The sequence below is a fragment of the Telmatherina bonti genome (genome assembly GCF_933228915.1).
Source record: "Telmatherina bonti genome assembly, chromosome: 14".
Taxonomy (NCBI): domain Eukaryota; kingdom Metazoa; phylum Chordata; class Actinopteri; order Atheriniformes; family Telmatherinidae; genus Telmatherina; species Telmatherina bonti.
Genome location: NC_136612.1, coordinates 5,672,815 through 5,744,903, shown reverse-complemented (window position 1 = coordinate 5,744,903; position 72,089 = coordinate 5,672,815).

The following is a 72,089-nucleotide window of genomic DNA, read 5'->3' as shown; positions in this document are numbered from 1 at the left end:
TGTAACTTCCACCATACTCTAACTTCCACCAGACTGTAACTTCCATCTGACTGTACCTTCCATCTGACTTTAACTTCCACCAGACTGTAACTTCCATCTTACTGTAACTTCCACCAGACTGTAACTTCCATCTGACTGTACCTTCCATCTGACTTTAACTTCCACCAGACTGTAACTTCCATCTTACTGTAACTTCCACCAGACTGTAACTTCCATCTGACTGTAACTTCCACCTGACTCTAACTTCCACCAGACTCTAACTTCCATATTACTGTAACTTCCACCTGACTGTAACTTCCACCAGACTCTAACTTCCATATTACTGTAACTTCCACCTGACTGTAACTTCCACCCGACTGTAACTTCCACCAGACTCTAACTTCCATATTACTGTAACTTCCACCTGACTGTAACTTCCACCCGACTGTAACTTCCACCAGACTCTAACTTCCATATTACTGTAACTTCCACCTGACTGTAACTTCCATCTCACTGTAACTTCCACCAGACTGTAACTTCCATCTGACTGTAACTTCCATCTGACTGTAACTTCCACCTGACTGTAGCTTCAACCTGACTGTAACTTCCATCTCACTGTAACTTCCACCAGACTGTAACTTCCATCTTACTGTAGGTTCAACCTGATTGTAATTTCCACCTGACTGTAACTTCCATATTACTATAACTTCCACCTGACTGTAACTTCCATCTTACTCTAACTTCCACCAGACTGTAACTTCCATCTGACTGTAACTTCCATATTACTGTAACTTCCACCTGACTGTAACTTCCATCTTACTGTAACTTCCACCAGACTCTAACTTCCACCAGACTGTAACTTCCACCAGACTCTAACTTCCATATTACTGTAACTTCCACCTGACTGTAACTTCCAACAGACTCTAACTTCCATATCACTGTAACTTCCACCTGACTGTAACTTCCACCCGACTGTAACTTCCACCAGACCCTAACTTCCATATTACTGTAACTTCCACCTGACTGTAACTTCCATCTTACTGTAACTTCAACCAGACTCTAACTTCCACCAGACTGTAACTTCCATCTGACTGTAACTTCCACCAGACTGTAACTTCCACCTGACTGTAACTTCCACCTGACTCTAACTTCCACCAGACTGTAACTTCCATCTGACTGTAACTTCCATCTGACTGTAACTTCCACCAGACTGTAACTTCCATCTGACTGTAACTTCCATCTAACTGTAACTTCCACCTGACTGTAACTTCCATCTTACTGTAACTTCCACCAGACTGTAACTTCCACCAGACTGTAACTTCCACCAGACTGTAGCTTCCACCAGACTGTAGCTTCCACCTGACTGTAACTTCCACTTGACTGTAACTTCCACCAGACTGTAACTTCCACCAGACTGTAGCTTCCACCAGACTGTAGCTTCCACCAGACTGTAGCTTCCACCAGACTGTAGCTTCCACCTGACTGTAACTTCCATCTGACTGTAACTTCCACCAGACTGTAACTTCCATCTGACTGTAGCTTCCACCTGATTGTAACTTCCACCAGACTCTAACTTCCATATTACTGTAACTTCCACCTGACTGTAACTTCCACCTGACTGTAACGTCCACGAGACTGTAACTTCCACCTGACTGTAACTTCCACCTGACTGTAACTTCCACCCGACTGTAACTTCCACCAGACTCTAACTTCCATATTACTGTAACTTCCACCTGACTGTAACTTCCACCCGACTGTAACTTCCACCTGACTGTAACTTCCACCTGACTGTAACTTCCACCCGACTGTAACTTCCACCAGACTCTAACTTCCATATTACTGTAACTTCCACCTGACTGTAACTTCCACCCGACTGTAACTTCCACCCGACTGTAACTTCCACCAGACTCTAACTTCCATATTACTGTAACTTCCACCTGACTGTATCTTCCATCTTACTGTAACTTCCACCAGACTCTAACTTCCACCAGACTGTAACTTCCATCTGACTGTAACTTCCACCAGACTGTAACTTCCACCTGACTTTAACTTCCACCAGACTGTAACTTCCATCTTACTGTAACTTCCACCAGACTGTAACTTCCACCTGACTGTAACTTCCACCCGACTGTAACTTCCACCAGACTCTAACTTCCATATTACTGTAACTTCCACCTGACTGTAACTTCCACCCGACTGTAACTTCCACCCGACTGTAACTTCCACCAGACTCTAACTTCCATCTTACTGTAGCTTCAACCTGATTGTAATTTCCACCTGACTCTAACTTCCACCAGACTGTAACTTCCATCTGACTGTAACTTCCATCTGACTGTAACTTCCACCTGACTGTAACGTCCACCAGACTGTAACTTCCACCAGACTGTAACTTCCACCTGACTGTAACTTCCACCAGACTGTAACTTCTTCCTGACTGTAGCTTCCATCTAACTGTAACTTCCACCTGACTGTAACTTCCATCTGACTGTACCTTCCATCTGACTGTAACTTCCACCTGACTGTAACTTCCATCTGACTGTAACTTCCACCAGACTGTAACTTCCACCAGACTGTAACTTTCATCTAACTGTACCTTCCATTTGACTGTAACTTCCACCGGACTGTAACTTCCATCTGACTGTAACTTCCACCTGACTGTAACTTCCACCTGACTGTAACTTCCACCTGACTGTAACTTCCATCTGAATGTAACTTCCACCTGACTGTAACTTCCACCAGACTGTATCTTCTACCTGACTGTAGCTTCCATCTGACTGTAGCTTCCATCTGACTGTAGCTTCCACCTGACTGTAGCTTCCACCTGACTGTAACTTCCATCTGACTGTAACTTCCATCTGACTCTAACTTCCACCCGACTGTAACTTCCACCAGACTGTAACTTCCACCAGACTGTTGCTTCCACCTGACTGTAGCTTCCATCTGACTGTAACTTCCATCAGACTGTAGCTTCCACCTGACTGTAACTTCCATCAGACTGTAGCTTCCACCAGACTGTAACTTCCATCTTACTGTAGCTTCAACCTGATTGTAATTTCCACCTGACTCTAACTTCCACCTGACTGTAACGTCCACCAGACTGTAACTTCCACCAGACTGTAACTTCCATCTGACTGTAACTTCCATCTGACTGTAGCTTCCACCAGACTGTAGCTTCCACCAGACTGTAACTTCCATTTGACTGTAACTTCCACCGGCCTGTAACTTCCATCTGACCGTAACGTCCACCTGACTGTAACTTCCATCTGACTGTAACTTCCACCTGACTGTAACTTCCACCAGACTGTAACTTCCATCTTACTGTAGCTTCAACCTGATTGTAATGTCCACCTGACTGTAACTTCCATATTACTGTAACTTCCACCTGACTGTAACTTCCATCTTACTCTAACTTCCACCAGACTGTAACTTCCATCTGACTGTAACTTCCATATTACTGTAACTTCCACCTGACTGTAACTTCCATCTTACTGTAACTTCCACCAGACTCTAACTTCCACCAGACTGTAACTTCCACCAGACTCTAACTTCCATATTACTGTAACTTCCACCTGACTGTAACTTCCAACAGACTCTAACTTCCATATCACTGTAACTTCCACCTGACTGTAACTTCCACCCGACTGTAACTTCCACCAGACCCTAACTTCCATATTACTGTAACTTCCACCTGACTGTAACTTCCATCTTACTGTAACTTCAACCAGACTCTAACTTCCACCAGACTGTAACTTCCATCTGACTGTAACTTCCACCTGACTGTAACTTCCACCCGACTGTAACTTCCACCTGACTGTAACTTCCACCTGACTGTAACTTCCACCCGACTGTAACTTCCACCAGACTCTAACTTCCATATTACTGTAACTTCCACCTGACTGTAACTTCCACCCGACTGTAACTTCCACCTGACTGTAACTTCCACCTGACTGTAACTTCCACCCGACTGTAACTTCCACCAGACTCTAACTTCCATATTACTGTAACTTCCACCTGACTGTAACTTCCACCCGACTGTAACTTCCACCCGACTGTAACTTCCACCAGACTCTAACTTCCATATTACTGTAACTTCCACCTGACTGTATCTTCCATCTTACTGTAACTTCCACCAGACTCTAACTTCCACCAGACTGTAACTTCCATCTGACTGTAACTTCCACCAGACTGTAACTTCCACCTGACTTTAACTTCCACCAGACTGTAACTTCCATCTTACTGTAACTTCCACCAGACTGTAGCTTCCATCTAACTGTAACTTCCACCTGACTGTAACTTCCATCTGACTGTACCTTCCATCTGACTGTAACTTCCACCGGACTGTAACTTCCATCTGACTGTAACTTCCACCTGACTGTAACTTCCACCTGACTGTAACTTCCATCTGACTGTAACTTCCACCAGACTGTAACTTCCACCAGACTCTAACTTCCATCAGACTGTAGCTTCCACCAGACTGTAACTTCCATCTTACTGTAGCTTCAACCTGATTGTAATTTCCACCTGACTCTAACTTCCACCTGACTGTAACGTCCACCAGACTGTAACTTCCATCTGACTGTAACTTCCATCTGACTGTAGCTTCCACCAGACTGTAGCTTCCACCAGACTGTAACTTCCATTTGACTGTAACTTCCACCGGCCTGTAACTTCCATCTGACCGTAACGTCCACCTGACTGTAACTTCCATCTGACTGTAACTTCCACCTGACTGTAACTTCCACCAGAGTGTAACTTCTTCCTGACTGTAGCTTCCATCTGACTGTAACTTCCACCTGACTGTAACTTCCATCTGACTGTACCTTCCATCTGACTGTAACTTCCATCTGACTTTAACTTCCACCTGACTGTAACTTCCATCTAACTGTAACTTCCACCTGACTGTAACTTCCATCTTACTGTAACTTCCACCAGACTGTAACTTCCATCTGACTGTAACTTCCACTTGACTCTAACTTCCACCAGACTGTAAAATTCATCTGACTGTAACTTCCACCCGACTGTAACTTCCACCAGACTGTAACTTCCACCAGACTGTAGCTTCCACCAGACTGTAACTTCCACCTCACTGTAGCTTCCATCTGACTGTAACTTCCACCAGACTGTAACTTCCATCTGACTGTAGCTTCCACCTGATTGTAACTTCCACCAGACTCTAACTTCCATATTACTGTAACTTCCACCTGACTGTAACTTCCACCTGACTGTAACGTCCACGAGACTGTAACTTCCAACAGACTGTAACTTCCACCAGACTCTAACTTCCATATTACTGTAACTTCCAACAGACTGTAACTTCCACCAGACTCTAACTTCCATATTACTGTAACTTCCACCTGACTGTAACTTCCACCCGACTGTAACTTCCACCTGACTGTAACTTCCACCTGACTGTAACTTCCACCCGACTGTAACTTCCACCAGACTCTAACTTCCATATTACTGTAACTTCCACCTGACTGTAACTTCCACCCGACTGTAACTTCCACCCGACTGTAACTTCCACCAGACTCTAACTTCCATATTACTGTAACTTCCACCTGACTGTATCTTCCATCTTACTGTAACTTCCACCATACTCTAACTTCCACCAGACTGTAACTTCCATCTGACTGTACCTTCCATCTGACTTTAACTTCCACCAGACTGTAACTTCCATCTTACTGTAACTTCCACCAGACTGTAACTTCCATCTGACTGTACCTTCCATCTGACTTTAACTTCCACCAGACTGTAACTTCCATCTTACTGTAACTTCCACCAGACTGTAACTTCCATCTGACTGTAACTTCCACCTGACTCTAACTTCCACCAGACTCTAACTTCCATATTACTGTAACTTCCACCTGACTTTACTTCCACCAGACTCTAACTTCCATATTACTGTAACTTCCACCTGACTGTAACTTCCACCCGACTGTAACTTCCACCAGACTCTAACTTCCATATTACTGTAACTTCCACCTGACTGTAACTTCCACCCGACTGTAACTTCCACCAGACTGTAACTTCCATATTACTGTAACTTCCACCTGACTGTAACTTCCATCTCACTGTAACTTCCACCAGACTGTAACTTCCATCTGACTGTAACTTCCATCTGACTGTAACTTCCACCTGACTGTAGCTTCAACCTGACTGTAACTTCCATCTCACTGTAACTTCCACCAGACTGTAACTTCCATCTTACTGTAGGTTCAACCTGATTGTAATTTCCACCTGACTGTAACTTCCATATTACTATAACTTCCACCTGACTGTAACTTCCATCTTACTCTAACTTCCACCAGACTGTAACTTCCATCTGACTGTAACTTCCATATTACTGTAACTTCCACCTGACTGTAACTTCCATCTTACTGTAACTTCCACCAGACTCTAACTTCCACCAGACTGTAACTTCCACCAGACTCTAACTTCCATATTACTGTAACTTCCACCTGACTGTAACTTCCAACAGACTCTAACTTCCATATCACTGTAACTTCCACCTGACTGTAACTTCCACCCGACTGTAACTTCCACCAGACCCTAACTTCCATATTACTGTAACTTCCACCTGACTGTAACTTCCATCTTACTGTAACTTCAACCAGACTCTAACTTCCACCAGACTGTAACTTCCATCTGACTGTAACTTCCACCAGACTGTAACTTCCACCTGACTGTAACTTCCACCTGACTCTAACTTCCACCAGACTGTAACTTCCATCTGACTGTAACTTCCATCTGACTGTAACTTCCACCAGACTGTAACTTCCATCTGACTGTAACTTCCATCTAACTGTAACTTCCACCTGACTGTAACTTCCATCTTACTGTAACTTCCACCAGACTGTAACTTCCACCAGACTGTAACTTCCACCAGACTGTAGCTTCCACCAGACTGTAGCTTCCACTTGACTGTAACTTCCACTTGACTGTAACTTCCACCAGACTGTAACTTCCACCAGACTGTAGCTTCCACCAGACTGTAGCTTCCACCAGACTGTAGCTTCCACCTGACTGTAACTTCCATCTGACTGTAACTTCCACCAGACTGTAACTTCCATCTGACTGTAGCTTCCACCTGATTGTAACTTCCACCAGACTCTAACTTCCATATTACTGTAACTTCCACCTGACTGTAACTTCCACCTGACTGTAACGTCCACGAGACTGTAACTTCCACCTGACTGTAACTTCCACCTGACTGTAACTTCCACCAGACTCTAACTTCCACCAGACTCTAACTTCCATATTACTGTAACTTCCACCTGACTGTAACTTCCACCTGACTGTAACTTCCACCTGACTGTAACTTCCACCCGACTGTAACTTCCACCAGACTCTAACTTCCATATTACTGTAACTTCCACCTGACTGTAACTTCCACCCGACTGTAACTTCCACCCGACTGTAACTTCCACCAGACTCTAACTTCCATATTACTGTAACTTCCACCTGACTGTATCTTCCATCTTACTGTAACTTCCACCAGACTCTAACTTCCACCAGACTGTAACTTCCATCTGACTGTAACTTCCACCAGACTGTAACTTCCACCTGACTTTAACTTCCACCAGACTGTAACTTCCATCTTACTGTAACTTCCACCAGACTGTAACTTCCACCTGACTGTAACTTCCACCCGACTGTAACTTCCACCAGACTCTAACTTCCATATTACTGTAACTTCCACCTGACTGTAACTTCCACCCGACTGTAACTTCCACCCGACTGTAACTTCCACCAGACTCTAACTTCCATCTTACTGTAGCTTCAACCTGATTGTAATTTCCACCTGACTCTAACTTCCACCAGACTGTAACTTCCATCTGACTGTAACTTCCATCTGACTGTAACTTCCACCTGACTCTAACTTCCACCAGACTGTAACTTCCATCTGACTGTAACTTCCATCTGACTGTAACTTCCACCTGACTGTAGCTTCCACCTGACTGTAACTTCCATCTCACTGTAACGTCCACCAGACTGTAACTTCCATCTTACTGTAGCTTCAACCTGATTGTAATTTCCACCTGACTCTAACTTCCACCTGACTGTAACGTCCACCAGACTGTAACTTCCACCAGACTGTAACTTCCACCTGACTGTAACTTCCACCAGACTGTAACTTCTTCCTGACTGTAGCTTCCATCTAACTGTAACTTCCACCTGACTGTAACTTCCATCTGACTGTACCTTCCATCTGACTGTAACTTCCACCTGACTGTAACTTCCATCTGACTGTAACTTCCACCAGACTGTAACTTCCACCAGACTGTAACTTTCATCTAACTGTACCTTCCATTTGACTGTAACTTCCACCGGACTGTAACTTCCATCTGACTGTAACTTCCACCTGACTGTAACTTCCACCTGACTGTAACTTCCATCTGAATGTAACTTCCACCTGACTGTAACTTCCATCAGACTGTATCTTCTACCTGACTGTAGCTTCCATCTGACTGTAGCTTCCATCTGACTGTAGCTTCCACCTGACTGTAGCTTCCACCTGACTGTAACTTCCATCTGACTGTAACTTCCATCTGACTCTAACTTCCACCCGACTGTAACTTCCACCAGACTGTAACTTCCACCAGACTGTTGCTTCCACCTGACTGTAGCTTCCATCTGACTGTAACTTCCATCAGACTGTAGCTTCCACCTGACTGTAACTTCCATCAGACTGTAGCTTCCACCAGACTGTAACTTCCATCTTACTGTAGCTTCAACCTGATTGTAATTTCCACCTGACTCTAACTTCCACCTGACTGTAACGTCCACCAGACTGTAACTTCCACCAGACTGTAACTTCCATCTGACTGTAACTTCCATCTGACTGTAGCTTCCACCAGACTGTAGCTTCCACCAGACTGTAACTTCCATTTGACTGTAACTTCCACCGGCCTGTAACTTCCATCTGACCGTAACGTCCACCTGACTGTAACTTCCATCTGACTGTAACTTCCACCTGACTGTAACTTCCACCAGACTGTAACTTCTTCCTGACTGTAGCTTCCATCTGACTGTAACTTCCACCTGACTGTAACTTCCATCTGACTGTACCTTCCATCTGACTGTAACTTCCATCTGACTTTAACTTCCACCTGACTGTAACTTCCATCTAACTGTAACTTCCACCTGACTGTAACTTCCATCTTACTGTAACTTCCACCAGACTGTAACTTCCATCTGACTGTAACTTCCACTTGACTCTAACTTCCACCAGACTGTAAAATTCATCTGACTGTAACTTCCACCCGACTGTAACTTCCACCAGACTGTAACTTCCACCAGACTGTAGCTTCCACCAGACTGTAACTTCCACCTCACTGTAGCTTCCATCTGACTGTAACTTCCACCAGACTGTAACTTCCATCTGACTGTAGCTTCCACCTGATTGTAACTTCCACCAGACTCTAACTTCCATATTACTGTAACTTCCACCTGACTGTAACTTCCACCTGACTGTAACGTCCACGAGACTGTAACTTCCAACAGACTGTAACTTCCACCAGACTCTAACTTCCATATTACTGTAACTTCCAACAGACTGTAACTTCCACCAGACTCTAACTTCCATATTACTGTAACTTCCACCTGACTGTAACTTCCACCCGACTGTAACTTCCACCTGACTGTAACTTCCACCTGACTGTAACTTCCACCCGACTGTAACTTCCACCAGACTCTAACTTCCATATTACTGTAACTTCCACCTGACTGTAACTTCCACCCGACTGTAACTTCCACCCGACTGTAACTTCCACCAGACTCTAACTTCCATATTACTGTAACTTCCACCTGACTGTATCTTCCATCTTACTGTAACTTCCACCATACTCTAACTTCCACCAGACTGTAACTTCCATCTGACTGTAACTTCCACCAGACTGTAACTTCCACCTGACTGTACCTTCCATCTGACTTTAACTTCCACCAGACTGTAACTTCCATCTTACTGTAACTTCCACCAGACTGTAACTTCCATCTGACTGTAACTTCCACCTGACTCTAACTTCCACCAGACTCTAACTTCCATATTACTGTAACTTCCACCTGACTGTAACTTCCACCAGACTCTAACTTCCATATTACTGTAACTTCCACCTGACTGTAACTTCCACCCGACTGTAACTTCCACCAGACTCTAACTTCCATATTACTGTAACTTCCACCTGACTGTAACTTCCACCCGACTGTAACTTCCACCAGACTCTAACTTCCATATTACTGTAACTTCCACCTGACTGTAACTTCCACCCGACTGAAACTTCCACCTGACTGTAACTTCCATCTCACTGTAACTTCCACCAGACTGTAACTTCCATCTGACTGTAACTTCCATCTGACTGTAACTTCCACCTGACTGTAGCTTCCACCTGACTGTAACTTCCATCTCACTGTAACTTCCACCAGACTGTAACTTCCATCTTACTGTAGGTTCAACCTGATTGTAATGTCCACCTGACTGTAACTTCCATATTACTGTAACTTCCACCTGACTGTAACTTCCATCTTACTCTAACTTCCACCAGACTGTAACTTCCATCTGACTGTAACTTCCATATTACTGTAACTTCCACCTGACTGTAACTTCCATCTTACTGTAACTTCCACCAGACTCTAACTTCCACCAGACTGTAACTTCCACCAGACTCTAACTTCCATATTACTGTAACTTCCACCTGACTGTAACTTCCAACAGACTCTAACTTCCATATCACTGTAACTTCCACCTGACTGTAACTTCCACCCGACTGTAACTTCCACCAGACCCTAACTTCCATATTACTGTAACTTCCACCTGACTGTAACTTCCATCTTACTGTAACTTCAACCAGACTCTAACTTCCACCAGACTGTAACTTCCATCTGACTGTAACTTCCACCTGACTGTAACTTCCACCCGACTGTAACTTCCACCTGACTGTAACTTCCATCTGACTGTAACTTCCACCAGACTCTAACTTCCATATTACTGTAACTTCCACCTGACTGTAACTTCCACCCGACTGTAACTTCCACCAGACTCTAACTTCCATATTACTGTAACTTCCACCTGACTGTAACTTCCACCCGACTGTAACTTCCATCTGACTGTAACTTCCACCTGACTGTAACTTCCACCCGACTGTAACTTCCACCAGACTCTAACTTCCATATTACTGTAACTTCCACCTGACTGTAACTTCCATCAGACTGTAGCTTCCACCAGACTGTAACTTCCATCTTACTGTAGCTTCAACCTGATTGTAATTTCCACCTGACTCTAACTTCCACCTGACTGTAACGTCCACCAGACTGTAACTTCCACCAGACTGTAACTTCCATCTGACTGTAACTTCCATCTGACTGTAGCTTCCACCAGACTGTAGCTTCCACCAGACTGTAACTTCCATTTGACTGTAACTTCCACCGGCCTGTAACTTCCATCTGACCGTAACGTCCACCTGACTGTAACTTCCATCTGACTGTAACTTCCACCTGACTGTAACTTCCACCAGACTGTAACTTCTTCCTGACTGTAGCTTCCATCTGACTGTAACTTCCACCTGACTGTAACTTCCATCTGACTGTACCTTCCATCTGACTGTAACTTCCATCTGACTTTAACTTCCACCTGACTGTAACTTCCATCTAACTGTAACTTCCACCTGACTGTAACTTCCATCTTACTGTAACTTCCACCAGACTGTAACTTCCATCTGACTGTAACTTCCACTTGACTCTAACTTCCACCAGACTGTAAAATTCATCTGACTGTAACTTCCACCCGACTGTAACTTCCACCAGACTGTAACTTCCACCAGACTGTAGCTTCCACCAGACTGTAACTTCCACCTCACTGTAGCTTCCATCTGACTGTAACTTCCACCAGACTGTAACTTCCATCTGACTGTAGCTTCCACCTGATTGTAACTTCCACCAGACTCTAACTTCCATATTACTGTAACTTCCACCTGACTGTAACTTCCACCTGACTGTAACGTCCACGAGACTGTAACTTCCAACAGACTGTAACTTCCACCAGACTCTAACTTCCATATTACTGTAACTTCCAACAGACTGTAACTTCCACCAGACTCTAACTTCCATATTACTGTAACTTCCACCTGACTGTAACTTCCACCCGACTGTAACTTCCACCTGACTGTAACTTCCACCTGACTGTAACTTCCACCCGACTGTAACTTCCACCAGACTCTAACTTCCATATTACTGTAACTTCCACCTGACTGTAACTTCCACCCGACTGTAACTTCCACCCGACTGTAACTTCCACCAGACTCTAACTTCCATATTACTGTAACTTCCACCTGACTGTATCTTCCATCTTACTGTAACTTCCACCATACTCTAACTTCCACCAGACTGTAACTTCCATCTGACTGTAACTTCCACCAGACTGTAACTTCCACCTGACTGTACCTTCCATCTGACTTTAACTTCCACCAGACTGTAACTTCCATCTTACTGTAACTTCCACCAGACTGTAACTTCCATCTGACTGTAACTTCCACCTGACTCTAACTTCCACCAGACTCTAACTTCCATATTACTGTAACTTCCACCTGACTGTAACTTCCACCAGACTCTAACTTCCATATTACTGTAACTTCCACCTGACTGTAACTTCCACCCGACTGTAACTTCCACCAGACTCTAACTTCCATATTACTGTAACTTCCACCTGACTGTAACTTCCACCCGACTGTAACTTCCACCAGACTCTAACTTCCATATTACTGTAACTTCCACCTGACTGTAACTTCCACCCGACTGAAACTTCCACCTGACTGTAACTTCCATCTCACTGTAACTTCCACCAGACTGTAACTTCCATCTGACTGTAACTTCCATCTGACTGTAACTTCCACCTGACTGTAGCTTCCACCTGACTGTAACTTCCATCTCACTGTAACTTCCACCAGACTGTAACTTCCATCTTACTGTAGGTTCAACCTGATTGTAATGTCCACCTGACTGTAACTTCCATATTACTGTAACTTCCACCTGACTGTAACTTCCATCTTACTCTAACTTCCACCAGACTGTAACTTCCATCTGACTGTAACTTCCATATTACTGTAACTTCCACCTGACTGTAACTTCCATCTTACTGTAACTTCCACCAGACTCTAACTTCCACCAGACTGTAACTTCCACCAGACTCTAACTTCCATATTACTGTAACTTCCACCTGACTGTAACTTCCAACAGACTCTAACTTCCATATCACTGTAACTTCCACCTGACTGTAACTTCCACCCGACTGTAACTTCCACCAGACCCTAACTTCCATATTACTGTAACTTCCACCTGACTGTAACTTCCATCTTACTGTAACTTCAACCAGACTCTAACTTCCACCAGACTGTAACTTCCATCTGACTGTAACTTCCACCTGACTGTAACTTCCACCCGACTGTAACTTCCACCTGACTGTAACTTCCACCTGACTGTAACTTCCACCCGACTGTAACTTCCACCAGACTCTAACTTCCATATTACTGTAACTTCCACCTGACTGTAACTTCCACCCGACTGTAACTTCCATCTGACTGTAACTTCCACCTGACTGTAACTTCCACCCGACTGTAACTTCCACCAGACTCTAACTTCCATATTACTGTAACTTCCACCTGACATTAACTTCCACCCGACTGTAACTTCCACCCGACTGTAACTTCCACCAGACTCTAACTTCCATATTACTGTAACTTCCACCTGACTGTATCTTCCATCTTACTGTAACTTCCACCAGACTCTAACTTCCACCAGACTGTAACTTCCATCTGACTGTAACTTCCACCAGACTGTAACTTCCACCTGACTTTAACTTCCACCAGACTGTAACTTCCATCTTACTGTAACTTCCACCAGACTGTAACTTCCACCTGACTGTAACTTCCACCCGACTGTAACTTCCACCAGACTGTAACTTCCATCTTACTGTAACTTCCACCAGACTGTAACTTCCACCTGACTGTAACTTCCACCCGACTGTAACTTCCACCAGACTCTAACTTCCATATTACTGTAACTTCCACCAGACTGTAACTTCCACCCGACTGTAACTTCCACCAGACTCTAACTTCCATATTACTGTAACTTCCATCTGACTGTAGCTTCCACCTGACTGTAACTTCCATCTCACTGTAACTTCCACCAGACTGTAACTTCCATCTGACTGTAACTTCCATCTGACTGTAACTTCCACCTGACTGTAGCTTCCACCTGACTGTAACTTCCATCTCACTGTAACTTCCACCAGACTGTAACTTCCATCTTACTGTAGCTTCAACCTGATTGTAATTTCCACCTGACTCTAACTTCCACCAGACTGTAACTTCCATCTGACTGTAACTTCCATCTGACTGTAACTTCCACCTGACTGTAACTTCCACCTGACTCTAACTTCCACCAGACTGTAACTTCCATCTGACTGTAACTTCCATCTGACTGTAACTTCCACCTGACTGTAGCTTCCACCTGACTGTAGCTTCCACCTGACTGTAACTTCCATCTCACTGTAACGTCCACCAGACTGTAACTTCCATCTTACTGTAGCTTCAACCTGATTGTAATTTCCACCTGACTCTAACTTCCACCTGACTGTAACGTCCACCAGACTGTAACTTCCACCAGACTGTAACTTCCACCTGACTGTAACTTCCACCAGACTGTAACTTCTTCCGGACTGTAGCTTCCATCTAACTGTAACTTCCACCTGACTGTAACTTCCATCTGACTGTACCTTCCATCTGACTGTAACTTCCACCGGACTGTAACTTCCATCTGACTGTAACTTCCACCTGACTGTAACTTCCACCTGACTGTAACTTCCATCTGACTGTAACTTCCACCAGACTGTAACTTCCACCAGACTGTAACTTTCATCTAACTGTACCTTCCATCTGACTGTAACTTCCACCGGACTGTAACTTCCATCTGACTGTAACTTCCACCTGACTGTAACTTCCACCTGACTGTAACTTCCATCTGAATGTAACTTCCACCTGACTGTAACTTCCACCAGACTGTATCTTCTACCTGACTGTAGCTTCCATCTGACTGTAGCTTCCATCTGACTGTAGCTTCCACCTGACTGTAGCTTCCACCTGACTGTAACTTCCATCTGACTCTAACTTCCATCTGACTCTAACTTCCACCCGACTGTAACTTCCACCAGACTGTAACTTCCACCAGACTGTTGCTTCCACCTGACTGTAGCTTCCATCTGACTGTAACTTCCATCAGACTGTAGCTTCCACCTGACTGTAACTTCCATCAGACTGTAGCTTCCACCAGACTGTAACTTCCATCTTACTGTAGCTTCAACCTGATTGTAATTTCCACCTGACTCTAACTTCCACCTGACTGTAACGTCCACCAGACTGTAACTTCCACCAGACTGTAACTTCCATCTGACTGTAACTTCCATCTGACTGTAGCTTCCACCAGACTGTAGCTTCCACCAGACTGTAACTTCCATTTGACTGTAACTTCCACCGGCCTGTAACTTCCATCTGACCGTAACGTCCACCTGACTGTAACTTCCATCTGACTGTAACTTCCACCTGACTGTAACTTCCACCAGACTGTAACTTCTTCCTGACTGTAGCTTCCATCTGACTGTAACTTCCACCTGACTGTAACTTCCATCTGACTTTAACTTCCACCTGACTGTAACTTCCATCTAACTGTAACTTCCACCTGACTGTAACTTCCATCTTACTGTAACTTCCACCAGACTGTAACTTCCATCTGACTGTAACTTCCACTTGACTCTAACTTCCACCAGACTGTAAAATTCATCTGACTGTAACTTCCACCCGACTGTAACTTCCACCAGACTGTAACTTCCACCAGACTGTAGCTTCCACCAGACTGTAACTTCCACCTCACTGTAGCTTCCATCTGACTGTAACTTCCACCAGACTGTAACTTCCATCTGACTGTAGCTTCCACCTGATTGTAACTTCCACCAGACTCTAACTTCCATATTACTGTAACTTCCACCTGACTGTAACTTCCACCTGACTGTAACGTCCACGAGACTGTAACTTCCAACAGACTGTAACTTCCACCAGACTCTAACTTCCATATTACTGTAACTTCCAACAGACTGTAACTTCCACCAGACTCTAACTTCCATATTACTGTAACTTCCACCTGACTGTAACTTCCACCCGACTGTAACTTCCACCTGACTGTAACTTCCACCTGACTGTAACTTCCACCCGACTGTAACTTCCACCAGACTCTAACTTCCATATTACTGTAACTTCCACCTGACTGTAACTTCCACCCGACTGTAACTTCCACCCGACTGTAACTTCCACCAGACTCTAACTTCCATATTACTGTAACTTCCACCTGACTGTATCTTCCATCTGACTGTAACTTCCACCAGACTGTAACTTCCATCTGACTGTAGCTTCCACCTGATTGTAACTTCCACCAGACTCCAACTTCCATATTACTGTAACTTCCACCTGACTGTAACTTCCACCTGACTGTAACGTCCACGAGACTGTAACTTCCAACAGACTGTAACTTCCACCAGACTCTAACTTCCATATTACTGTAACTTCCAACAGACTGTAACTTCCACCAGACTCTAACTTCCATATTACTGTAACTTCCACCTGACTGTAACTTCCACCCGACTGTAACTTCCACCTGACTGTAACTTCCACCTGACTGTAACTTCCACCCGACTGTAACTTCCACCAGACTCTAACTTCCATATTACTGTAACTTCCACCTGACTGTAACTTCCACCCGACTGTAACTTCCACCCGACTGTAACTTCCACCAGACTCTAACTTCCATATTACTGTAACTTCCACCTGACTGTATCTTCCATCTTACTGTAACTTCCACCATACTCTAACTTCCACCAGACTGTAACTTCCATCTGACTGTAACTTCCACCAGACTGTAACTTCCACCTGACTCTAACTTCCACCAGACTCTAACTTCCATATTACTGTAACTTCCACCTGACTGTAACTTCCACCAGACTCTAACTTCCATATTACTGTAACTTCCACCTGACTGTAACTTCCACCCGACTGTAACTTCCACCAGACTCTAACTTCCATATTACTGTAACTTCCACCTGACTGTAACTTCCACCCGACTGTAACTTCCACCAGACTCTAACTTCCATATTACTGTAACTTCCACCTGACTGTAACTTCCACCCGACTGAAACTTCCACCTGACTGTAACTTCCATCTCACTGTAACTTCCACCAGACTGTAACTTCCATCTGACTGTAACTTCCATCTGACTGTAGCTTCCACCTGACTGTAGCTTCCACCTGACTGTAACTTCCATCTCACTGTAACTTCCACCAGACTGTAACTTCCATCTTACTGTAGGTTCAACCTGATTGTAATTTCCACCTGACTCTAACTTCCACCAGACTGTAACTTCCATCTGACTGTAACTTCCATCTGACTGTAGCTTCCACCTGACTGTAGCTTCCACCTGACTGTAACTTCCATCTTACTGTAGCTTCAACCTGACTGTAATTTCCACCTGACTCTAACTTCCACCTGACTGTAACGTCCACCAGACTGTAACGTCCACCAGACTGTAACTTCCACCAGACTGTAACTTCCACCTGACTGTAACTTCCACCAGACTGTAACTTCCACCAGACTGTAGCTTCCATCTAACTGTAACTTCCATCTGACTGTACCTTCCATCTGACTGTACCTTCCATCTGACTGTAACTTCCACCGGACTGTAACTTCCATCTGACTGTAACTTCCACCTGACTGTAACTTCCATCTGACTGTAACTTCCACCGGACTGTAACTTCCATCTGACTGTAACTTCCACCTGACTGTAACTTCCATCTGACTGTAACTTCCACCAGACTGTAACTTTCATCTAACTGTACCTTCCACCTGACTGTAACTTCCACCAGACTGTAACTTCTACCTGACTGTAGCTTCCATCTGACTGTAGCTTCCATCTGACTGTAGCTTCCACCTGACTGTAGCTTCCACCTGACTGTAACTTCCATCTGACTGTAACTTCCATCTGACTCTAACTTCCACCTGACAATAGCTTCCACCAGACTGTAGCTTCCATCTGACTGTAACTTCCACCGGACTGTAACTTCCACCCGACTGTAACTTCCACCCGACTGTAACTTCCACCAGACTCTAACTTCCATATTACTGTAACTTCCACCTGACTGTAACTTCCACCCGACTGTAACTTCCACCAGACTCTAACTTCCACCAGACTCTAACTTCCACCAGACTCTAACTTCCATATTACTGTAACTTCCACCTGACTGTAGCTTCCACCAGACTGTAACTTCCATCTGACTGTAACTTCCACCGGACTGTAACTTCCACTAGACTGTAACTTCCACCAGACTATAACTTCCATCTTACTGTAACTTCCATCTTACTGTAACTTCCACCAGACTGTAACTTCATCCAGACTGTAAATTCCATCTTACTGTAACTTCCATCTTACTGTAACTTCCTTTTGACTGTAACTTCCACCTGACTGTAGCTTCCATCTGACTGTAACTTCCACCCGACTGTAACTTCCACCAGACTGTAACTTCCATCTTACTGTAACTTCCATCTTACTGTAACTTCCACTTGACTATAACTTCTACCAGACTGTAACTTCCATCCGACTGTAACTTCCACCAGACTGTAACTTCCACCAGACTGTAACTTCCACCTGACTGTACCTTCCATCTGACTGTAACTTCCACCAGACTATAACTTCCACCTGACTGTAACTTCCATCTTACTGTAACTTCCACCTGACTGTACCTTCCATCTGACTGTAACTTCCACCAGACTGTAACTTCCACCTGACTGTAACTTCCATCTTACTGTAACTTCCACCTGACTGTAACTTCCACCAGACTGTAACTTTCATCTAACTGTACCTTCCACCTGACAGTATCTTCCACATGAATGTAACTTCCATCTGACTTTAACTTCCACCAGACTGTAACTTCCATGTAACTGTAATTTTCACCAGACTGTAACTACCATCTGACTGTAACTTCCACCAGACTGTAACTTCCACCTGACTGTACCTTCCATCTGACTGTAACTTCCACCTGACTGTAACTTCCACCTGACTGTAACTTCCACCTGACTGTAACTTCCACCAGACTGTAACTTCCATCTTACTGTAACTTCCATCTTACTGTAACTTCCACCAGACTGTAACTTCCATCTTACTGTAACTTCCATCTTACTCTAACTTCCATTTGACTGTAACTTCCACCTGACTGTAGCTTCCATCTGACTGTAACTTCCACCCTACTGTAACTTCCACCAGACTGTAACTTCCATCTTACTGTAACTTCCATCTTACTGTAACTTCCACTTGACTATAACTTCTACCAGACTGTAACTTCCATCCGACTATAACTTCGACCAGACTGTAACTTCCACCAGACTGTAACTTCCATCTGACTGTAACTTCCACCTGACTGTACCTTCCACCTGACAGTATCTTCCACATGAATGTAACTTCCATCTGACTTTAACTTCCACCAGACTGTAACTTCCATGTAACTGTAATTTTCACCAGACTGTAACTACCATCTGACTGTAACTTCCACCAGACTGTAACTTCCATCTGACTGTAACTTCCATCTGACTGTAACTTCCACCTGACTGTAACTTCCATCTGACTGTAGCTTCCACCTGATTGTAACTTCCACCAGACTCCAACTTCCATATTACTGTAACTTCCACCTGACTGTAACTTCCACCTGACTGTAACGTCCACGAGACTGTAACTTCCAACAGACTGTAACTTCCACCAGACTCTAACTTCCATATTACTGTAACTTCCAACAGACTGTAACTTCCACCAGACTCTAACTTCCATATTACTGTAACTTCCACCTGACTGTAACTTCCACCCGACTGTAACTTCCACCTGACTGTAACTTCCACCTGACTGTAACTTCCACCCGACTGTAACTTCCACCAGACTCTAACTTCCATATTACTGTAACTTCCACCTGACTGTAACTTCCACCCGACTGTAACTTCCACCCGACTGTAACTTCCACCAGACTCTAACTTCCATATTACTGTAACTTCCACCTGACTGTATCTTCCATCTTACTGTAACTTCCACCATACTCTAACTTCCACCAGACTGTAACTTCCATCTGACTGTAACTTCCACCAGACTGTAACTTCCACCTGACTCTAACTTCCACCAGACTCTAACTTCCATATTACTGTAACTTCCACCTGACTGTAACTTCCACCAGACTCTAACTTCCATATTACTGTAACTTCCACCTGACTGTAACTTCCACCCGACTGTAACTTCCACCAGACTCTAACTTCCATATTACTGTAACTTCCACCTGACTGTAACTTCCACCCGACTGTAACTTCCACCAGACTCTAACTTCCATATTACTGTAACTTCCACCTGACTGTAACTTCCACCCGACTGAAACTTCCACCTGACTGTAACTTCCATCTCACTGTAACTTCCACCAGACTGTAACTTCCATCTGACTGTAACTTCCATCTGACTGTAGCTTCCACCTGACTGTAGCTTCCACCTGACTGTAACTTCCATCTCACTGTAACTTCCACCAGACTGTAACTTCCATCTTACTGTAGGTTCAACCTGATTGTAATTTCCACCTGACTCTAACTTCCACCAGACTGTAACTTCCATCTGACTGTAACTTCCATCTGACTGTAGCTTCCACCTGACTGTAGCTTCCACCTGACTGTAACTTCCATCTTACTGTAGCTTCAACCTGACTGTAATTTCCACCTGACTCTAACTTCCACCTGACTGTAACGTCCACCAGACTGTAACGTCCACCAGACTGTAACTTCCACCAGACTGTAACTTCCACCTGACTGTAACTTCCACCAGACTGTAACTTCCACCAGACTGTAGCTTCCATCTAACTGTAACTTCCATCTGACTGTACCTTCCATCTGACTGTACCTTCCATCTGACTGTAACTTCCACCGGACTGTAACTTCCATCTGACTGTAACTTCCACCTGACTGTAACTTCCATCTGACTGTAACTTCCACCGGACTGTAACTTCCATCTGACTGTAACTTCCACCTGACTGTAACTTCCATCTGACTGTAACTTCCACCAGACTGTAACTTTCATCTAACTGTACCTTCCACCTGACTGTAACTTCCACCAGACTGTAACTTCTACCTGACTGTAGCTTCCATCTGACTGTAGCTTCCATCTGACTGTAGCTTCCACCTGACTGTAGCTTCCACCTGACTGTAACTTCCATCTGACTGTAACTTCCATCTGACTCTAACTTCCACCTGACAATAGCTTCCACCAGACTGTAGCTTCCATCTGACTGTAACTTCCACCGGACTGTAACTTCCACCCGACTGTAACTTCCACCCGACTGTAACTTCCACCAGACTCTAACTTCCATATTACTGTAACTTCCACCTGACTGTAACTTCCACCCGACTGTAACTTCCACCAGACTCTAACTTCCACCAGACTCTAACTTCCACCAGACTCTAACTTCCATATTACTGTAACTTCCACCTGACTGTAGCTTCCACCAGACTGTAACTTCCATCTGACTGTAACTTCCACCGGACTGTAACTTCCACTAGACTGTAACTTCCACCAGACTATAACTTCCATCTTACTGTAACTTCCATCTTACTGTAACTTCCACCAGACTGTAACTTCATCCAGACTGTAAATTCCATCTTACTGTAACTTCCATCTTACTGTAACTTCCTTTTGACTGTAACTTCCACCTGACTGTAGCTTCCATCTGACTGTAACTTCCACCCGACTGTAACTTCCACCAGACTGTAACTTCCATCTTACTGTAACTTCCATCTTACTGTAACTTCCACTTGACTATAACTTCTACCAGACTGTAACTTCCATCCGACTGTAACTTCCACCAGACTGTAACTTCCACCAGACTGTAACTTCCACCTGACTGTACCTTCCATCTGACTGTAACTTCCACCAGACTATAACTTCCACCTGACTGTAACTTCCATCTTACTGTAACTTCCACCTGACTGTACCTTCCATCTGACTGTAACTTCCACCAGACTGTAACTTCCACCTGACTGTAACTTCCATCTTACTGTAACTTCCACCTGACTGTAACTTCCACCAGACTGTAACTTTCATCTAACTGTACCTTCCACCTGACAGTATCTTCCACATGAATGTAACTTCCATCTGACTTTAACTTCCACCAGACTGTAACTTCCATGTAACTGTAATTTTCACCAGACTGTAACTACCATCTGACTGTAACTTCCACCAGACTGTAACTTCCACCTGACTGTACCTTCCATCTGACTGTAACTTCCACCTGACTGTAACTTCCACCTGACTGTAACTTCCACCAGACTGTAACTTCCATCTTACTGTAACTTCCATCTTACTGTAACTTCCACCAGACTGTAACTTCCATCTTACTGTAACTTCCATCTTACTCTAACTTCCATTTGACTGTAACTTCCACCTGACTGTAGCTTCCATCTGACTGTAACTTCCACCCGACTGTAACTTCCACCAGACTGTAACTTCCATCTTACTGTAACTTCCATCTTACTGTAACTTCCACTTGACTATAACTTCTACCAGACTGTAACTTCCATCCGACTATAACTTCGACCAGACTGTAACTTCCACCAGACTGTAACTTCCATCTGACTGTAACTTCCACCTGACTGTACCTTCCACCTGACAGTATCTTCCACATGAATGTAACTTCCATCTGACTTTAACTTCCACCAGACTGTAACTTCCATGTAACTGTAATTTTCACCAGACTGTAACTACCATCTGACTGTAACTTCCACCAGACTGTAACTTCCATCTGACTGTAACTTCCATCTGACTGTAACTTCCACCTGACTGTAACTTCCATCTAACTGTAACTTCCACCAGACTGTAACTTCCATCTTACTGTAACTTCCATCTTACTGTAACTTCCACCAGACTGTAGCTTCCATCTGACTGTAACTTCCACCCGACTGTAACTTCCACCAGACTGTAACTTCCATCTTACTGTAACTTCCATCTTACTGTAACTTCCACTTGACTATAACTTCTACCAGACTGTAACTTCCATCCGACTATAACTTCGACCAGACTGTAACTTCCACCAGACTGTAACTTCCACCAGACTGTAACTTCCATCTGACTGTAACTTCCACCTGACTGTAACTTTCACCTGACAGTATCTTCCACATGAATGTAACTTCCATCTGACTTTAACTTCCACCAGACTGTAACTTCAATCTAAATGTAATTTTCACCAGACTGTAACTACCATCTGACTGTAACTTCCACCAGACTGTAACTTCCACCTGACTGTACCTTCCATCTGACTGTAACTTCCATCTTACTGTAACTTCCACCAGACTGTAACTTCCATCTGACTGTACCTTCCACCTGACTGTAACTTCCACCTGACAGTATCTTCCACATGAATGTAACTTCCATCTGACTTTAACTTCCACCAGACTGTAACTTCAATCTAAATGTAATTTTCACCAGACTGTAACTACCATCTGACTGTAACTTCCACCAGACTGTAACTTCCACCTGACTGTACCTTCCATCTGACTGTAACTTCCATCTTACTGTAACTTCCACCAGACTGTAACTTCCATCTGACTGTAACTTCCACCTGACTGTAACTTCCACCAGACTGTAACATTCATCTGACTGTAACTTCCACCCGACTGTAACTTCCACCTGACTGTAACTTCCATCTGACTGTAACTTCCATCTGACTGTAACTTCCATCTGACTGTAACTTCCACCAGACTGTAACTTCCATCTGACTGTAGCTTCCATCTGATTGTAACTTCCACCAGACTCTAACTTCCATATTACTGTAACTTCCACCTGACTGTAACTTCCACCTGACTGTAACGTCCACGAGACTGTAACTTCCACCTGACTGTAACTTCCACCCGACTGTAACTTCCACCCGACTGTAACTTCCACCTGACTGTAACTTCCATATTACTGTAACTTCCACCTGACTGTAACTTCCACCAGACTGTAACTTCCACCAGACTCTAACTTCCATATTACTGTAACTTCCACCTGACTGTAACTTCCATCTTACTGTAACTTCCACCAGACTCTAACTTCCACCAGACTGTAACTTCCACCTGACTGTACCTCCCATCTGACTTTAACTTCCACCAGACTGTAACTTCCATCTGACTGTACCTTCCATCTGACTTTAACTTCCACCAGACTCTAACTTCCATATTACTGTAACTTCCACCTGACTGTAACTTCCACCGGACTGTAACTTCCACTAGACTGTAACTTCCACCAGACTATAACTTCCATCTTACTGTAACTTCCATCTTACTGTAACTTCCATCTTACTGTAACTTCCACCAGACTGTAACTTCATCCAGACTGTAAATTCCATCTTACTGTAACTTCCATCTTACTGTAACTTCCTTTTGACTGTAACTTCCACCTGACTGTAGCTTCCATCTGACTGTAACTTCCACCCGACTGTAACTTCCACCAGACTGTAACCTCCATCTTACTGTAACTTCCATCTTACTGTAACTTCCACTTGACTATAACTTCTACCAGACTGTAACTTCCATCCGACTGTAACTTCGACCAGACTGTAACTTCCACCTGACTGTAACTTCCATCTTACTGTAACTTCCACCAGACTGTAACTTCCACCAGACTGTAACTTCCATATGACTGTAACTTCCACCTGACTGTAACTTCCACCAGACTGTAACTTTCATCTAACTGTACCTTCCACCTGACAGTATCTTCCACATGAATGTAACTTCCATCTGACTTTAACTTCCACCAGACTGTAACTTCCATGTAACTGTAATTTTCACCAGACTGTAACTACCATCTGACTGTAACTTCCACCGGACTGTAACTTCCACCTGACTGTAACTTCCATCTAACTGTAACTTCCACCAGACTGTAACTTCCATCTTACTGTAACTTCCATCTTACTGTAACTTCCACAAGACTGTAACTTCCATCTTACTGTAACTTCCATCTTACTGTAACTTCCATTTGACTGTAACTTCCACCTGACTGTAGCTTCCATCTGACTGTAACTTCCACCCGACTGTAACTTCCACCAGACTGTAACTTCCATCTTACTGTAACTTCCACTTGACTATAACTTCTACCAGACTGTAACTTCCATCCGACTATAACTTCGACCAGACTGTAACTTCCACCAGACTGTAACTTCCACCAGACTGTAACTTCCATCTGACTGTAACTTCCACCTGACTGTACCTTCCACCTGACAGTATCTTCCACATGAATGTAACTTCCATCTGACTTTAACTTCCACCAGACTGTAACTTCCATGTAACTGTAATTTTCACCAGACTGTAACTACCATCTGACTGTAACTTCCACCAGACTGTAACTTCCACCTGACTGTACCTTCCATCTGACTGTAACTTCCATCTGACTGTAACTTCCACCTGACTGTAACTTCCATCTAACTGTAACTTCCACCAGACTGTAACTTCCATCTTACTGTAACTTCCATCTTACTGTAACTTCCACCAGACTGTAACTTCCATCTTACTGTAACTTCCATTTGACTGTAACTTCCATTTGACTGTAACTTCCACCTGACTGTAGCTTCCATCTGACTGTAACTTCCACCCGACTGTAACTTCCACCAGACTGTAACTTCCATCTTACTGTAACTTCCATCTTACTGTAACTTCCACTTGACTATAACTTCTACCTGACTGTAACTTCCATCCGACTATAACTTCGACCAGACTGTAACTTCCACCTGACTGTAACTTTCACCTGACAGTATCTTCCACATGAATGTAACTTCCATCTGACTTTAACTTCCACCAGACTGTAACTTCCATCTAAATGTAATTTTCACCAGACTGTAACTACCATCTGACTGTAACTTCCACCAGACTGTAACTTCCACCTGACTGTACCTTCCATCTGACCGTAACTTCCATCTTACTGTAACTTCCACCAGACTGTAACTTCCATCTGACTGTAACTTCCACCTGACTGTAACTTCCACCAGACTGTAACATTCATCTGACTGTAACTTCCACCCGACAGTAACTTCCACCAGACTGTAACTTCCACCAGACTGTAGCTTCCACCAGACTGTAACTTCCACCTGACTGTAGCTTACATCTGACTGTAACTTCCACCTGACTGTAACTTCCATCTGACTGTAACTTCCACCAGACTGTAACTTCCATCTGACTGTAACTTCCACCAGACTGTAACTTCCATCTGACTGTAGCTTCCACCTGATTGTAACTTCCACCAGACTCTAACTTCCATATTACTGTAACTTCCACCTGACTGTAACGTCCACGAGACTGTAACTTCCACCCGACTGTAACTTCCACCCGACTGTAACTTCCACCTGACTGTAACTTCCATATTACTGTAACTTCCACCTGACTGTAACTTCCACCAGACTGTAACTTCCACCAGACTCTAACTTCCATATTACTGTAACTTCCACCTGACTGTAACTTCCATCTTACTGTAACTTCCACCAGACTCTAACTTCCACCAGACTGTAACTTCCACCTGACTGTACCTTCCATCTGACTTTAACTTCCATCTTACTGTAACTTCCACCAGACTCTAACTTCCACCAGACTCTAACTTCCACCAGACTGTAACTTCCACCTGACTGTACCTTCCATCTGACTTTAACTTCCACCAGACTGTAACTTCCATCTTACTGTAACTTCCACCAGACTGTAACTTCCACCTGACTCTAACTTCCACCAGACTCTAACTTCCACCAGACTCTAACTTCCATATTACTGTAACTTCCACCTGACTGTAACTTCCACCAGACTCTAACTTCCATATTACTGTAACTTCCACCTGACTGTAACTTCCACCCGACTGTAACTTCCACCAGACTCTAACTTCCATATTACTGTAACTTCCACCTGACTGTAACTTCCATCTTACTGTAACTTCCACCAGACTGTAACTTCCACCAGACTGTAACTTCCACCAGACTCTAACTTCCACCAGACTCTAACTTCCACCAGACTGTAACTTCCACCAGACTCTAACTTCCACCAGACTGTAACTTCCATCTGACTTTAACTTCCACCAGACTGTAACTTCCATCTAACTGTTACTTGCACCAGACTGTAACTTCCACCAGACTGTAACTTCCACCAGACTGTAACTTCCACCAGACTGTAACTTCCATCTGACTGTAACTTCCACCTGACTCTAACTTCCACCAGACTGTAACTTCCATCTGACTGTAACTTCCATCTGACTGTAACTACCATCTGACTGTAACTTCCACCCGACTGTAACTTCCACCAGACTGTTGCTTCCACCTGACTGTAGCTTCCATCTGATTGTAACTTCCATCAGACTGTAGCTTCCACCTGACTGTAACTTCCATCTCACTGTAACTTCCACCAGACTGTAACTTCCATCTTACTGTAGCTTCAACCTGATTGTAATTTCCACCTGACTCTAACTTCCACCTGACTGTAACGTCCACCAGACTGTAACTTCCACCAGACTGTAACTTCCACCAGACTGTAACTTCTACCTGACTGTAACTTCCATCTGACTGTAACTTCCATCTGACTGTAACTTCCATCTGACTGTAGCTTCCACCAGACTGTAGCTTCCACCAGACTGTAACTTCCATCTGACTGTAACTTCCACCGGACTGTAACTTCCACCTGACTGTAACTTCCATCTGACTGTAACTTCCATCTGACTTTAACTACCACCTGACTGTAGCTTCCACCAGACTGTAACTTCCATCTGACTGTAACTTCCACCTGACAATAGCTTCCACCAGACTGTAACTTCCATCTGACTGTAACTTCCACCGGACTGTAACTTCCATCTGACTGTAACTTCCACCTGACTGTAACTTCCATCTGACTGTAACTTCCACCTGACTGTAACTTCCACCAGACTGTAACTTCTTCCTGACTGTAGCTTCCATCTGACTGTAACTTCCACCTGACTGTAACTTCCATCTGACTGTACCTTCCATCTGACTGTAACTTCCACCGGACTGTAACTTCCATCTGACTGTAACTTCCACCTGACTGTAACTTCCATCTGACTGTAACTTCCACCAGACTGTAACTTTCATCTAACTGTACCTTCCACCTGACTGTAACTTCCACCAGACTGTAACTTCTACCTGACTGTAGCTTCCATCTGACTGTAACTTCCATATGACTGTAGCTTCCACCGGACTGTAACTTCCACCGGACTGTAACTTCCATCTGACTGTAACTTCCATCTGACTGTAACTTCCACCCGACTGTAACTTCCACCAGACTCTAACTTCCATATTACTGTAACTTCCACCTGACTGTAACTTCCACCAGACTCTAACTTCCACCAGACTCTAACTTCCATATTACTGTAACTTCCACCTGACTGTAGCTTCCACCAGACTGTAACTTCCATCTGACTGTAACTTCCATCTGACTGTAACTTCCACTAGACTGTAACTTCCATCTTACTGTAACTTCCATCTTACTGTAACTTCCACCAGACTGTAGCTTCCATCTGACTGTAACTTCCACCCGACTGTAACTTCCACCAGACTGTAACTTCCATCTTACTGTAACTTCCATCTTACTGTAACTTCCACTTGACTATAACTTCTACCAGACTGTAACTTCCATCCGACTATAACTTCGACCAGACTGTAACTTCCACCAGACTGTAACTTCCACCAGACTGTAACTTCCATCTGACTGTAACTTCCACCTAACTGTAACTTTCACCTGACAGTATCTTCCACATGAATGTAACTTCCATCTGACTTTAACTTCCACCAGACTGTAACTTCAATCTAAATGTAATTTTCACCAGACTGTAACTACCATCTGACTGTAACTTCCACCAGACTGTAACTTCCACCTGACTGTACCTTCCATCTGACTGTAACTTCCATCTTACTGTAACTTCCACCAGACTGTAACTTCCATCTGACTGTAACTTCCACCTGACTGTAACTTCCACCAGACTGTAATATTCATCTGACTGTAACTTCCACCCGACTGTAACTTCCACGAGACTGTAACTTCCACCTGACTGTAGCTTCCACCAGACTGTAACTTCCACCTGACTGTAGCTTCCATCTGACTGTAACTTCCACCTGACTGTAACTTCCACCAGACTGTAACTTCCATCTGACTGTAGCTTCCACCTGATTGTAACTTCCACCAGACTCTAACTTCCATATTACTGTAACTTCCACCTGACTGTAACTTCCACCTGACTGTAACGTCCACGAGACTGTAACTTCCACCTGACTGTAACTTCCACCCGACTGTAACTTCCACCTGACTGTAACTTCCATATTACTGTAACTTCCACCTGACTGTAACTTCCACCAGACTGTAACTTCCACCAGACTCTAACTTCCATATTACTGTAACTTCCACCTGACTGTAACTTCCATCTTACTGTAACTTCCACCAGACTCTAACTTCCACCAGACTGTAACTTCCACCTGACTGTACCTTCCATCTGACTTTAACTTCCACCAGACTGTAACTTCCATCTGACTGTAACTTCCACCAGACTCTAACTTCCATATTACTGTAACTTCCACCTGACTGTAGCTTCCAAGAGACTGTAACTTCCATCTGACTGTAACTTCCACCGGACTGTAACTTCCACCTGACTGTAACTTCCACCAGACTATAACTTCCATCTTACTGTAACTTCCATCTTACTGTAACTTCCACCAGACTATAACTTCCATCTTACTGTAACTTCCATCTTACTGTAACTTCCACCAGACTATAACTTCCATCTTACTGTAACTTCCATCTTACTGTAACTTCCACCAGACTGTAACTTCATCCAGACTGTAAATTCCATCTTACTGTAACTTCCATCTGACTGTAACTTCCACCTAACTGTAACTTTCACCTGACAGTATCTTCCACATGAATGTAACTTCCATCTGACTTTAACTTCCACCAGACTGTAACTTCAATCTAAATGTAATTTTCACCAGACTGTAACTACCATCTGACTGTAACTTCCACCAGACTGTAACTTCCACCTGACTGTACCTTCCATCTGACTGTAACTTCCATCTTACTGTAACTTCCACCAGACTGTAACTTCCATCTGACTGTAACTTCCACCTGACTGTAACTTCCACCAGACTGTAATATTCATCTGACTGTAACTTCCACCCGACTGTAACTTCCACGAGACTGTAACTTCCACCAGACTGTAGCTTCCACCAGACTGTAACTTCCACCTGACTGTAGCTTCCATCTGACTGTAACTTCCACCTGACTGTAACTTCCACCAGACTGTAACTTCCATCTGACTGTAGCTTCCACCTGATTGTAACTTCCACCAGACTCTAACTTCCATATTACTGTAACTTCCACCTGACTGTAACTTCCACCTGACTGTAACGTCCACGAGACTGTAACTTCCACCTGACTGTAACTTCCACCCGACTGTAACTTCCACCCGACTGTAACTTCCACCTGACTGTAACTTCCATATTACTGTAACTTCCACCTGACTGTAACTTCCACCAGACTGTAACTTCCACCAGACTCTAACTTCCATATTACTGTAACTTCCACCTGACTGTAACTTCCATCTTACTGTAACTTCCACCAGACTCTAACTTCCACCAGACTGTAACTTCCACCTGACTGTACCTTCCATCTGACTTTAACTTCCACCAGACTGTAACTTCCATCTGACTGTAACTTCCACCAGACTCTAACTTCCATATTACTGTAACTTCCACCTGACTGTAGCTTCCACCAGACTGTAACTTCCATCTGACTGTAACTTCCACCGGACTGTAACTTCCACCTGACTGTAACTTCCACCAGACTATAACTTCCATCTTACTGTAACTTCCATCTTACTGTAACTTCCACCAGACTATAACTTCCATCTTACTGTAACTTCCATCTTACTGTAACTTCCACCAGACTATAACTTCCATCTTACTGTAACTTCCATCTTACTGTAACTTCCACCAGACTGTAACTTCATCCAGACTGTAAATTCCATCTTACTGTAACTTCCATCTTACTGTAACTTCCTTTTGACTGTAACTTCCACCTGACTGTAGCTTCCATCTGACTGTAACTTCCACCCGACTGTAACTTCCACCAGACTGTAACTTCTATCTTACTGTAACTTCCATCTTACTGTAACTTCCACTTGACTATAACTTCTACCAGACTGTAACTTCCATCCGACTGTAACTTCGACCAGACTGTAACTTCCACCTGACTGTAACTTCCATCTTACTGTAACTTCCACCAGACTGTAACTTCCACCAGACTGTAACTTCCATATGACTGTAACTTCCACCTGACTGTAACTTCCACCAGACTGTAACTTTCATCTAACTGTACCTTCCACCTGACAGTATCTTCCACATGAATGTAACTTCCATCTGACTTTAACTTCCACCAGACTGTAACTTCCATGTAACTGTAATTTTCACCAGACTGTAACTACCATCTGACTGTAACTTCCACCAGACTGTAACTTCCACCTGACTGTACCTTCCATCTGACTGTAACTTCCATCTGACTGTAACTTCCACCTGACTGTAACTTCCATCTAACTGTAACTTCCACCAGACTGTAACTTCCATCTTACTGTAACTTCCATCTTACTGTAACTTCCACCAGACTGTAACTTCCATCTTACTGTAACTTCCATCTTACTGTAACTTCCATTTGACTGTAACTTCCACCTGACTGTAGCTTCCATCTGACTGTAACTTCCACCCGACTGTAACTTCCACCAGACTGTAACTTCCATCTTACTGTAACTTCCATCTTACTGTAACTTCCACTTGACTATAACTTCTACCAGACTGTAACTTCCATCCGACTATAACTTCGACCAGACTGTAACTTCCACCAGACTGTAACTTCCACCAGACTGTAACTTCCATCTGACTGTAACTTCCACCTGACTGTAACTTTCACCTGACAGTATCTTCCACATGAATGTAACTTCCATCTGACTTTAACTTCCACCAGACTGTAACTTCCATCTAAATGTAATTTTCACCAGACTGTAACTACCATCTGACTGTAACTTCCACCCGACAGTAACTTCCACCAGACTGTAACTTCCACCAGACTGTAGCTTCCACCAGACTGTAACTTCCACCTGACTGTAGCTTCCATCTGACTGTAACTTCCACCTGACTGTAACTTCCACCAGACTGTAACATTCATCTGACTGTAACTTCCACCCGACAGTAACTTCCACCAGACTGTAACTTCCACCAGACTGTAGCTTCCACCAGACTGTAACTTCCACCTGACTGTAGCTTCCATCTGACTGTAACTTCCACCTGACTGTAACTTCCATCTGACTGTAACTTCCACCAGACTGTAACTTCCATCTGACTGTAGCTTCCACCTGATTGTAACTTCCACCAGACTCTAACTTCCATATTACTGTAACTTCCACCTGACTGTAACTTCCACCTGACTGTAACGTCCACGAGACTGTAACTTCCACCAGACTGTAACTTCCACCCGACTGTAACTTCCACCCGACTGTAACTTCCACCTGACTGTAACTTCCATATTACTGTAACTTCCACCTGACTGTAACTTCCACCAGACTGTAACTTCCACCAGACTCTAACTTCCATATTACTGTAACTTCCACCTGACTGTAACTTCCATCTTACTGTAACTTCCACCAGACTCTAACTTCCACCAGACTGTAACTTCCACCTGACTGTACCTTCCATCTGACTTTAACTTCCACCAGACTGTAACTTCCATCTTACTGTAACTTCCACCAGACTGTAACTTCCACCTGACTCTAACTTCCACCAGACTCTAACTTCCACCAGACTCTAACTTCCATATTACTGTAACTTCCACCTGACTGTAACTTCCACCAGACTCTAACTTCCATATTACTGTAACTTCCACCTGACTGTAACTTCCACCCGACTGTAACTTCCACCAGACTCTAACTTCCATATTACTGTAACTTCCACCTGACTGTAACTTCCATCTTACTGTAACTTCCACCAGACTCTAACTTCCACCAGACTGTAACTTCCACCTTACTGTAACTTCCATCTTACTGTAACTTCCACCAGACTCTAACTTCCACCAGACTCTAACTTCCACCAGACTGTAACTTCCACCAGACTCTAACTTCCACCAGACTGTAACTTCCATCTGACTTTAACTTCCACCAGACTGTAACTTCCACCAGACTCTAACTTCCACCAGACTGTAACTTCCATCTAACTGTTACTTGCACCAGACTGTAACTTCCATCTTACTGTAACTTCCACCAGACTGTAACTTCCATCTGACTGTAACTTCCACCTGACTCTAACTTCCACCAGACTGTAACTTCCATCTGACTGTAACTTCCATCTGACTGTAACTTCCACCAGACTGTAACTTCCATCTAACTGTAACTTGCACCAGAATGTAACTACCATCTGACTGTAACTTCCACCCGACTGTAACTTCCACCAGACTGTAAATTCCACCAGACTGTTGCTTCCACCTGACTGTAGCTTCCATCTGATTGTAACTTCCATCAGACTGTAGCTTCCACCTGACTGTAACTTCCATCTCACTGTAACTTCCACCAGACTGTAACTTCCATCTTACTGTAGCTTCAACCTGATTGTAATTTCCACCTGACTCTAACTTCCACCTGACTGTAACGTCCACCAGACTGTAACTTCCACCAGACTGTAACTTCCACCAGACTGTAACTTCTACCTGACTGTAGCTTCCATCTGACTGTAACTTCCATCTGACTGTAGCTTCCACCAGACTGTAGCTTCCACCAGACTGTAACTTCCATTTGAATCTAACTTCCACCTGACAATAGGTTCCACCAGACTGTAACGTCCATCTGACTGTAACTTCCACCGGACTGTAACTTCCATCTGACTGTAACTTCCACCTGACTGTAACTTCCATATGACTGTAACTTCCATCTGACTGTAACTACCACCTGACTGTAGCTTCCACCAGACTGTAACTTCCATCTGACTGTAACTTCCACCTGACAATAGCTTCCACCAGACTGTAACTTCCATCAGACTGTAACTTCCACCGGACTGTAACTTCCATCTGACTGTAACTTCCACCTGACTGTTACTTCCATCTGACTGTAACTTCCATCTGACTGTACCTTCCATCTGACTGTAACTTCCACCAGACTGTAACTTCTTCCTGACTGTAGCTTCCATCTGACTGTAACTTCCACCTGACTGTAACTTCCATCTGACTGTACCTGCCATCTGACTGTAACTTCCACCGGACTGTAACTTCCATCTGACTCTAACTTCCACCTGACTGTAACTTCCATCTGACTGTAACTTCCACCAGACTTTAACTTTCATCTAACTGTACCTTCCACCTGACTGTAACTTCCACCAGACTGTAACTTCTACCTGACTGTAGCTTCCATCTGACTGTAACTTCCACCCGACTGTAACTTCCACCAGACTGTAACTTCCACCTGACTGTAACTTTCACCTGACAGTATCTTCCACATGAATGTAACTTCCACCTGACTCTAACTTCCACCAGACTGTAACATTCATCTGACTGTAACTTCCACCCGACTGTAACGTCCACGAGACTGTAACTTCCAACAGACTGTAACTTCCACCAGACTCTAACTTCCATATTACTGTAACTTCCACCTGACTGTAACTTCCACCAGACTCTAACTTCCATATTACTGTAACTTCCACCTGACTGTAACTTCCACCCGACTGTAACTTCCACCAGACTCTAACTTCCATATTACTGTAACTTCCACCAGACTGTAACTTCCACCTGACTGTAACTTCCATCTTACTTTAACTTCCACCAGACTGTAACTTCCACCAGACTGTAACTTCCATCTGACTGTAACTTCCACCAGACTGTAACTTTCATCTGACTGTAACTTCCACCTGACTGTAACTTCCACCTGACTGTAGCTTCCACCAGACTGTAACTTCCATCTGACTGTAACTTCCATCTGACTGTAACTTCCACCTGACAGTATCTTCCACCTGACAGTATCTTCCACATGAATGTAACTTCCATCTGACTTTAACTTCCACCAGACTGTAACTTCCATCTAACTGTAACTTTCACCAGACTGTAACTTCCATCTGACTGTAACTTCCATCTGACTGTAACTTCCATCTGACTGTAGCTTCCACCTGACTGTAACTTCCATCTGACTGTAACTTCCACCTGACTGTAACTTCCACTAGACTGTAACTTCCACCTAACTGTAACTTCCACCAGACTGTAACTTCCATCTTACTGTAACTTCCATCTTACTGTAACTTCCACCAGACTGTAACTTCCACCAGACTGTAACTTCCACCTGACTGTAACTTCCATCTTACTGTAACTTCCTTTTGACTGTAACTTCCACCTGACTGTAGCTTCCACCCGACTGTAACTTCCACCCGACTGTAACTTCCACCAGACTGTAACTTCCATCTGACTGTAACTTCCACTTGACTATAACTTCTACCAGACTGTAACTTCCATCTGACTGTAACTTCGACCAGACTGTAACTTCCACCTGACTGTAACTTCCATCTTACTGTAACTTCCACCAGACTGTAACTTCCACCAGACTGTAACTTCCATCTGACTGTAACTTCCACCTGACTGTAACTTCCACCTGACTGTAACTTCCACCAGACTGTAACTTTCATCTAACTGTACCTTCCACCTGACTGTAACTTCCACCTGACAGTATCTTCCACATGAATGTAACTTCCATCTGACTTTAACTTCCACCAGACTGTAACTTCCATCTAACTGTAATTTTCACCAGACTGTAACTTCCATCTGACTGTAACTTCCATCTGACTGTAACTTCCATCTGACTGTAACTTCCATCTGACTTTAACTTCCACCTGACTTTAACTTCCATCTAACTGTAACTTCCATCTTACTGTAACTTCCATCTTACTGTAACTTCCACCAGACTGTAACTTCCACCAGACTGTAACTTCCACCAGACTGTAACTTCCATCTTACTGTAACTTCCATCTTACTGTAACTTCCATTTGACTGTAACTTCCACCTGACTGTAGCTTCCATCTGACTGTAACTTCCACCCGACTGTAACTTCCACCAGACTGTAACTTCCACCTGACTGTAACTTTCACCTGACAGTATCTTCCACATGAATGTAACTTCCACCTGACTCTAACTTCCACCAGACTGTAACATTCATCTGACTGTAACTTCCACCCGACTGTAACTTCCTCCAGACTGTAACTTCCACCAGACTGTAGCTTCCACCTGACTGTAGCTTCCATCTGACTGTAACTTCCATCTGACTGTAACTTCCACCAGACTGTAACTTCCATCTGACTGTAGCTTCCACCTGATTGTAACTTCCACCAGACTCTAACTTCCATATTACTGTAACTTCTACCTGACTGCAACTTCCACCTGACTGTAACGTCCACGAGACTGTAACTTCCAACAGACTGTAACTTCCACCAGACTCTAACTTCCATATTACTGTAACTTCCACCTGACTGTAACTTCCACCAGACTCTAACTTCCATATTACTGTAACTTCCACCTGACTGTATCTTCCACCCGACTGTAACTTCCACCAGACTCTAACTTCCATATTACTGTAACTTCCACCTGATTGTAATTTCCACCTGACTCTAACTTCCACCTGACTGTAACGTCCACCAGACTGTAACGTCCACCAGACTGTAACTTCCACCAGACTGTAACTTCTACCTGACTGTAGCGTCCATCTGACTGTAACTTCCACCAGACTGTAACTTCTTCCTGACTGTAGCTTCCATCTGACTGTAACTTCCACCTGACTGTAACTTCCATCTGACTGTACCTTCCATCTGACTGTAACTTCCACCGGACTGTAACTTCCATCTGACTCTAACTTCCACCTGACTGTAACTTCCATCTGACTGTAACTTCCACCAGACTGTAACTTTCATCTAACTGTACCTTCCACCTGACTGTAACTTCCACCAGACTGTAACTTCTACCTGACTGTAGCTTCCATCTGACTGTAACTTCCACCCGACTGTAACTTCCACCAGACTGTAACTTCCACCTGACTGTAACTTTCACCTGACAGTATCTTCCACATGAATGTAACTTCCACCTGACTCTAACTTCCACCAGACTGTAACATTCATCTGACTGTAACTTCCACCCGACTGTAACGTCCACGAGACTGTAACTTCCAACAGACTGTAACTTCCACCAGACTCTAACTTCCATATTACTGTAACTTCCACCTGACTGTAACTTCCACCAGACTCTAACTTCCATATTACTGTAACTTCCACCTGACTGTAACTTCCACCCCACTGTAACTTCCACCAGACTCTAACTTCCATATTACTGTAACTTCCACCAGACTGTAACTTCCACCTGACTGTAACTTCCATCTTACTGTAACTTCCACCAGACTGTAACTTCCACCAGACTGTAACTTCCATCTGACTGTAACTTCCACCTGACTGTAACTTCCACCAGACTGTAACTTTCATCTAACTGTACCTTCCACCTGACGGTAACTTCCACCTGACAGTATCTTCCACATGAATGTAACTTCCATCTGACTTTAACTTCCACCAGACTGTAACTTCCATCTAACTGTAATTTTCACCAGACTGTAACTACCATCTGACTGTAACTTCCACCAGACTGTAACTTCCACCTGACTGTACCTTCCATCTGACTGTAACTTCCACCAGACTCTAACTTCCATATTACTGTAACTTCCATTTTACTGTAACTTCCACCTGACTGTAACTTCCACCAGACTCTAACTGCCATATTACTGTAACTTCCACCAGACTGTAACTTCCATCTGACTGTAACTTCCACCTGACTGTAACTTCCACCTGACTGTAGCTTCCACCAGACTGTAACTTCCACCTGACTGTAACTTCCATCTGACTGTAACTTCCACCTGACAGTATCTTCCACCTGACAGTATCTTCCACATGAATGTAACTTCCATCTGACTTTAACTTCCACCAGACTGTAACTTCCATCTGACTGTAACTTCCATCTGACTGTAACTTCCATCTGACTGTAGCTTCCACCTGACTGTAACTTCCATCTGACTGTAACTTCCACCTGACTGTAACTTCCACTAGACTGTAACTTCCACCTAACTGTAACTTCCACCAGACTGTAACTTCCATCTTACTGTAACTTCCATCTTACTGTAACTTCCACCAGACTGTAACTTCCACCAGACTGTAACTTCCACCTGACTGTAACTTCCATCTTACTGTAACTTCCTTTTGACTGTAACTTCCACCTGACTGTAGCTTCCACCCGACTGTAACTTCCACCCGACTGTAACTTCCACCAGACTGTAACTTCCATCTGACTGTAACTTCCACTTGACTATAACTTCTACCAGACTGTAACTTCCATCTGACTGTAACTTCGACCAGACTGTAACTTCCACCTGACTGTAACTTCCATCTTACTGTAACTTCCACCAGACTGTAACTTCCACCAGACTGTAACTTCCATCTGACTGTAACTTCCACCTGACTGTAACTTCCACCTGACTGTAACTTCCACCAGACTGTAACTTTCATCTAACTGTACCTTCCACCTGACTGTAACTTCCACCTGACAGTATCTTCCACATGAATGTAACTTCCATCTGACTTTAACTTCCACCAGACTGTAACTTCCATCTAACTGTAATTTTCACCAGACTGTAACTTCCATCTGACTGTAACTTCCATCTGACTGTAACTTCCATCTGACTGTAACTTCCATCTGACTTTAACTTCCACCTGACTTTAACTTCCATCTAACTGTAACTTCCATCTTACTGTAACTTCCATCTTACTGTAACTTCCACCAGACTGTAACTTCCACCAGACTGTAACTTCCACCAGACTGTAACTTCCATCTTACTGTAACTTCCATCTTACTGTAACTTCCATTTGACTGTAACTTCCACCTGACTGTAGCTTCCATCTGACTGTAACTTCCACCCGACTGTAACTTCCACCAGACTGTAACTTCCACCTGACTGTAACTTTCACCTGACAGTATCTTCCACATGAATGTAACTTCCACCTGACTCTAACTTCCACCAGACTGTAACATTCATCTGACTGTAACTTCCACCCGACTGTAACTTCCTCCAGACTGTAACTTCCACCAGACTGTAGCTTCCACCTGACTGTAGCTTCCATCTGACTGTAACTTCCATCTGACTGTAAATTCCACCAGACTGTAACTTCCATCTGACTGTAGCTTCCACCTGATTGTAACTTCCACCAGACTCTAACTTCCATATTACTGTAACTTCTACCTGACTGCAACTTCCACCTGACTGTAACGTCCACGAGACTGTAACTTCCAACAGACTGTAACTTCCACCAGACTCTAACTTCCATATTACTGTAACTTCCACCTGACTGTAACTTCCACCAGACTCTAACTTCCATATTACTGTAACTTCCACCTGACTGTATCTTCCACCCGACTGTAACTTCCACCAGACTCTAACTTCCATATTACTGTAACTTCCACCTGATTGTAATTTCCACCTGACTCTAACTTCCACCTGACTGTAACGTCCACCAGACTGTAACGTCCACCAGACTGTAACTTCCACCAGACTGTAACTTCTACCTGACTGTAGCGTCCATCTGACTGTAACTTCCATCTGACTGTAGCTTCCACCAGACTGTAGCTTCCACCAGACTGTAACTTCCATTTGACTCTAACTTCCACCTGACAATAGCTTCCACCAGACTGTAACTTCCACCGGACTGTAACTTCCATCTGACTGTAACTTCCACCAGACTGTAACTTTCATCTAACTGTACCTTCCACCTGACTGTAACTTCCACCAGACTGTAACTTCCACCTGACTGTAGCTTCCACCAGACTGTAACTTCCATCTGACTCTAACTTCCACCTGACAATAGCTTCCACCAGACTGTAACTTCCACCGGACTGTAACTTCCACCAGACTGTAACTTCCACCAGACTGTAACTTCCACCAGACTGTAACTTCCACCAGACTGTAACTTCCACCAGACTCTAACTTCCACCAGACTCTAACTTCCACCTGACTCTAACTTCCACCTGACTGTAACTTCCACCCGACTGTAACTTCCACCCGACTGTAACTTCCACCCGACTGTAACTTCCACCCGACTCTAACTTCCACCAGACTCTAACTTCCACCAGACTCTAACTTCCATATTACTGTAACTTCCACCTGACTGTAACGTCCACCAGACTGTAACGTCCACCAGAATCTAACTTCCACCTGACTGTAACTTCCATCTGACTGTAGCTTCCACCGGACTGTAACTTCCATCTGACTGTAACTTCCACCTGACTGTAACTTCCATCTGACTGTAACTTCCACCAGACTGTAACTTTCATCTAACTGTACCTTCCACCTGACTGTAACTTCCACCAGACTGTAACTTCTACCTGACTGTAGCTTCCATCTGACTGTAACTTCCATCTGACTGTAGCTTCCACCTGACTGTAACTTCCATCTGACTGTAACTTCCATCTGAGTGTAACTTCCATCTGACTTTAACTTCCACCAGACTGTAACTTCCATCTAACTGTAACTTGCACCAGACTGTAACTACCATCTGACTGTAACTTCCACCTGACTGTAACTTACATCTGACTGTAACTTACATCTGACTGTAACTTCAACCTGACCGAAACTTCCACCAGACTGTAACTTTCAACTAACTGTAACTTCCATCTGACTGTAACTTCCACCTGACTGTAACTTCCATCTGACTGTAACTTCCACCTGACTGTAACTTCCATCTGACTGTAACTTCCATCTGAATGTAACTTCCACCAGACTGTAACTTCCATCTAACTGTAACTTGCACCAGACTGTAACTACCATATGACTGTAACTTCCACCAGACTGCAACTTCAACCAGACTGTAACTTCCACCAGACTCTAGCTTCCATCTGAATGTAGCTTCCACCTGACTGTAACTTCCACCTGACAGTATCTTCCACATGACTGTAACTTCCATCCGACTGTAGCTTCCATCTGACTGTAACTTCTATCTGACTGTAACTTCCATCTGACTGTAACTTCCACCAGACTGTAACTTCCATCTAACTGTAACTTGCACCAGACTGTACCTACCATCTGACTGTAACTTCCACCAGATTGCAACTTCAACCAGACTGTAACTTCCACCTGACAGTATGTTCCACATGACTGTAACTTCCATCTGACTTTAACTTCCACCAGACTGTAATTTCCATCTAACTGTAACTTGCACCAGACTGTAACTACCATCTGACTGTAACTTCCACCAGACTGTAACTTCCACCAGACTGTAACTTCCATATTACTGTAACGTCCACCAGACTGTAACTTCCACCAGACTGTAACGTCCACCAGACTGTAACGTCCACCATACTGTAACGTCCACCAGACTGTAACTTCCACCAAACTGTAACTTCTACCTGACTGTAGCTTCCATCTGACTGTAACTTCCATCTGACTGTAGCTTCCACCAGACTTTAACTTCCATCTGACTCTAACTTCCACCTGACAATAGCTTCCACCAGACTGTAACTTCCATCTGACTGTAACTTCCACCGGACTGTAACTTCCATCTGACTGTAACTTCCACCTGACTGTAACTTCCATCTGACTGTAACTTCCACCAGACTGTAACTTCCATCTAACTGTAACTTGCACCAGACTGTAAATACCATCTGACTGTAACTTCCACCTGACTGTAACTTACATCTGACTGTAACTTCCATCTGACTGTAACTTGCACCAGACAGTAACTTTCATCGAACTGTACCTTCCACCTGACTGTAACTTCCACCAGACTGTAACTTCTACCTGACTGTAGCTTCCATCTGACTGTAACTTCCATCTGACTGTAGCTTCCATCTGACTGTAACTTCCATCTGACTGTAACTTCCATCTGACTGTAACTTCCACCTGACTGTAGCTTCCACCAGACTGTAACTTCCATCTGACTCTAACTTCCACCTGACAATAGCTTCCACCAGACTGTAACTTCCATCTGACTGTAACTTCCACCTGACTGTAACTTCCATCTGACTGTAACTTCAACCTGACTGTAACTTCCACCAGACTGTAACTTTCAACTAACTGTAACTTCCATCTGACTGTAACTTCCATCTGACTGTAACTTCCACCAGACTGTAACTTCCATCTAACTGTAACTTCCATCTAACTGTAACTTGCACCAGACTGTAACTACCATATGACTGTAACTTCCACCAGACTGCAACTTCAACCAGACTGTAACTTCCACCAGACTCTAGCTTCCATCTGAATGTAGCTTACACCTGACTGTAACTTACACCTGACAGTATCTTCCACATGACTGTAACTTCCATCCGACTGTAGCTTCCATCTGACTGTAACTTCTATCTGACTGTAACTTCCATCTGACTGTAACTTCCATCTGACTGTAACTTCCATCTGACTGTAACTTCCACCAGACTGTAACTTCCATCTAACTGTAACTTGCACCAGACTGTACCTACCATCTGACTGTAACTTCCACCAGACTGCAACTTCAACCAGACTGTAACTTCCACCTGACAGTATGTTCCACATGACTGTAACTTCCATCTGACTTTAACTTCCACCAGACTGTAATTTCCATCTAACTGTAACTTGCACCAGACTGTAACTACCATCTGACTGTAACTTCCACCCGACTGTAACTTCCACCAGACTGTAACTTCCATCTGACTGTAACTTCCATCTGACTGTAACTTCCACCTGACTGTAACTTCCACCTGACTGTAACTTCCATCTGACTGTAACTTCCATCTGACTTTAATTTCCACCAGACTGTAACTTCCATCTAACTGTAACTTGCACCAGACTGTAACTACCATCTGACTGTAACTTCCACCCGACTGTAACTTCCACCCGACTGTAACTTCCACCAGACTGTAACTTCCACCAGACTGTAACTTCCACCAGACTCTAACTTCCATATTACTGTAACTTCCACCTGACTGTAACTTCCACCAGACTCTAACTTCCATATTACTGTAACTTCCACCAGATTGTAACTTCCATCTAACTGTAACTTGCACCACACTTTAACTACCATCTGACTGTAACTTCCACCAGACTGTAACTTCCATCTAACTGTAACTTCCATCTGACTGTAACTTCCATCTGATTGTAACTTCCACCAGACTGTAACTTCCATCTAACTGTAACTTGCACCAGACTGTAACTACCATCTGAATGTAACTTCCACCAGACTGTAGCTTCCATCTGACCGTAACTTCCACCACACTGTAACTTCCACCTGACTGTAACTTCTACCTAACTGTAACTTCCACCTGACTATAACTTCCACATAACTGTAACTTCCACCAAACTGTAACTTCCATCTGACTGTAGCTTCCACCTGACTATAACTTCCACATAACTGTAACATCCACCAAACTTTAACTTCCACCTGACTGTAACTTCCACCTGACCGTAACTTCCACCAGACTATAACTTCCACCAGACTGTAATGTCCACCAGACTGTAACTGACACCAGACTGTAACGTCCACCAGACTGTAGCTTCCACCTGACTGTAGCTTCCATCTGACTCTAACTTCCACCTGACAATAGCTTCCACCAGACTGTAACTTCCATCTGACTGTAACTTCCACCGGACTGTAACTTCCACCCGACTGTAACTTCCACCAGACTCTAACTTCCATATTACTGTAACTTCCACCTGACTGTAACTTCCACCCGACTGTAACTTCCACCCGACTGTAACTACCACCAGACTCTAACTTCCATATTACTGTAACGTCCACCAGACTGTAACTTCCACAAGACTGTAACTTCCACCAGACTGTAACGTCCACCATACTGTAACGTCCACCAGACTGTAACTTCCACCAGACTGTAACTTCCACCAGACTGTAACTTCTACCTGACTGTAGCTTCCATCTGACTGTAACTTCCATCTGACTGTAGCTTCCACCAGACTGTAACTTCCATCTGATTGTAACTTTCACCGGACTGTAACTTCCATCTGACTGTAACTTCCACCTGACTGTAACTTCCATCTGACTGTAACTTCCACCAGACTGTAACTTTCATCTAACTGTACCTTCCACCAGACTGCAACTTCAACCAGACTGAAACTTCCACCTGACAGTATCTTCCACCTGACAGTATGTTCCACATGACTGTATCTTCCATCTGACTGTAACTTCCATCTGACTTTAACTTCCACCAGACTCTAGCTTCCATCTGAATGTAGCTTCCACCTGACTGTAACTTCCACATGACTGTAACTTCCATCTGACTGTAGCTTCCATCTGACTGTAACTTCTATCTGACTGTAACTTCCATCTGACTGTAACTTCCACCAGACTGTAACTTCCATCTAACTGTAACTTGCACCAGACTGTACCTACCATCCGACTGTAACTTCCACCAGACTGCAACTTCAACCAGACTGAAACTTCCACCTGACAGTATCTTCCACCTGACAGTATGTTCCACATGACTGTATCTTCCATCTGACTGTAACTTCCATCTGACTTTAACTTCCACCAGACTGTAATTTCCATCTAACTGTAACTTCCAATTGACTGTAACTTCCATCTGACTGTAACTTCCACCAGACTGTAACTACCATCTGACTGTAACTTCCACCAGACTGTAATTTCCATCTAACTGTAACTTCCACCAGACTGTAACTACCATCTGACTGTAACTTCCACCAGACTGTAACTTCCACCAGACTGTAACTTCCACCAGACTGTAACTTCCACCAGACTGTAACTTCCATCTGACTGTAACTTCCACCTGACTGTAACTTCCACCTGACTGTAACTTCCATCTGACTGTAACTTCCATCTGACTTTAACTTCCACCCGACTGTAACTTCCACCAGACTCTAACTTCCACCAGACTCTAATTTCCACCAGACTCTAACTTCCATATTACTGTAACTTCCATCTGACTGTAACTTCCACCAGACTCTAACTTCCACCAGACTCTAACTTCCACCAGACTCTAACTTCCACCAGACTCTAACTTCCATCTGACTGTAACTTCCATCTGACTGTAACTTCCACCTGACAATAGCTTCCATCTGACTGTAACTTCCATCTGACTGTAACTTCCACCGGACTGTAACTTCCATCTGACTGTAACTTCCACCTGACTGTAACTTCCATCTGACTGTAACTTCCATCTGACTGTAACTTCCATCTGACTCTAACTTCCATCTGACTGTAACTTCCACCAGACTGTAACTTCCATCTGACTGTAACTTCCACCGGACTGTAACTTCCATCTGACTGTAACTTCCACCTGACTGTAACTTCCATCTGACTGTAACTTCCACCAGACTGTAACTTTCATCTAACTGTACCTTCCACCTGACTGTAACTTCCACCAGACTGTAACTTCTACCTGACTGTAGCTTCCATCTGACTGTAACTTCCATCTGACTGTAACTTGCACCAGACTGTAACTTCCATCTGACTGTAACTTCCACCTGACTGTAGCTTCCACCAGACTGTAGCTTCCACCAGACTGTAACTTTCATCTGACTGTACCTTCCACCTGACTGTAACTTCCACCAGACTGTAACTTCTACCTGACTGTAGCTTCCACCTGACTGTAGCTTCCACCTGACTGTAACTTCCATCTGACTGTAACTTCCATCTAACTGTAACTTGCACCAGACTGTAACTACCATATGACTGTAACTTCCACCAGACTGCAACTTCAACCAGACTGTAACTTCCACCAGACTGTAACTTCCATCTGACTGTAACTTCCATCTGACTGTAACTTCCATCTGACTGTAACTTCCACCTGACTGTAACTTCCACCTTACTGTAACTTCCACCTGACTGTAACTTCCATCTGACTGTAACTTCCATCTGACTGTAACTTCCATCTAACTGTAACTTGCACCACACTTTAACTACCATCTGACTGTAACTTCCACCTGACTGTAGCTTCCACCTGACTGTAGCTTCCATCTGACCGTAACTTCCACCTGACTGTAACTTCCACTTGACTGTAACTTCCACCTGACTGTAACTTCCACCTGACTGTAACTTCCACCTGACTGTAACTTCCACCAGACTGTAACTTACACCAGACTGTAGCTTCTACCAGACTGTAACTTCCATCTGACCGTAGCTTCAATCTGACTGTTACTTCCACCTGACAATAGCTTCGACCTGACTGTAACCTCCACACGACTGTAACTTCCACCAGACTCCAACTTCCACCGGACTGTAACTTCCACCGGACTGTAACTTCCACCAGACTGTAACTTCCACCTGACAGTAGCTTCTATCTGACTGTAACTTCCATCTTACTGTAACTTCCACCAGACTGTAACTTCCACCTGATTGTAACCTCCACCCGACTGTAACTTCAACCCGACTGTAACTTCCACCAGACTCTAACTTCCATATTACTGTAACTTCCACCTGAATGTAACTTCCACCTGACTGTAACTTCCACCAGACTGTAACTTCCACCAGACTGTAACTTCCACCAGACTGTAACTTCCACCTGAGTGTAGCTTCCATCTGATTGCAGCTTCCACCTGACTGTAACTTCCACCAGACTGTAACTTCCACCAGACTGTAACTTCCATCTGACTCTAACTTCCACCTGACAATAGCTTCCACCAGACTGTAACTTCCATCTGACTGTAACTTCCACCTAACTGTAACTTCCACCAGACTGTAACTTCCATCTGACTGTAGCTTCCATCTGACTGTAATTTCCATCTGACTGTAACTTCCACCTGACGGTAACTTCCATTTGACTGTAACTTCCACCTGACAATAGCTTCAACCTGACTGTAACTTCTATCTGACTGTAACTTCCACCAGACTGTAATTTCCACCTGACTGTAGCTTCCATCTGACTGTAACTTCTATCTGACTGTAGCTTCAACCAGACTGTAATTTCCACCTGACTGTAGCTTCCATCTGACTGTAACTTCCATCCGACTGTAGCTTCCACCAGACTGTAATTTCCATCTGACTGTAACTTCCACCAGACTGTAACTTCCATCTAACTGTAACTTCCATCTGACTGTAACTTCCATCTGACTGTAACTTCCATCTGACTGTAACTTCCACCAGACTGTAACTTCCATCTAAATGTAACTTGCACCAGACTGTAACTTCCACCTGACTGTAACTTCCACCAGACTGTAACTTCCATCTGAATGTAACTTCCACCAGACTGTGGCTTCCACCTGACAATAGCTTCCACCAGACTGTAACTTCCATCTGACTGTAACTTCCACCTAACTGTAACTTCCACCAGACTGTAACTTCCATCTGACTGTAGCTTCCATCAGACTGTAATTTCCATCTGACTGTAACTTCCACCTGACGGTAACTTCCATTTGACTGTAACTTCCACCTGACAATAGCTTCAACCTGACTGTAACTTCTATCTGACTGTAACTTCCACCAGACTGTAATTTCCACCTGACTGTAGCTTCCATCTGACTGTAACTTCTATCTGACTGTAGCTTCAACCAGACTGTAATTTCCACCTGACTGTAGCTTCCATCTGACTGTAACTTCCATCCGACTGTAGCTTCCACCAGACTGTAATTTCCATCTGACTGTAACTTCCACCAGACTGTAACTTCCATCTAACTGTAACTTCCATCTGACTGTAACTTCCATCTGACTGTAACTTCCATCTGACTGTAACTTCCACCAGACTGTAACTTCCATCTAAATGTAACTTGCACCAGACTGTAACTTCCACCTGACTGTAACTTCCACCAGACTGTAACTTCCATCTGAATGTAACTTCCACCAGACTGTGGCTTCCACCAGACTGTAACTTCCACCACACTGTAACTTCCACCTGACTGTAACTTCCACCAAATTGTAACTTCCATCTGACTGTAGCTTCCACCTGACTATAACTTCCACATAACTGTAACATCCACCAGACTGTAGCTTCTACCAGACTGTAACTTCCATCTGACCGTAGCTTCAATCTGACTGTAACTTCCACCTGACAATAGCTTCGACCTGACTGTAACCTCCACACGACTGTAGCTTCCACCAGACTGTAGCTTTCACCAGACGGTAACTTCCATCTGACTGTAACTTCCACCTGACAATAGCTTCCACCAGACTCTAAATTCCACCTGACTGTAGCTTCCATCTGACTGTAACTTCCATCTGACTGTAGCTTCCACCAGACTGTAATTTCCACCTGACTGTAGCTTCCATATGACTGTAACTTCTATCTGACTGTAGCTTCAACCAGACTGTAATTTCCACCTGACTGTAGCTTCCATCTGACTGTAACTTCCATCCGACTGTAGCTTCCACCAGACTGTAATTTCCATCTGACTGTAACTTCCACCAGACTGTAACTTCCACCAGACTGTAACTTCCACCAGACTGTAACTTCCATCTAACTGTAACTTGCACCAGACTGTAACTACCATCTGAATGGAACTTCCACCAGACTGTAGCTTCCACCAGACTGTAACTTCCACCAAATTGTAACTTCCATCTGACTGTAGCTTCCACCTGACTATAACTTCCACATAACTGTAACATCCACCAAACTGTAACTTCCATCTGACTGTAGCTTCCACCTGACTATAACTTCCACATAACTGTAACATCCACCAAACTGTAACTTCCACCTGACTGTAACTTCCACCTGACCGTAACTTCCACCAGACTGTAACTTCTACCCGACTGTAGCTTCCATCTGACTGTAACTTCCATCTGACTGTAGCTTCCACCTGACTGTAGCTTCCACCTGACTGTAACTTCCATTTGACTGTAACTTCCATCTGACTGTAACTTCCACCTGACTGTAGCTTCCACCAGACTGTAACTTCCATCTGACTCTAACTTCCACCTGACTGTAACTTCCAACCGACTGTAACTTCCACCAGACTCTAACTTCCACCAGACTCTAACTTCCATATTACTGTAACTTCCACCTGACTGTAACGTCCACCAGACTGTAACGTCCACCAGACTCTAACTTACATATTACTGTAACTTCCACCTGACTGTAACTTCCACCAGACTCTAACTTCCAGAATACTGTAACTTCCACCAGACTGTAACTTCCACCAGACTGTAACTTCCACCAGACTGTAACTTCCACCCGACTTTAACTTCCACCAGACTCTAACTTCCAGAATACTGTAACTTCCACCAGACTGTAACTTCCACCAGACTGTAACTTCCACCTGACTGTAACTTCCACCAGACTGTAGCTTCTACCAGACTGTAACTTCCATCTGACCGTAGCTTCAATCTGACTGTAACTTCCACCTGACAATAGCTTCGACCTGACTGTAACCTCCACTTGACTGTAACTTCCACCAGACTGTAACTTCCACCAGACTGTAACTTCCACCAGACTGTAACTTCCACCTGACTGTAACTTCCACCAGACTGTAACTTCCACCAGACTGTAGCTTCTACCAGACTGTAACTTCCATCTGACCGTAGCTTCAATCTGACTGTAACTTCCACCTGACAATAGCTTCGACCTGACTGTAACCTCCACACGACTGTAACTTCCACCAGACCCCAACTTCCACCGGACTGTAACTTCCACCAGACTGTAACTTCCACCAGACTGTAACTTCCACCTGACAGTAGCTTCTATCTGACTGTAACTTCCATCTTACTGTAACTTCCACCAGACTGTAACTTCCACCTGATTGTAACCTCCACCCAACTGTAACTTCAACCCGACTGTAACTTCCACCAGACTCTAACTTCCATATTACTGTAACTTCCACCTGAATGTAACTTCCACCTGACTGTAACTTCCACCAGACTGTAACTTCCACCAGACTGTAACTTCCACCAGACTGTAACTTCCACCAGACTGTAACTTCCACCTGACTGTAACTTCCATCTGATTGCAGCTTCCACCTGACTGTAACTTCAATCTGACTGTAACTTCCACCAGACTGTAACTTCCACCAGACTGTAACTTCCACCTAACTGTAACTTCCACCAGACTGTAACTTCCATCTGACTCTAACTTCCACCTGACAATAGCTTCCACCAGACTGTAACTTCCATCTGACTGTAACTTCCACCTAACTGTAACTTCCACCAGACTGTAACTTCCACCAGACTGTAACTTCCATCTGACTGTAGCTTCCATCTGACTGTAATTTCCATCTGACTGTAACTTCCACCTGACGGTAACTTCCATTTGACTGTAACTTCCACCTGACAATAGCTTCAACCTGACTGTAACTTCTATCTGACTGTAACTTCCACCAGACTGTAATTTCCACCTGACTGTAGCTTCCATCTGACTGTAACTTCTATCTGACTGTAGCTTCAACCAGACTGTAATTTCCACCTGACTGTAGCTTCCATCTGACTGTAACTTCCATCCGACTGTAGCTTCCACCAAATTGTAACTTCCATCTGACTGTAGCTTCCACCTGACTATAACTTCCACATAACTGTAACATCCACCAAACTGTAACTTCCATCTGACTGTAGCTTCCACCTGACTATAACTTCCACATAACTGTAACATCCACCAAACTGTAACTTCCACCTGACTGTAACTTCCACCTGACCGTAACTTCCACCAGACTGTAACTTCTACCCGACTGTAGCTTCCATCTGACTGTAACTTCCATCTGACTGTAGCTTCCACCTGACTGTAGCTTCCACCTGACTGTAACTTCCATTTGACTGTAACTTCCATCTGACTGTAACTTCCACCTGACTGTAGCTTCCACCAGACTGTAACTTCCATCTGACTCTAACTTCCACCTGACTGTAACTTCCAACCGACTGTAACTTCCACCAGACTCTAACTTCCACCAGACTCTAACTTCCATATTACTGTAACTTCCACCTGACTGTAACGTCCACCAGACTGTAACGTCCACCAGACTCTAACTTACATATTACTGTAACTTCCACCTGACTGTAACTTCCACCCGACTTTAACTTCCACCAGACTCTAACTTCCAGAATACTGTAACTTCCACCAGACTGTAACTTCCACCAGACTGTAACTTCCACCAGACTGTAACTTCCACCCGACTTTAACTTCCACCAGACTCTAACTTCCAGAATACTGTAACTTCCACCAGACTGTAACTTCCACCAGACTGTAACTTCCACCTGACTGTAACTTCCACCAGACTGTAGCTTCTACCAGACTGTAACTTCCATCTGACCGTAGCTTCAATCTGACTGTAACTTCCACCTGACAATAGCTTCGACCTGACTGTAACCTCCACTTGACTGTAACTTCCACCAGACTGTAACTTCCACCAGACTGTAACTTCCACCAGACTGTAACTTCCACCTGACTGTAACTTCCACCAGACTGTAACTTCCACCAGACTGTAGCTTCTACCAGACTGTAACTTCCATCTGACCGTAGCTTCAATCTGACTGTAACTTCCACCTGACAATAGCTTCGACCTGACTGTAACCTCCACACGACTGTAACTTCCACCAGACCCCAACTTCCACCGGACTGTAACTTCCACCAGACTGTAACTTCCACCTGACAGTAGCTTCTATCTGACTGTAACTTCCATCTGACTGTAACTTCCATCTAACTGTAACTTGCACCAGACTGTAACTACCATATGACTGTAACTTCCACCAGACTGTAACTTCCATCTGACTGTAACTTCCATCTGACTGTAACTTCCACCTGACTGTAACTTCCACCTTACTGTAACTTCCACCTGACTGTAACTTCCATCTGACTGTAACTTCCATCTGACTGTAACTTCCATCTAACTGTAACTTGCACCACACTTTAACTACCATCTGACTGTAACTTCCACCTGACTGTAGCTTCCACCTGACAGTAGCTTCTATCTGACTGTAACTTCCATCTTACTGTAACTTCCACCAGACTGTAACTTCCACCTGATTGTAACCTCCACCCGACTGTAACTTCAACCCGACTGTAACTTCCACCAGACTCTAACTTCCATATTACTGTAACTTCCACCTGAATGTAACTTCCACCTGACTGTAACTTCCACCAGACTGTAACTTCCACCAGACTGTAACTTCCACCAGACTGTAACTTCCACCTGAGTGTAGCTTCCATCTGATTGCAGCTTCCACCTGACTGTAACTTCCACCAGACTGTAACTTCCACCAGACTGTAACTTCCATCTGACTCTAACTTCCACCTGACAATAGCTTCCACCAGACTGTAACTTCCATCTGACTGTAACTTCCACCTAACTGTAACTTCCACCAGACTGTAACTTCCATCTGACTGTAGCTTCCATCTGACTGTAATTTCCATCTGACTGTAACTTCCACCTGACGGTAACTTCCATTTGACTGTAACTTCCACCTGACAATAGCTTCAACCTGACTGTAACTTCTATCTGACTGTAACTTCCACCAGACTGTAATTTCCACCTGACTGTAGCTTCCATCTGACTGTAACTTCTATCTGACTGTAGCTTCAACCAGACTGTAATTTCCACCTGACTGTAGCTTCCATCTGACTGTAACTTCCATCCGACTGTAGCTTCCACCAGACTGTAATTTCCATCTGACTGTAACTTCCACCAGACTGTAACTTCCATCTAACTGTAACTTCCATCTGACTGTAACTTCCATCTGACTGTAACTTCCATCTGACTGTAACTTCCACCAGACTGTAACTTCCATCTAAATGTAACTTGCACCAGACTGTAACTTCCACCTGACTGTAACTTCCACCAGACTGTAACTTCCATCTGAATGTAACTTCCACCAGACTGTGGCTTCCACCAGACTGTAACTTCCACCACACTGTAACTTCCACCTGACTGTAACTTCCACCAAATTGTAACTTCCATCTGACTGTAGCTTCCACCTGACTATAACTTCCACATAACTGTAACATCCACCAGACTGTAGCTTCTACCAGACTGTAACTTCCATCTGACCGTAGCTTCAATCTGACTGTAACTTCCACCTGACAATAGCTTCGACCTGACTGTAACCTCCACACGACTGTAGCTTCCACCAGACTGTAGCTTTCACCAGACGGTAACTTCCATCTGACTGTAACTTCCACCTGACAATAGCTTCCACCAGACTCTAAATTCCACCTGACTGTAGCTTCCATCTGACTGTAACTTCCATCTGACTGTAGCTTCCACCAGACTGTAATTTCCACCTGACTGTAGCTTCCATATGACTGTAACTTCTATCTGACTGTAGCTTCAACCAGACTGTAATTTCCACCTGACTGTAGCTTCCATCTGACTGTAACTTCCATCCGACTGTAGCTTCCACCAGACTGTAATTTCCATCTGACTGTAACTTCCACCAGACTGTAACTTCCACCAGACTGTAACTTCCACCAGACTGTAACTTCCATCTAACTGTAACTTGCACCAGACTGTAACTACCATCTGAATGGAACTTCCACCAGACTGTAGCTTCCACCAGACTGTAACTTCCACCAAATTGTAACTTCCATCTGACTGTAGCTTCCACCTGACTATAACTTCCACATAACTGTAACATCCACCAAACTGTAACTTCCATCTGACTGTAGCTTCCACCTGACTATAACTTCCACATAACTGTAACATCCACCAAACTGTAACTTCCACCTGACTGTAACTTCCACCTGACCGTAACTTCCACCAGACTGTAACTTCTACCCGACTGTAGCTTCCATCTGACTGTAACTTCCATCTGACTGTAGCTTCCACCTGACTGTAGCTTCCACCTGACTGTAACTTCCATTTGACTGTAACTTCCATCTGACTGTAACTTCCACCTGACTGTAGCTTCCACCAGACTGTAACTTCCATCTGACTCTAACTTCCACCTGACTGTAACTTCCAACCGACTGTAACTTCCACCAGACTCTAACTTCCACCAGACTCTAACTTCCATATTACTGTAACTTCCACCTGACTGTAACGTCCACCAGACTGTAACGTCCACCAGACTCTAACTTACATATTACTGTAACTTCCACCTGACTGTAACTTCCACCCGACTTTAACTTCCACCAGACTCTAACTTCCAGAATACTGTAACTTCCACCAGACTGTAACTTCCACCAGACTGTAACTTCCACCAGACTGTAACTTCCACCCGACTTTAACTTCCACCAGACTCTAACTTCCAGAATACTGTAACTTCCACCAGACTGTAACTTCCACCAGACTGTAACTTCCACCTGACTGTAACTTCCACCAGACTGTAGCTTCTACCAGACTGTAACTTCCATCTGACCGTAGCTTCAATCTGACTGTAACTTCCACCTGACAATAGCTTCGACCTGACTGTAACCTCCACTTGACTGTAACTTCCACCAGACTGTAACTTCCACCAGACTGTAACTTCCACCAGACTGTAACTTCCACCTGACTGTAACTTCCACCAGACTGTAACTTCCACCAGACTGTAGCTTCTACCAGACTGTAACTTCCATCTGACCGTAGCTTCAATCTGACTGTAACTTCCACCTGACAATAGCTTCGACCTGACTGTAACCTCCACACGACTGTAACTTCCACCAGACCCCAACTTCCACCGGACTGTAACTTCCACCAGACTGTAACTTCCACCAGACTGTAACTTCCACCTGACAGTAGCTTCTATCTGACTGTAACTTCCATCTTACTGTAACTTCCACCAGACTGTAACTTCCACCTGATTGTAACCTCCACCCAACTGTAACTTCAACCCGACTGTAACTTCCACCAGACTCTAACTTCCATATTACTGTAACTTCCACCTGAATGTAACTTCCACCTGACTGTAACTTCCACCAGACTGTAACTTCCACCAGACTGTAACTTCCACCAGACTGTAACTTCCACCTGACTGTAGCTTCCATCTGATTGCAGCTTCCACCTGACTGTAACTTCAATCTGACTGTAACTTCCACCAGACTGTAACTTCCACCAGACTGTAACTTCCACCTAACTGTAACTTCCACCAGACTGTAACTTCCATCTGACTCTAACTTCCACCTGACAATAGCTTCCACCAGACTGTAACTTCCATCTGACTGTAACTTCCACCTAACTGTAACTTCCACCAGACTGTAACTTCCACCAGACTGTAACTTCCATCTGACTGTAGCTTCCATCTGACTGTAATTTCCATCTGACTGTAACTTCCACCTGACGGTAACTTCCATTTGACTGTAACTTCCACCTGACAATAGCTTCAACCTGACTGTAACTTCTATCTGACTGTAACTTCCACCAGACTGTAATTTCCACCTGACTGTAGCTTCCATCTGACTGTAACTTCTATCTGACTGTAGCTTCAACCAGACTGTAATTTCCACCTGACTGTAGCTTCCATCTGACTGTAACTTCCATCCGACTGTAGCTTCCACCAAATTGTAACTTCCATCTGACTGTAGCTTCCTCCTGACTATAACTTCCACATAACTGTAACATCCACCAAACTGTAACTTCCATCTGACTGTAGCTTCCACCTGACTATAACTTCCACATAACTGTAACATCCACCAAACTGTAACTTCCACCTGACTGTAACTTCCACCTGACCGTAACTTCCACCAGACTGTAACTTCTACCCGACTGTAGCTTCCATCTGACTGTAACTTCCATCTGACTGTAGCTTCCACCTGACTGTAGCTTCCACCTGACTGTAACTTCCATTTGACTGTAACTTCCATCTGACTGTAACTTCCACCTGACTGTAGCTTCCACCAGACTGTAACTTCCATCTGACTCTAACTTCCACCTGACTGTAACTTCCAACCGACTGTAACTTCCACCAGACTCTAACTTCCACCAGACTCTAACTTCCATATTACTGTAACTTCCACCTGACTGTAACGTCCACCAGACTGTAACGTCCACCAGACTCTAACTTACATATTACTGTAACTTCCACCTGACTGTAACTTCCACCCGACTTTAACTTCCACCAGACTCTAACTTCCAGAATACTGTAACTTCCACCAGACTGTAACTTCCACCAGACTGTAACTTCCACCAGACTGTAACTTCCACCCGACTTTAACTTCCACCAGACTCTAACTTCCAGAATACTGTAACTTCCACCAGACTGTAACTTCCACCAGACTGTAACTTCCACCTGACTGTAACTTCCACCAGACTGTAGCTTCTACCAGACTGTAACTTCCATCTGACCGTAGCTTCAATCTGACTGTAACTTCCACCTGACAATAGCTTCGACCTGACTGTAACCTCCACTTGACTGTAACTTCCACCAGACTGTAACTTCCACCAGACTGTAACTTCCACCAGACTGTAACTTCCACCTGACTGTAACTTCCACCAGACTGTAACTTCCACCAGACTGTAGCTTCTACCAGACTGTAACTTCCATCTGACCGTAGCTTCAATCTGACTGTAACTTCCACCTGACAATAGCTTCGACCTGACTGTAACCTCCACACGACTGTAACTTCCACCAGACCCCAACTTCCACCGGACTGTAACTTCCACCAGACTGTAACTTCCACCTGACAGTAGCTTCTATCTGACTGTAACTTCCATCTTACTGTAACTTCCACCAGACTGTAACTTCCACCTGATTGTAACCTCCACCCGACTGTAACTTCAACCCGACTGTAACTTCCACCAGACTCTAACTTCCATATTACTGTAACTTCCACCTGAATGTAACTTCCACCTGACTGTAACTTCCACCAGACTGTAACTTCCACCAGACTGTAACTTCCACCAGACTGTAACTTCCACCTGACTGTAGCTTCCATCTGATTGCAGCTTCCACCTGACTGTAACTTCAATCTGACTGTAACTTCCACCAGACTGTAACTTCCACCAGACTGTAACTTCCACCTAACTGTAACTTCCACCAGACTGTAACTTCCATCTGACTCTAACTTCCACCTGACAATAGCTTCCACCAGACTGTAACTTCCATCTGACTGTAACTTCCACCTAACTGTAACTTCCACCAGACTGTAACTTCCATCTGACTGTAGCTTCCATCTGACTGTAATTTCCATCTGACTGTAACTTCCACCTGACGGTAACTTCCATTTGACTGTAACTTCCACCTGACAATAGCTTCAACCTGACTGTAACTTCTATCTGACTGTAACTTCCACCAGACTGTAATTTCCACCTGACTGTAGCTTCCATCTGACTGTAACTTCTATCTGACTGTAGCTTCAACCAGACTGTAATTTCCACCTGACTGTAGCTTCCATCTGACTGTAACTTCCATCCGACTGTAGCTTCCACCAGACTGTAATTTCCATCTGACTGTAACTTCCATCTGACTGTAACTTCCATCTAACTGTAACTTCCATCTGACTGTAACTTCCATCTGACTGTAACTTCCATCTGACTGTAACTTCCACCAGACTGTAACTTCCATCTAAATGTAACTTGCACCAGACTGTAACTTCCACCTGACTGTAACTTCCACCAGACTGTAACTTCCATCTGAACTTAACTTCCACCAGACTGTAGCTTCCATCTGACCGTAACTTCCACCACACTGTAACTTCCACCTGACTGTAACTTCCACCAAATTGTAACTTCCATCTGACTGTAGCTTCCACCTGACTATAACTTCCACATAACTGTAACATCCACCAGACTGTAGCTTCTACCAGACTGTAACTTCCACCTGACCGTAGCTTCAATCTGACTGTAACTTCCACCTGACAATAGCTTCGACCTGACTGTAACCTCCACACGACTGTAGCTTCCACCAGACTGTAGCTTTCACCAGACGGTAACTTCCATCTGACTCTAACTTCCACCTGACAATAGCTTCCACCAGACTCTAAATTCCACCTGACTGTAGCTTCCATCTGACTGTAACTTCCATCTGACTGTAGCTTCCACCAGACTGTAATTTCCACCTGACTGTAGCTTCCATATGACTGTAACTTCTATCTGACTGTAGCTTCAACCAGACTGTAATTTCCACCTGACTGTAGCTTCCATCTGACTGTAACTTCCATCCGACTGTAGCTTCCACCAGACTGTAATTTCCATCTGACTGTAACTTCCACCAGACTGTAACTTCCACCAGACTGTAACTTCCACCAGACTGTAGCTTCCACCTGACTGTAGCTTCCATCTGACCGTAACTTCCACCTGACTCTAACTTACATATTACTGTAACTTCCACCCGACTTTAACTTCCACCAGACTCTAACTTCCATAATACTGTAACGTCCACCAGACTGTAACTTCCATCTGACTGAAGCTTCCACCTGACTCTAACTTCCACATAACTGTAACATCCACCAAACTGTAACTTCCATCTGACTGAAGCTTCCACCTGACTATAACTTCCACATAACTGTAACATCCACCAAACTGTAACTTCCACCTGACTGTAACTTCCACCTGACCGTAACTTCCACCAGACTGTAACTACCATCTGACTGTAACTTCCATCTGACTGTAACTTTCATCTAACTGTACCTTCCACCTGACTGTAACTTCCACCAGACTGTAACTTTCATCTAACTGTACCTTCCACCTGACTGTAACTTCCACCAGACTGTAACTTTCATCTAACTGTACCTTCCACCTGACTGTAACTTCCACCAGACTGTAACTTCTACCCGACTGTAGCTTCCATCTGACTGTAACTTCCATCTGACTGTAGCTTCCACCTGACTGTAGCTTCCACCTGACTGTAGCTTCCACCTGACTGTAACTTCCATTTGACTGTAACTTCCATCTGACTGTAACTTCCACCTGACTGTAGCTTCCACCAGACTGTAACTTCCATCTGACTCTAACTTCCACCTGACTGTAACTTCCAACCGACTGTAACTTCCACCAGACTCTAACTTCCACCAGACTCTAACTTCCATATTACTGTAACTTCCACCTGACTGTAACGTCCACCAGACTGTAACGTCCACCAGACTCTAACTTACATATTACTGTAACTTCCACCCGACTTTAACTTCCACCAGACTCTAACTTCCATAATACTGTAACGTCCACCAGACTGTAACTTCCACCAGACTGTAACGTCCACCAGACTGTAACGTCCACCAGACTGTAACTTCCACCAGACTGTAACTTCCATCTGAATGTAACTTCCACCCGACTTTAACTTCCACCAGACTCTAACTTCCATAATACTGTAACGTCCACCAGACTGTAACTTCCACCAGACTGTAACGTCCACCAGACTGTAACTTCCACCAGACTGTAACTTCTACCTGACTGTAGCTTCCATCTGACTGTAACTTCCATCTGACTGTAGCTTCAACCAGACTGTAACTTCCATCTGACTCTAACTTCCACCTGACAATAGCTTCCACCAGACTGTAACTTCCATCTGACTGTAACTTCCACCTGACTGTAACTTCCACCTGACTGTAACTTCCACCTGACTGTAACTTCCACCAGACTGTAACTTCCACCAGACTGTAACTTCCACCAGACTGTAACTTCCACCAGACTGTAACTTACACCAGACTGTAGCTTCTACCAGACTGTAACTTCCATCTGACCGTAGCTTCAATCTGACTGTAACTTCCACCTGACAATAGCTTCGACCTGACTGTAACCTCCACTTGACTGTAACTTCCACCAGACTGTAACTTCCACCTGACTGTAACTTCCACCAGACTGTAACTTACACCAGACTGTAGCTTCTACCAGACTGTAACTTCCATCTGACCGTAGCTTCAATCTGACTGTAACTTCCACCTGACAATAGCTTCGACCTGACTGTAACCTCCACTTGACTGTAACTTCCACCAGACTGTAACTTCCATCTAACTGTAACTTGCAACACACTTTAACTACCATCTGACTGTAACTTCCACCTGACTGTAGCTTCCACCTGACTGTAGCTTCCATCTGACCGTAACTTCCACCTGACTGTAACTTCCACTTGACTGTAACTTCCACCAGACTGTAACTTCCACCTGACTGTAACTTCCACCAGACTGTAACTTCCACCAGACTGTAGCTTCTACTAGACTGTAACTTCCACCTGACAATAGCTTCGACCTGACTGTAACCTCCACACGACTGTAACTTCCACCAGACTCCAACTTCCACCGGACTGTAACTTCCACCAGACTGTAACTTCCACCAGACTGTAACTTCCACCTGACAGTAGCTTCTATCTGACTGTAACTTCCATCTTACTGTAACTTCCACCAGACTGTAACTTCCACCTGATTGTAACCTCCACCCGACTGTAACTTCAACCCGACTGTAACTTCCACCAGACTCTAACTTCCATATTACTGTAACTTCCACCTGAATGTAACTTCCACCTGACTGTAACTTCCACCAGACTGTAACTTCCACCAGACTGTAACTTCCACCTGACTGTAGCTTCCATCTGATTGCAGCTTCCACCTGACTGTAACTTCAATCTGACTGTAACTTCCACCAGACTGTAACTTCCACCAGACTGTAACTTCCATCTGACTCTAACTTCCACCTGACAATAGCTTCCACCAGACTGTAACTTCCATCTGACTGTAACTTCCACCTAACTGTAACTTCCACCAGACTGTAACTTCCATCTGACTGTAGCTTCCATCTGACTGTAATTTCCATCTGACTGTAACTTCCACCTGACGGTAACTTCCATTTGACTGTAACTTCCACCTGACAATAGCTTCAACCTGACTGTAACTTCTATCTGACTGTAACTTCCACCAGACTGTAATTTCCACCTGACTGTAGCTTCCATCTGACTGTAACTTCTATCTGACTGTAGCTTCAACCAGACTGTAATTTCCACCTGACTGTAGCTTCCATCTGACTGTAACTTCCATCCGACTGTAGCTTCCACCAGACTGTAATTTCCATCTGACTGTAACTTCCACCAGACTGTAACTTCCATCTAACTGTAACTTCCATCTGACTGTAACTTCTATCTGACTGTAACTTCTATCTGACTGTAACTTCCATCTGACTGTAACTTCCACCAGACTGTAACTTCCATCTAAATGTAACTTGCACCAGACTGTAACTTCCACCTGACTGTAACTTCCACCAGACTGTAACTTCCATCTGAACTTAACTTCCACCAGACTGTAGCTTCCACCAGACTGTAGCTTCCATCTGACCGTAACTTCCACCACACTGTAACTTCCACCTGACTGTAACTTCCACCAAATTGTAACTTCCACCTGACTATAACTTCCACATAACTGTAACATCCACCAGACTGTAGCTTCTACCAGACTGTAACTTCCATCTGACCGTAGCTTCAATCTGACTGTAACTTCCACCTGACAATAGCTTCGACCTGACTGTAACCTCCACACGACTGTAGCTTCCACCAGACTGTAGCTTTCACCAGACGGTAACTTCCATCTGACTGTAACTTCCACCTGACAATAGCTTCCACCAGACTCTAAATTCCACCTGACTGTAGCTTCCATCTGACTGTAACTTCCACCTGACTGTAGCTTCCATCTGACTGTAACTTCCATCCGACTGTAGCTTCCACCAGACTGTAATTTCCATCTGACTGTAACTTCCACCAGACTGTAACTTCCACCAGACTGTAACTTCCACCAGACTGTAACTTCCATCTAACTGTAACTTGCACCAGACTGTAACTACCATCTGAATGGAACTTCCACCAGACTGTAGCTTCCACCAGACTGTAACTTCCACCAAATTGTAACTTCCATCTGACTGTAGCTTCCACCTGACTATAACTTCCACATAACTGTAACTTCCATCTGACTGTAGCTTCCACCAGACTGTAACTTCCATCTAACTGTAACTTGCACCAGACTGTAACTACCATCTGAATGGAACTTCCACCAGACTGTAGCTTCCACCAGACTATAACTTCCACCAAACTGTAACTTCCATCTGACTGTAGCTTCCACCTGACTATAACTTCCACATAACTGTAACATCCACCAAACTGTAACTTCCACCTGACTGTAACTTCCACCTGACCGTAACTTCCACCAGACTGTAACTACCATCTGACTGTAACTTCCATCTGACTGTAACTTTCATCTAACTGTACCTTCCACCTGACTGTAACTTCCACCAGACTATAACTTCCATCTAACTGTACCTTCCACCTGACTGTAACTTCCACCAGACTGTAACTTTTACCTGACTGTAGCTTCCATCTGACTGTAACTTCCATCTGACTGTAGCTTCCACCAGACTGTAACTTCCATCTGACTCTAACTTCCACCTGACAATAGCTTCCACCAGACTGTAACTTCCATCTGACTGTAACTTCCACCGGACTGTAACTTCCACCTGACTGTAACTTCCACCTGACTGTAACTTCCATCTGACTGTAACTTCCACCTGACTGTAACTTCCATCTGACTGTAACTTCCACCAGACTGTAACTTTCATCTAACTGTACCTTCCACCTGACTGTAACTTCCACCAGACTGTAACTTACACCAGACTGTAGCTTCTACCAGACTGTAACTTCCATCTGACCGTAGCTTCAATCTGACTGTAACTTCCACCTGACAATAGCTTCGACCTGACTGTAACCTCCACTTGACTGTAACTTCCACCAGACTGTAACTTCCACCTGACTGTAACTTCCACCAGACTGTAACTTACACCAGACTGTAGCTTCTACCAGACTGTAACTTCCATCTGACCGTAGCTTCAATCTGACTGTAACTTCCACCTGACAATAGCTTCGACCTGACTGTAACCTCCACTTGACTGTAACTTCCACCAGACTGTAACTTCCATCTAACTGTAACTTGCAACACACTTTAACTACCATCTGACTGTAACTTCCACCTGACTGTAGCTTCCACCTGACTGTAGCTTCCATCTGACCGTAACTTCCACCTGACTGTAACTTCCACTTGACTGTAACTTCCACCAGACTGTAACTTCCACCTGACTGTAACTTCCACCAGACTGTAACTTCCACCAGACTGTAGCTTCTACTAGACTGTAACTTCCACCTGACAATAGCTTCGACCTGACTGTAACCTCCACACGACTGTAACTTCCACCAGACTCCAACTTCCACCGGACTGTAACTTCCACCAGACTGTAACTTCCACCAGACTGTAACTTCCACCTGACAGTAGCTTCTATCTGACTGTAACTTCCATCTTACTGTAACTTCCACCAGACTGTAACTTCCACCTGATTGTAACCTCCACCCGACTGTAACTTCCACCAGACTCTAACTTCCATATTACTGTAACTTCCACCTGAATGTAACTTCCACCTGACTGTAACTTCCACCAGACTGTAACTTCCACCAGACTGTAACTTCCACCTGACTGTAGCTTCCATCTGATTGCAGCTTCCACCTGACTGTAACTTCAATCTGACTGTAACTTCCACCAGACTGTAACTTCCACCAGACTGTAACTTCCATCTGACTCTAACTTCCACCTGACAATAGCTTCCACCAGACTGTAACTTCCATCTGACTGTAACTTCCACCTAACTGTAACTTCCACCAGACTGTAACTTCCATCTGACTGTAGCTTCCATCTGACTGTAATTTCCATCTGACTGTAACTTCCACCTGACGGTAACTTCCATTTGACTGTAACTTCCACCTGACAATAGCTTCAACCTGACTGTAACTTCTATCTGACTGTAACTTCCACCAGACTGTAATTTCCACCTGACTGTAGCTTCCATCTGACTGTAACTTCTATCTGACTGTAGCTTCAACCAGACTGTAATTTCCACCTGACTGTAGCTTCCATCTGACTGTAACTTCCATCCGACTGTAGCTTCCACCAGACTGTAATTTCCATCTGACTGTAACTTCCACCAGACTGTAACTTCCATCTAACTGTAACTTCCATCTGACTGTAACTTCTATCTGACTGTAACTTCTATCTGACTGTAACTTCCATCTGACTGTAACTTCCACCAGACTGTAACTTCCATCTAAATGTAACTTGCACCAGACTGTAACTTCCACCTGACTGTAACTTCCACCAGACTGTAACTTCCATCTGAACTTAACTTCCACCAGACTGTAGCTTCCACCAGACTGTAGCTTCCATCTGACCGTAACTTCCACCACACTGTAACTTCCACCTGACTGTAACTTCCACCAAATTGTAACTTCCACCTGACTATAACTTCCACATAACTGTAACATCCACCAGACTGTAGCTTCTACCAGACTGTAACTTCCATCTGACCGTAGCTTCAATCTGACTGTAACTTCCACCTGACAATAGCTTCGACCTGACTGTAACCTCCACACGACTGTAGCTTCCACCAGACTGTAGCTTTCACCAGACGGTAACTTCCATCTGACTGTAACTTCCACCTGACAATAGCTTCCACCAGACTCTAAATTCCACCTGACTGTAGCTTCCATCTGACTGTAACTTCCACCTGACTGTAGCTTCCATCTGACTGTAACTTCCATCCGACTGTAGCTTCCACCAGACTGTAATTTCCATCTGACTGTAACTTCCACCAGACTGTAACTTCCACCAGACTGTAACTTCCACCAGACTGTAACTTCCATCTAACTGTAACTTGCACCAGACTGTAACTACCATCTGAATGGAACTTCCACCAGACTGTAGCTTCCACCAGACTGTAACTTCCACCAAATTGTAACTTCCATCTGACTGTAGCTTCCACCTGACTATAACTTCCACATAACTGTAACTTCCATCTGACTGTAGCTTCCACCAGACTGTAACTTCCATCTAACTGTAACTTGCACCAGACTGTAACTACCATCTGAATGGAACTTCCACCAGACTGTAGCTTCCACCAGACTATAACTTCCACCAAACTGTAACTTCCATCTGACTGTAGCTTCCACCTGACTATAACTTCCACATAACTGTAACATCCACCAAACTGTAACTTCCACCTGACTGTAACTTCCACCTGACCGTAACTTCCACCAGACTGTAACTACCATCTGACTGTAACTTCCATCTGACTGTAACTTTCATCTAACTGTACCTTCCACCTGACTGTAACTTCCACCAGACTATAACTTTCATCTAACTGTACCTTCCACCTGACTGTAACTTCCACCAGACTGTAACTTTCATCTAACTGTACCTTCCACCTGACTGTAACTTCCACCAGACTGTAACTTCTACCCGACTGTAGCTTCCATCTGACTGTAACTTCCATCTGACTGTAGCTTCCACCTGACTGTAGCTTCCACCTGACTGTAACTTCCATTTGACTGTAACTTCCTTCTGACTGTAACTTCCACCTGACTGTAGCTTCCACCAGACTGTAACTTCCATCTGACTCTAACTTCCACCTGACTGTAACTTCCAACCGACTGTAACTTCCACCAGACTCTAACTTCCACCAGACTCTAACTTCCATATTACTGTAACTTCCACCTGACTGTAACGTCCACCAGACTGTAACGTCCACCAGACTCTAACTTACATATTACTGTAACTTCCACCCGACTTTAACTTCCACCAGACTCTAACTTCCATAATACTGTAACGTCCACCAGACTGTAACTTCCACCAGACTGTAACGTCCACCAGACTGTAACGTCCACCAGACTGTAACTTCCACCAGACTGTAACTTCCATCTGAATGTAACTTCCACCCGACTTTAACTTCCACCAGACTCTAACTTCCATAATACTGTAACGTCCACCAGACTGTAACTTCCACCAGACTGTAACGTCCACCAGACTGTAACTTCCACCAGACTGTAACGTCCACCAGACTGTAACTTCCATCAGACTGTAACTTCCACCAGACTGTAACTTCCATCTGAATGTAACTTCCACCCGACTTTAACTTCCACCAGACTCTAACTTCCATAATACTGTAACGTCCACCAGACTGTAACTTCCACCAGACTGTAACGTCCACCAGACTGTAACTTCCACCAGACTGTAACTTCTACCTGACTGTAGCTTCCATCTGACTGTAACTTCCATCTGACTGTAGCTTCCACCAGACTGTAACTTCCATCTGACTCTAACTTCCACCTGACAATAGCTTCCACCAGACTGTAACTTCCATCTGACTGTAACTTCCACCGGACTGTAACTTCCACCTGACTGTAACTTCCACCTGACTGTAACTTCCATCTGACTGTAACTTCCACCTGACTGTAACTTCCATCTGACTGTAACTTCCACCAGACTGTAACTTTCATCTAACTGTACCTTCCACCTGACTGTAACTACCACCAGACTGTAACTTCTACCTGACTGTAGCTTCCATCTGACTGTAACTTCCATCTGACTGTAGCTTCCACCTGACTGTAACTTCCATCTGACTGTAACTTCCATCTGACTGTAACTTCCACCAGACTGTAACTTCCATCTAACTGTAACTTGCACCAGACTGTAACTACCATCTGAATGTAACTTCCACCAGACTGTAGCTTCCACCAGACTGTAGCTTCCATCTGACCGTAACTTCCACCGGACTGTAATTTCCATCCTACTGTAACTTCCATCTGACTGTAACTTCCATCTGACTGTAGCTTCCACCTGACTGTAACTTCCATCTGACTGTAACTTCCATCTGACTGTAACTTCCACCAGATTGTAACTTCCATCTAACTGTAACTTGCACCAGACTGTAACTTCCACCTGACAGTAGCTTCTATCTGACTGTAACTTCCACCAGACTGTAACTTCCACCAGACTGTAACTTCCACCGGACAGTAGCTTCTATCTGACTGTAACTTCCATCTTACTGTAACTTCCACCTGATTGTAACCTCCACCCGACTGTAACTTCAACCCGACTGTAACTTCCACCAGACTCTAACTTCCATATTACTGTAACTTCCACCTGAATGTAACTTCCACCTGAATGTAACGTCCACCAGACTGTAACTTCCACCAGACTGTAACTTCCACCAGACTGTAACTTCCACCTGACTGTAGCTTCCATCTGATTGCAGCTTCCACCTGACTGTAACTTCCATCTGACTGTAACTTCCACCAGACAGTAACTTCCATCTGACGCTAACTTCCACCTGACTGTAGCTTCCACCAGACTGTAACTTCCACCAGACTGTAACTTCCACCAGACTGTAACTTCCACCTGATTGTAGCTTCCACCAGACTCTAAATTCCATCTGACTGTAGCTTCCATCTGACTGTAACTTCCATATTACTGTAACTTCCACCAGACTGTAACTTCCACCATACTGTAACTTCCACCTGACTGTAACTTCCATCTGACTGTAGCTTCCATCTGACTGTAATTTCCATCTGACTGTAACTTCCACCTGACTGTAGCTTTCACCAGACGGTAACTTCCATCTGACTGTAACTTCCACCTGACAATAGCTTCCACCAGACTCTAAATTCCACCTGACTGTAGCTTCCATCTGACTGTAACTTCCATCTGACTGTAGCTTCCAACAGACTGTAATTTCCACCTGACTGTAGCTTCCATATGACTGTAACTTCTATCTGACTGTAGCTTCAACCAGACTGTAATTTCCACCTGACTGTAGCTTCCATATGACTGTAACTTCTATCTGACTGTAGCTTCCACCAGACTGTAATTTCCACCTGACTGTAGCTTCCATATGACTGTAACTTCCATCTGACTGTAGCTTCCATCTGACTGTAATTTCCATCTGACTGTAACTTCCACCTGACTGTAGCTTTCACCAGACGGTAACTTCCATCTGACTGTAACTTCCACCTGACAATAGCTTCCATCTGACTGTAACTTCCATCCGACTGTAGCTTCCACCAGACTGTAATTTCCATCTGACTGTAACTTCCACCAGACTGTAACTTCCACCAGACTGTAACTTCCATCTAACTGTAACTTGCACCAGACTGTAACTACCATCTGAATGTAACTTCCACCAGACTGTAGCTTCCACCAGACTGTAGCTTCCATCTGACCGTAACTTCCACCACACTGTAACTTCCACCAGACTGTAACTTCCAGTAATTGTAACTTCCATCTGACTGTAGCTTCCACCTGACTATAACTTCCACATAACTGTAACATCCACCAAACTGTAACTTCCATCTGACTGTAGCTTCCACCTGACTATAACTTCCACATAACTGTAACATCCACCAAACTGTAACTTCCACCTGACCGTAACTTCCACCAGACTGTAACTACCATCTGACTGTAACTTCCACCAGACTGTAACTTTCATCTAACTGTACCTTCCACCTGACTGTAACTTCCACCAGACTGTAACTTCTACCCGACTGTAGCTTCCATCTGACTGTAACTTCCATCTGACTGTAGCTTCCACCTGACTGTAACTTCCATTTGACTGTAACTTCCATCTGACTGTAACTTCCACCTGACTGTAGCTTCCACCAGACTGTAGCTTCCACCAGACTGTAACTTCCACCTGACTGTAACTTCCATCTGACTCTAACTTCCACCTGACTGTAACTTCCACCAGACTGTAACTTCTACCCGACTGTAGCTTCCATCTGACTGTAACTTCCATCTGACTGTAGCTTCCACCTGACTGTAACTTCCATTTGACTGTAACTTCCATCTGACTGTAACTTCCACCTGACTGTAGCTTCCACCAGACTGTAACTTCCACCTGACTGTAACTTCCATCTGACTCTAACTTCCACCTGACTGTAACTTCCAACCGACTGTAACTTCCAACCGACTGTAACTTCCACCAGACTCTAACTTCCATATTACTGTAACGTCCACCAGACTGTAACGTCCACCAGACTGTAACGTCCACCAGACTCTAACTTCCATATTACTGTAACTTCCACCTGACTGTAACTTCCACCCGACTTTAACTTCCACCAGACTCTAACTTCCACCAGACTCTAACTTCCATATTACTGTAACTTCCACCTGACTGTAACGTCCACCAGACTGTAACGTCCACCAGACTCTAACTTCCATATTACTGTAACTTCCACCTGACTGTAACTTCCACCTGACCGTAACTTCCACCAGACTGTAACTACCATCTGACTGTAACTTCCACCAGACTGTAACTTTCATCTAACTGTACCTTCCACCTGACTGTAACTTCCACCGGACTGTAACTTCCATCCTACTGTAACTTCCACCTGACTGTAACTTCCATCTGACTGTAACTTCCACCTGACTGTAACTTCCATCTGACTGTAACTTCCACCAGACTGTAACTTTCATCTAACTGTACCTTCCACCTGACTGTAACTACCACCAGACTGTAACTTCTACCTGACTGTAGCTTCCATCTGACTGTAACTTCCATCTGACTGTAGCTTCCACCTGGCTGTAACTTCCATCTGACTGTAACTTCCATCTGACTGTAACTTCCACCAGACTGTAACTTCCATCTAACTGTAACTTGCACCAGACTGTAACTTCCACCTGATTGTAACCTCCACCTGACTGTAACTTCAACCCGACTGTAACTTCCACCAGACTCTAACTTCCATATTACTGTAACTTCCACCTGAATGTAACTTCCACCAGACAGTAACTTCCATTTGACTCTAACTTCCACCTGACAATAGCTTCCACCAGACTGTAACTTCCATCTGACTGTAACTTCCACCTGACTGTAACTTCCATCTGACTGTAGCTTCCACCTGACTGTAGCTTCCACCAGACTGTAACTTACATCTGACTGTAGCTTCCACCAGACTGTAACTTACATCGGACTGTAGCTTCCACCAGACTTTAATTTCCACCTGACTGTAGATTCCATCTGACTGTAACTTCCATCCGACTGTAGCTTCCACCAGACTGTAATTTCCATCTGACTGTAACTTCCACCCGACTGTAACTTCCATCTGACTGTAGCTTCCATCTGACTGTAACTTCCACCTGACTGTAGCTTTCACCAGACGGTAAATTCCATCTGACTGTAACTTCCACCTGACAATAGCTTCCACCAGACTCTAAATTCCACCTGACTGTAGCTTCCACCAGACTTTAATTTCCACCTGACTGTAGCTTCCATCTGACTGTAACTTCTATCTGACTGTAGCTTCAACCAGACTGTAATTTCCATCTGACTGTAACTTCCACCCGACTGTAACTTCCACCAGACTGTGACTTCCATCTAACTGTAACTTCCATCTGACTGTAACTTCCATCTGACTGTAACTTCCACCAGACTGTAACTTCCATCTAACTGTAACTTGCACCAGACTGTAACTACCATCTGAATGTAACTTCCACCAGACTGTAGCTTCCACCAGACTGTAGCTTCCATCTGACCGTAACTTCCACCTGACTATAACTTCCACATAACTGTAACATCCACCAAACTGTAACTTCCACCTGACTGTAACTTCCACCAAATTGTAACTTCCATCTGACTGTAGCTTCCACCTGACTATAACTTCCACATAACTGTAACATCCACCAAACTGTAACTTCCATCTGACTGTAGCTTCCACCTGACTATAACTTCCACATAACTGTAACATCCACCAAACTGTAACTTCAACCTGACTGTAACTTCCACCTGACCGTAACTTCCACCAGACTGTAACTTCCATCTGACTGTAACTTCCACCAGACTGTAACTTTCATCTAACTGTACCTTCCACCTGACTGTAACTTCCACCAGACTGTAACTTCCACCCGACTGTAGCTTCCATCTGACTGTAACTTCCATCTGACTGTAACTTCCATTTGACTGTAACTTCCATCTGACTGTAACTTCCACCTGACTGTAGCTTCCACCAGACTGTAACTTCCATCTGACTCTAACTTCCAACCGACTGTAACTTCCACCAGACTCTAACTTCCACCAGACTCTAACTTCCATATTACTGTAACTTCCACCTGACTGTAACGTCCACCAGACTGTAACGTCCACCAGACTCAAACTTCCATATTACTGTAACTTCCACCTGACTGTAACTTCCACCCGACTTTAACTTCCACCAGACTCTAACTTCCATAATACTGTAACGTCCACCAGACTGTAACTTCCACCAGACTGTAACGTCCACCATACTGTAACGTCCAGCAGACTCTAACTTCCATATTACTGTAACGTCCACCAGACTGTAACTTCCACCAGACTGTAACGTCCACCATACTGTAACGTCCACCAGACTGTAACTTCCACCTGACTGTAACTTCCACCTGACTGTAACTTCCACCTGACTGTAACTTCCACCTGACTGTAACTTCCACCATACTGTAACTTCCACCATACTGTAACGTCGACCAGACTGTAACTTCCACCAGACTGTAACTTCCACTTGACTGTAACTTCCACCTGACTGTAACTTCCACCTGACTGTAACTTCCACTTGACTGTAACTTCCACCTGACTGTAACTTCCACTTGACTGTAACTTCCACCAGACTGTAACTTCCACCTGACTGTAACTTACACCAGACTGTAGCTTCTACCAGACTGTAACTTCCATCTGACCGTAGCTTCAATCTGACTGTAACTTCCACCTGACAATAGCTACGACCTGACTGTAACCTCCACACGACTGTAACTTCCACCAGACTCCAACTTCCACCGGACTGTAACTTCCACCAGACTGTAACTTCCACCAGACTGTAACTTCCACCAGACTGTACCTTCCACCAGACTGTAACTTCCACCTGATTGTAACTTCCACCAGACTTTAACTTCCATCTGACTGTAGCTTCCACCTGACTGTAGCTTCCACCAGACTGTAGCTTCCACCAGACTGTAACTTCCACCAGACTGTAACTTCCACCTGACTGTAGCTTCCACCTGACTGTAGCTTCCACCAGACTGTAACTTCCACCAGACTGTAACTTCCACCTGATTGTAACTTCCACCAGACTGTAACTTCCACCAGACTGTAACTTCCACCAGACTGTAACTTCCACCAGACTTTAACTTCCATCTGACTGTAACTTCCACCTGACTGTAACTTCCATCTGACTGTAGCTTCCACCTGACTGTAGCTTCCACCAGACTGTAGCTTCCACCAGACTGTAACTTCCACCAGACTGTAACTTCCACCAGACTCTAACTTCCATCTGACTGTAGCTTCCACCAGACTGTAACTTCCACTTTACTGTAACTTCCACCAGACTGTAGCTTCCA